Here is a 72,089-nt window from a genome sequence, read left to right as displayed (position 1 = left end):
AAGAACTTGAAGCCATCAAAGCTGGCCAATTACAAGGAAAAGAGATAAAAAACAAAGTAGAAAGTCTTGACAGCAGGTTAGACCATGCAGAAGATCGAATCTCAGGGATTGAAGACAGCCTAGATATTATAGAGAAAGAACATACAACCATCCAAAACAAGTCCAAGAAATATGATAGATCTATCCAACACTTCAAAGAAACCATCAGAAGGCCTAATCTAAGGATAATGGGTGTAGAGGAGCACCTAGAAACAGAAGTTAATGGCCTAAGAAATTTGTTTAACAGGATCCTAGCAGAGAACTTCCCAAACATGCAAAAAGATAGGCCTATTCAGATACAAGAAGCTTTTAGAACTCCAAACAGACCAGACCAGAATAGGACATCCCACCGTCAAATTATAATCCACACAGGATCAACTCAGACCAAGGAAAAGATCCTTAAAGCTGTCAAGGAGAAAAGATTAATCACCTATAAAGGAAAACCAATTAGAATCACCTCAGATTTCTCAGCAGAGACAATCAAAGCAAGAAGAGCCTGGAATGATGTATGCCATGCCCTAAAAACAAACAACTATCAACCAAGAATACTGTACCCAGCTAAACTCTCCTTCATAACTGAAGGCCAAATAAAAACCTTCCATAGCAAAGAAAAATTGAAACAATACATCTCCACCAAACCAGCCCTACAAAAGATTCTTAAAGATGTCCTACACATAGAAAACCAACAAGACCACAATAAAGGTCAAGAAACTCCACCCAAACTGAGAATCCAAGAACCATAGGAAGAACCCAGTTTTCGCAACCCCCAAGAAGATGGATAACATGGCAGGAACTCCCAAATACCTCTCAGTCCTATCTCTTAACGTTAACGGACTGAATTCTCCAATTAAGCGACATAGACTGTCTAGTTGGATTAAAAAACAAGACCCTCCTATCTGCTGCCTGCAGGAGTCACATCTTGCCCGTAAAAACAAACACATATTCAATGTTAAACGTTGGAACAAAATCTACCAAGCAAACGGACCGCATAAACAGGCGGGAGTTGCAATCCTAATATCAGATAAAATAGACTTCAAATTAAAATTCATGAGAAGAGATAAAGAAGGTCGCTACTTACTAATTAAGGGATCTCTCCTTCAGGAGGATATTACAATTACAAATACCTACGCACCAAACAATGGAGCACCAAAATTTCTCCAAGAAACACTACTTTTTCTCAAATCCCAAATAACTGCAAAGACATTAATTGTTGGGGATTTTAACACACCACTCTCCCCACTAGATAGATCAACTCGGCAAAAACTCAACAGAGAAACTGCAGATCTAAACAGCTGCATAGATCAACTAGATTTAACAGATGTCTACCGAACATTTCACCCAGCAGCATCAGAATACACGTTGTTCTCAGCAGCACAGGGAACATTTTTTAAAATAGACCGCACTTTAGGCCACAAAGCAAACTTGTCCAAATTCAGAAACATTGAAGTTATACCTTGCATTCTCTCTGACCACAAGGGAAAAAAATTAGAACTCAACACCAAAAGCCATCAAAGAAAGTCTGGTATCACATGGAGGCTGAACAACACACTGCTGAATCACGAGTGGATCATGGAAGAGATTAGAAAGGAAATTCAAATGTTCATGCTATTCAACAAAAATGAACACACAAATTACCAGCTCTTCTGGGACACAGCAAAAGCAGTACTCAGAGGCAAATTTATAGCTCTGAGCTCCTACATCAACAAATTGGAGAGATCTGAAACACACAATTTAATGACACATCTAAACCTCCTTGAAAAAGAGCAGCAAGATAAACCCCAATCCAGTAGATGGAAAGAAATAATTAAAATTAAATCAGAATTAAATGAATTAGAATCCAAAAAAACTATAGAAAGAATCAACAAAACAAAGAGTTGGTTCTTCGAAAACCTAACAAAATTGACAGACCCTTAGCAACTCTTATCAGAAAAAGAAGAGAACACACCCAAATAAATAAACTCAGAGACGAGAATGGAAACATCACCACGGAAACAACCAAGATTCAAAACATTATAAGGGAATAGTTCTCAAAACATTATGCTAATAAGTTTGAGAACTTGGCAAAAATGGACCTTTTCCTAGCACATACTGACATGACAAAACTAAACTAAGATGAGTTAAACCAGCTTAACACCCCCATATCAAGCGTTGAAATAGAAACAGCAATAAGAGTCCTTCTAGCTAAGAGAAGTCCAGGACCAGATGGTTTTACAGTGGAATTCTACAAGGCCTTCAAATCAGAGCTCACACCAATACTCCTCCAACTCTTCAATGAAATTGAAAGAGAAAGTTCATTACCGAACACATTCTATGAAGCCATCATAACCCACATCCCAAAACCAGGCAGGGACTCATCAAAGAAAGAGAACTATAGACCCATTTCTTTGATGAACATTGATGCAAAACTTCTCAACAAAATATTGGCCAACCGACTTCAACAATTCATCCAAAAAATCATACAACATGATCAAACAGAATTAATTTCAGGGATGCAAAGCTGGTTCAATATACGCAAATCAATTAATATTATTCATCACATCAACAGGAGCAAGAATAAGAACCACATGGTTATCTCAATAGATGCAGAAAAAAAGCATTTGACAAGATCCAACACCCTTTTATGATGAAGGTTTTGGAAAAATTAGGAATCCATGGAACATTCCTCAATACAATAAAGGCTGTATATGACAAACCTACAGCCAGTATTATACTTAATAGTGAAAAACTAAAGCCATTTCCTCTTAACTCAGGAACAAGACAAGGATGTCCACTCTCTCCACTTCTCTTCAATCTAGTATTAGAATGCCTAGCTACAGCAATAAGACAAGATGCAGACATAAAGGGGATCCAAATAGGGAAAGAAGAAATAAAACTCTCCCTCTTTGCAGACGACATGATCTTGTATTTAAACAATCCCATAGACTCCACTCCCAAATTACTCAAGCTGATTCAAAACTTTGGCAAAGTAGCAGGGTATAAAATTAACCACCAAAAATCAATGGCATTTCTGTATGCCAACAATGAGAAAAGTGGGTCTGAAATTAGGAAAGCAACTCCATTTGTAATAGGGCCACAAAAAATAAAATACCTAGGAATTAACTTAACCAAAGAAGTGAAGGACCTCTATGATGAAAATTTTAAAATCTTGAAAAAGGAAATCAACACAGAACTTAAAAAATGGCAAAGCCTCCCATGCTCCTGGATTGGAAAGATTAACATCGTGAAAATGGCAATACTTCCCAGGGCTATCTACAAATTCAACGCGATACCTATTAAAATTCCAAGCTCATTCTTCAAGGAAATAGAAGGCAATCCAAAAATTCATAGGGAACAATAAAAGACCCCGAATAGCAAAAACGTTCCTCAACGGAAAGAACACTGCTGAAGGAATATCAATACCAAATTTCAAACTCTACTATAAAGCCATTGTAATCAAAACAGCTTGGTATTGCCATAAGAACAGACCTCAGGACCAATGGAATAGAATTGAAAACCCAGAAATGAACCTATAGACCTATAGCCATCTAATCTTCGATAAGGGAGCTAAAACAATAGAATGGAAGAAAGACAGCCTCTTTAGTAAATGGTGCTGGCAAAATTGGTTAACTACTTGTAGAAAACTAAACCTAGATCCTTATATATCACCCTGCACCAGAATCAACTCCAAAGGGATCAAAGACCTCAAAGTCAAAGCAAACACTCTGAACACATTACAGGATGGAATAGGAGAAACCCTAGGTCTCCTTGTCTCAGGCTGAAATTTTCTGAATAGAGACCTGGAAACACAGCAAATCAAAGATAGTTTGGACAAATGGGATTGCATAAAGTTGCAGAGCTTCTGCATGGCAAAGGACATAGCTAGCAAGATCAATAGAAAGCCCACAGATTGGGAGAAGATCTTTACTAGCCATACAACGGACAAGGGTCTCATATCTAAAATATACTTGGAATTCAAAAAATTAAATCCCCCAATAACAAATCCTCAAAGAAACAACTGCCCAATAAACATGTGTGTGAAAGACTTAAAGAGAAACTTCTCTGAAGAAGAAAGAAGGATGGACAATAGACACATGAAGAAATGCTCAACTTCCCTAGCCATAAAAGAAATGCAAATCAAAACTACATTGAGATACCACCTCACTCCAGTTAGAATGGCAAAAATCAACAACTCTAACAACAACAGATGCTGGAGGGGATGTGGACAGAAGGAAACCTTACTTCATTGTTGGAGGGAATGTAAACTTGTTCAACCACTTTGGAAAGCAGTATGGAGGTTCCTCAAAAGACTCCACATAGAACTCCCCTATGACCCAGCAATCCCACTTTTGGGCATTTACCCAAATGTTTACAAACAAGACCACACTAAAGCTACCAGCACAAGTATGTTTATTGCAGCATCATTTACCATACCCAAGATCTGGAACCAACCCAGATGTCCCTCAGTAGATGAATGGATCAAGAAAATGTGGTATATGTACACAATGGAATTCTATGCCTCCATCAGAAAGAATGACATTGCCCCATTTGTTAGGAAATGGAAAGACTTGGAAAAAATTATATTAAGCGAAGTAAGCCCCTCCCAAAGAAACATAGGTGTCATGGTTTCCCTTATTGGCAATATCTAGTATATGTATGAGTCAAGCGGAAAAGGTCAGATAATTTGATGTTAGGAAAATGAACCCTTAGATATGTATTTTAATGTTTTTTTCTTTCATGCATGTGTTTCTAACGCATTTATAAGATTATTTCTTTGTTCCTTTGTATGTCCTCCCCCCACAGTATAACCCCTGCTTTCACTATATTTGATGTCAGTATAACTTGTGGAGGAGATGGGGAAAAACAAGTCATTTAAGGATACAGGTGGACCTGTTGCAACAATGAGAAGTACAAGTTGTAATGTCCAAAACGAGCTTTACAACTTCGGTGTGGGGGGAGGAGGGGGGGAAGGATTGGGACTGGGTGGGGGGAGGGGGGAGGCTGTGAAGGGATGTGAAGGGTAAACAAAGGAGGAGGCTGCAATGCTTGGTAAGAAATGTATGCATTATCCTGCCCATGTAATTGTAACCCCTCTGTACAGTATGTTCACAAATAAAATAAAATAAATTAAAAAAAAATATTGGGATATCACCTCACCCCATTTAGAATGGCTAAAATGAAGAACTCTATCCAGGCTTTCTTTGAATTGTTGTCATTTTGGATGTTTCCTTAGAAAATTTTGTCCCATGCCTAGGCAGCTTAAAATTTCCCCTATCCCTTCCTTTAATATATGTGCAGTATCTGGTCTTACATTGAAGTCTTTGATCCATTTAGAGATAATTCTGATACAAGTTTTCTGTGGTATCTAGTTTCAGTTATCTACACATAAATATCCAATTTTGCCAACACCATATGTATAAAAGTTATCTATCTAACAAGCTGTGTTTTTGACACATTATCAAATATTAGAAAACAGGACTACAGCTATGTGTTATGGGTCTGATTTCTATTCTAGTCTAAAGAATCTTCCCTGTATATGCATTTCACTTATAAGGGCCTGAACATAAGAGAGATTACTGTCGATGTCAAGGTCAAAAATTTCATTATCCTTTCATCTTTAGGTCTATTACTTCTCTACATTTGTTTTTTTTTTTAATTAGTCAACAACTTTTAACAACCCTTTTTCACACATCTCCATTCTTACTTCTTCATTCTTATTTATACATTATCACTCCATATAAGTTTGTTCGAGTAGATTTTCCTCAAGCTCACTATTTCCTTCTATATAGAAGACTTCACAAATAAGGCATGTTTTCGTGATGATCATTTCACATATACTACATTATATATTGAACAAGTTAATCCTTTCCTTAGTATTTCCAACTTGACTTCTTTGTTTCCTCTTAAACAATGCCAGTTGATTTCATCATTAATATTTTTAGAATATGCACACGGTTCTGCACACACAAACAAACACACACAAACCCTGGAACACACAGACAGGACACAGAGATTGGAAGGAGGGAGGAAGGAAAGAAGGAAGGAAGGAAGGAAGGAAGGAAGGAGGGAAGTACTTTGCTCTTCTTTATTTTGCTCTATTGGTTCCTTTCCAGTTTCTCAATCTAGGGAAGTGATGGTGTGGGGAAAACAAAGGAGGAGGCAACAATTCTTGATAAGAAATGTACTCATTACCTTGCTCATGTGATTGTAGCCCCTCTGTACAGTATTTTCACAGTAAAAGCTTATTAGCCAGGCACTGGTGGCTCACACCTATAATCCTAGCTTCTCAGGAGGCTGAGATCTGAGGATCACGGTTCAAAGCCAGCCCGGACAGGAAAATCCATTAGACTCTTATCTCCAATAAAAACTGCTAGAAAACTGGAAGTGGCACTGTGTCTCAAGTGGTAGAGCTCTCGCCTTGAGCTGAAGAGCGAAGGGACAGCGCCCAAGCCCAGAGTTCAAGCCCCTCGACCAACCAAAAATAAATATATAAATAAATAAATTGGGAAGAGAGTAGTTATCACTGAATTTTGCAAGTGAAATTTCAATGTAAAGCTTCCTTACAATTCTCTCTTTAACCCCCTCATGTTTTGGGTTCCTCTTCCCATAATGAATTCCTTGAATTCAGATGCATTCTTTTTGTTTTGGTGCAAAAGTAAAATAAAATAAAATTCCCTCATCTGATACTTGAGCTCTTGTTCTGGTTGTTATTGCAATGAATACTGTTCAATATGTTGGATCTGTGAGAACAATTTCCTATAGAATTTTCCATCAAAAAAAAAAAGAATTTTCCATCAATAACATTTTGCTTATGAATTTTGCTCTTAAACTGAACTTTTATTAGTTAGCTTGCCCTTCCATAAGAACACATGAACAAGAGGGCTCCGGGAAGATGGCAGAGGAGAAGCTGGATGCTAAACAAGCTCTTGCATACAAAGCAGTTTTAGTGTTCCAGTGAACAGTCCTAGGCCAGAGAATTACATCAAGTGTGCCATCACAGTACAGACAGTTTGGCCAGAGATGGAAAATCCAGGCAAGCAGAGTGATCTGAGCACTTACCTGCAGCTGTGGCAGCGGCGGCAGCGGTGACAGCGGCCGTAGCCGCTATACCTGCAATACAGAGAGTCCGGGACAAAGGCAGAACGTGCGGCAGGCAAGCAGATTCTACTCAACACCAGCAAGAACTGACAAGGAGCAGACATCTTCACCCTGCAGATTGCAGACCAGAGAAGACTCAGGAATCAAGCGTGAGTAGAAGCCTGACATCCAAGCTCCTTCTCAGGCAGCAGAGGAGGAAAGGCCACTCATCCCACACCCCACTGCCAGAGATCTCCATCTTTGATATTGACAAAGACCTGGCTGAGCTGCTAGCGCCAACTCAGACCTTGGGAGAAAACCAGAGAGTCATTTAGTAGGTCACAGGAACCTGCTCAGACCTGCCTGGCTCAACTCCACACATGAAAAAGTCACCAAGCCCAGGAAGAGGAAAATACCCCCCCCACCAGTGGCTTTCTTCACTGGGTAAACAGAGCCAGAGGCTGCCCCTCCCTACAGCAGCCTAGACAATCAAATGAAATTCCGTAAACATAAACCCTGCGAATGGCTCCAGGCTGGGCTCTGTAAGAATCTCAGAAGCTAGCCCCTCAGGGAAATGCTACTGTTTCCTGAAAGGCCTCAACTCTACCCAGAACCTAGCCTCATCACAGCATCTCCAAAGGAGAGGTACCAGCCATCTTTCTCTTTTGCAATACTCAAAACAGATTTCACTCCCACTGAACTAGCCTGGGAGGAGGATCACAAAATCCTGGGTAAAGCAGACAATTTTTCTGCTTGTCCAAACAAACTGACTTAAGTAACCAATCAAGCCACAGGAAAACCAAACACCACAAGCAGACCAGAGACTCCACCAAGAGACTGGTTATGGACAAAAGGAAGATAGAGAATCTTTCCATCCCCCTCTCCACACCCCCCTCCCCCCTCAAATAAAAAGTCAAGAACTTTCTTGTTTTTTTATACCTTATTTTCAATTGTTTTTTAAAATATTTAACTTTTTTATTGTGAAAATATTGTACAGAGGAGGTTACAATTACATGGGCAAGATAATGAGTACATTACTTATCAAGCATGGTAGCCTCCTCGTTTGTTTCCCTTTCCCATTCCTTCCCATCCTCCCCCCGCCCCCCTCCCACCCAATCCTCCCAAACCCACCCCCATCCCCCTCACCCCACCCCGCACCAAAGTTGTAAAGTTCGTTTTCAACATAATGACGTGTACATCTCATTGTTTCAGTGGGTCCACCTGTATCCCAATTTAAATGATTTGTTTTTCCCCTTCCCGTCCATAAATTATACCGACATCAAATACAGTGAAAGCAAGGGTTATACTGTGGGGGAGGGACATAAAAAGCAACAAAGAATCTTATAAATGTGTTAGAAACAATCGCATGAAAGAAAATAAAACATTTGAATACATATCTTAGGGTTAATTTCCCTAATATCACGTTATCTGACCTTATCTGAACTTTTCTGCTTGACTCAAACATATACTAGATATTGCAAATAAGAGAAACCATAAGACCAATATTTCTTTGGGCCTGGCTTACTTCACTTAATATAATTTTTTCCAAGCCTTTCCATTTCCTAAGAAATGGGGCATTCCATTGTGTATATATACCACATTTTCTTGATTCATTCATCTACTGAGGGGCATCTAGATTGGTTCCATATCTTAGCTATAGTAAATAATGCTGCAATAAACATAGTCGTGCTGGTAGCTTTAGTGTGGTCTTGTTTGTGAACATTTGGGTAAATGCCCAAAAGTGTGATTGCTGGGTCACAGGGGAGCTCTATGTGGGGTCTTTTGAGGAACCTCCATACTACTTTCCAAAGTGATTGAACAAGTTTACACTCCCACCAACTATGCATTAAGGTTCCCTTCTGTCCACATCCCATCCAGCATCTGTTGTTATTAGAGTTCTTGATTTTTGCCATTCTAACTAGAGTGAGGTGGTATCTCAATGTTGTTTTGATTTGTATTTCTTTTATGGCTAGGGAGGTTGAGCATTTCTTCATGTGTCTATTGGCCATCCTTCCTTCCTCTTTAGAGAAGTTTCTCTTTAAGTCTTTAGCCCACTTGTTTATTGGGCAGTTGTTTCTTTGGGGATTTGTTGTTGGGGGATTTAATTTTTTGACTTCCAGGTATATTTTAGATATGAGACCCTTGTCTGTTTTATGGCTAGTGAAGATCTTTTAATTTTTTAAATTTTTTTTCAATTATTTTTTATTTTCTTCCTTGTATAATTTATATTTTAGGTATATATGTGTGTGTGCTTTATTATCTCTATTGACCTTCTGATCCTTTTTCTTTCTTTCTTTCTTTTCTCATTTTTTCCACTTCTTCTCTTTAGTTCTTTTCTGCATGACTTAATTGCTGTTCTGCTCATCTTCAGATATACCCATCATCGATTATTAGATCATATGCCGGTATGTGTACACAATTAACCCAGAAATTTATTGTTCAATTCAAAACCTCGTGGACTTAAATTCCTTAATACCAGTATTACCTCTTTATACCCATATAATATTTTTAAACAGTTTTGTTTTTCTGGTTTTTCATGTCTCCTTCCTATCCTTCCCCTCCTCTCATCCTATACCCATTCTTCTCTGAATACTGCTTCTTCAAAGTTGCAGATTTTTTTTTCATTGTGAAAATGCTATACAGAGGGATTACAATTACATGGGCAAGATAATGAGTTCATTTCTTATCAAGCATTATAGCCTCCTCCTTTGTTTCCCCTTTCCATCCCTTCCCATCCTCCCCCCCCACCCAAACTTGCAGTCTTCAAGGGTTTAACTTTTTAATTTTAAATTTTAGTTTTTCCATTTTTTCTTGTCTCTTTTCTTTCTTTTTCTTCTTCTTATTCTTTTTTTCTTTCTCTTTTTTCTTTTTTCTCTCTCTGCTACCATTCTGTCCAATCCATTTTCCTCTTTGAGATTAGGACTTAGTTAATTCCACCCCCCCACCTTCCCTCTAATCCTATTTTTCCCCACATTCTCCCTAAACTTATTAATTTCTGGTTGCCAAATTCTGCTTTGTTGTTCTTAGGCCATTAAGACATAATTGTTTGATATTGAATAGATTGCATCTCTTGAACTAGATTGTATCTACAGACTTTCGACTGTGCAACTACGGACTTTGGTTGATGCTTACCTTAAAATATTGCTCTAGCACAAAACTGGTGTAACTCTCATCCCAAATGGGCAGAACAGGCTGGAAAAACACAAGAAAAATAGCAACGTCCGGGGATCTCAACTCCCACTCGTGAAAATCAGGGCACAGAACAGATAATGAATAATCCAGAGGAGAATTCCTAAAAAGCTCTAAAAATACTACAGGTAAACAGAGTAAATGAAAAGAGTGAAAACTTTTAAAGGTCTCAGTGTGAGCATGATAGGGAGAGAGAGAAGGCAAACCAAAGATCAATACGGGAATCTCATGAGCTTGAGGAAGCTACTAAAAGATTGATACAGGAATTTTTTTTTTGTCTAAAAACAAAGATTTATTTTCAAAAGAAGGTTTTATTATCTCTTAATTGTTTACATGTCAGTCTTTAATGGACCAGAAATATCACTTATTTTACTGTTTAAACAATAATTACAAAACAATTGTTTACAAATTTTTTTATTTTTATTTTTTAAATTTTATTTTATTTTATTTGTGAACATACTGTACAGAGGGGTTACAATTACATGGGCAGGATAATGCATACATTTCTTACCAAGCATTGCAGCCTCCTCCTTTGTTTACCCTTCACATCCCTACCCAGCCTCCCCCCTCCCCCTGATACAGGAATTTTGTGAGCTGATTCAGAACACTCAAAGAGAAATAAAGGAATTGTGTGAGCAGGTAGAGATCAGTCAAAGAAATAGACAGGAATTGTGTGAGCTGGCTGAGAACAGACAAAGAGAAAGTCAGGAATGGCATGAGCAGGCAGAGAACACTCAAAGTGAACTACAGGAATTGTGTGAATGTGAGGAAGCTAATAAAGAGAAATACAGAAACTGAGAGATCGGGATGAGAATAGACAAAGATCTATGGAGGCATTCATGGAATCCAGAAACAGGGAGCTGAAAGAAATCAGGGAGACCACAAAGGGATTGCTGAATGGAACCCAACAGAAGGAATGGCAGTCCAAGGAAATCATAACCAATCAACTAAGTGATTTGAGAATAAACACGGAACACCAAATTAAGGAAGTAAAGTAGTTCTTACAAGATCTAGAACAAAGGTCCAACAAAGAATTTGAAGCCATCAAAGCAGACCAATTAGAAGGAAAAGAAACAAAAAAAGTAGAAAGCCTTGATAGTAGGTTAGACCATGCAGAAGATCGAATCTTGAGGATTGAAGGCAGCCTAGATATTATAGAGAAAGAACATACAACCGTCCAAGACAAATCCAAGAAATATGATAGATCTATTCAACACTTGGAAGACACCATCAGGAGGCCTAATCTGAGGTTAATGGGTGTGGAGGAGCACCTAGAGACAGAAGCTAATGGTCTAGGAAATTTGTTTAACAGGATCCTAGCAGAGAACTTCCCAAACATGCAAAAAGATAGGCCTATTCAGTTAAAAGAAGCTTTCAGAACTCCAAATAGACCAGACCAAAACAGGACATCTGACCATCACATTACAATCTGCACAAGACAAACAACTATCATCCAAGAATACTGTACCCAGCTAAACTATCCTTCATAACCCATGGTCAAGTACACACCTTCCATAGCAAAGAAAAATTGAAACAGCGTACTCCACCAAACCAGCCCTACAAAAGATTCTGAAAGATGTCCTACACATAGAAAACCAACAAGACCACAATAAAGGCCAAGAAACCACACCCAAACTGAGAATCCAAGAACCATAGGAAGAACCCAGTTGCCACAATCCCCAAGAAGGTGGATAACATGGCAGGAACTCCGAAATACCTCTCAGTCCTATCTCTCAATATTAACGGACTTAACTCTACAATTAAGCTACATAGACTGTCTAGTTGGATTCAAAAGCAACATCATTATATCTATTGCCTTCACGGGTAACATCTTGCCCATAAAAACAAACACATTTTCAATGTAAATGGCTGGAACAAAATATACCAAGCAAATGGCCCCCATAAACAGGTGGGAGTTGCAATCCTAATATCAGATAAAATAGACTTCAAATTAAAATTTGAGAGAAGAGATAAAGAAGGTCGCTACATACTAATTAAGGGATCTCTCCTTCAGGAGCATATTAAAATTCTAAATATCTATTTGCCAAACAACGGAGCACCCAAATTTATCCAAGAAACACTACTTTTCCTCAAATCCCACATAGATCCAAAGACATTAATTGTTGGGGACAACACACTACTTTCCCCACTAGGTAGATCAACTCGGCAAAAACTCAACAGAGAAACCACAGACCTAAACAACTGCATAGATCAACTAGATTGAACAGACATCTCCCGAATATTACATGTTTTTCTCATCAGCACATGGAACACTTTAGAAAATAGACCACATTTTAGACCACAAAGCAAACTTGTTCAAATTCAGAAACACTGAAGTTATACCTTGCATTTGCTCAGACCACAAGGGAATAAAATTAGAACTCAACACCAAAAGCCACCAAAGAAAGTCTTGTACCACGTGGAGGCTGGACAACACACTGCAAATCACCAGTGGGTCATGGAAGAGATTAGAAAGGAAATTCAAATGTTCATGATATTCAACAAAAATGAACACACAAATTACCAGCTCCTCTGGGACACAGCAAAGGCAATACTCAGGGGCAAGTTTATAGCACTGAGTTCCTACATCAACAAATTGGAGAGATCTGAAACAAACAATTAAGTGAGACATCTGAGCCTCCTTGAAAAAGAGCATCAAGATAAACTCCCAGTCTAGTAGATGGAAAGAAATAATTAAAATTAAATGAGAATTAAATGAATTAGAATCCAAAATAACACAGAAAAAATCAACAAAACAAAGAGTTGGTTCTTCGAAAAAATTAACAAAATTGACAGACACTTAGCAAACCTTACCAGAAAAAGAAGAGAACACACTCAAATCAATAAACTCACAGATGAGAATGGAACCATCACCATGGAAACAACCAATATTCAGAACATTATAAGGGAATACTTTTGAAACTTTATGCAAATAAGTTTGAGGAACTGCCAGAAATGGACCTTTTCCTAACAAATGTTGACATGCGAAAACTAAATCAAGATGAGTTAAAGCATCTTAAAAGGCCTATATCAAGCATTGAAATAGAAACAGTAATAAGAGAACTCTCATCTAAGAAAAGCCCAGGACCAGATGGTTTTACAGCAGAATTCTACAAGGCCTTCAAAGTAGAGCTCACACCAATACTCCTCAAACTCTTCCGTGAAATTAAAAGAGAAAGTTCACTCATTCTATGAAGCCATCATAACCCTCATCCCGAAACCAGGCAGGGACTCATCAAAGAAAGAGAACTATAGACCCATTTCTTTGATGAACATCCATGCAAAATTTCTCAACAAAATTTTGGCCAATCTGCTTTAACAATTCATCCAAAAACTCATACAACACAATGAAATGGGATTCATTTCAGGGATGCAAAGCTGGTTCAATATGCACAAATCAATTAATATTATTCATCACATCAACAGGAGCTAGGATATGAACCACATGGTTATCTCAATAGATGCAGGAAAAGCGTTTGACAAGATCCAACAACCTTTTATGATGAAGGTTCTGGAAATATTAGGAATCCATGGAACATTTCTCAATACAATAACCTACAGCCAGCATTATACTTAATGGTCTAAAACTAAAGCCATTTCCTCTTAACTCAGGAACGAGACGAGGATGTCCATTCTCTCCACGTCTCTTCAATCTAGTATTAGAATGCCTGCCTACAGCAATAAGACAAGATGCAAACTTAAAGGGGATCCAAATAGGGAAAGAAGAAGTAAAACTCTCCCTCTTTGCAGATGACATGATATTGTATTTAAAGAATTCCACAGGGTTGGGAAGGTAGCTCAGTGGTAGAGCGCTTGCCTTGCATGCTCGAGGCCCTGGGTTCGATTCCTCAGCACCACATAAGCAAAAAGAAAAAAGCCGGAAGTGGTGCTGTGGCTCAAGTGGTAGAGCGCTAGCCTTGAGCTGAAGAGCTGAGGGACAGCGCCCAGGCACAGAGATCAGGCCCCACTACCGATAATAATAATAAAAAAAAAAGAATTCCACAGACTCCACTCCCCAATTACTCAAGCTGAGTCAAAACTTTGGCAAAGTAGCAGGATATAAAATTAAACTTCAAAAATCAATGGCTTTTCTGTATGCCAACAACGAGAAAAGTGTGGCTGAAGTTAGGAAAACAACTCCATTGGTGATATCCACACAAAAAATAAAATATCTAGGAATTAACTTAACCAAAGAAGTGAAGGACCTCTATGATGAAAACTTTAAAATCTTGAAAAAGGAAATCAACACAGAACTTAGAAAATGGCAAAACTTCCCATGCTCCTGGATTGGAAAGATTAACATCATGAAAATGGCAATACTTCCCAAGGCTATCTACAAATTCAACGCGATACCTATCAAAATTCCAACCTCATTCTTCAAGGAAATAGAAGAGGCAATCCAAGAATTCATATGGAACAATAAAAGACCCCGAATAGCAAAAATGCTCCTCAACGGAAAGAACACTGCTGGAGGAATATCAATACCAAATTTCAAACTCTACTATAAAGCCATAGTAATCAAAACAGCTTGGTATTGCCATAAGAACAGACCTCAGGATCAATGGAATAGAATTGAAAACCCAGAAATGAACCTTCAGACCTATAGCCATTTAATCTTCAATAAGGGAGCTAAAACAATAGAATGGAAGAAGGACAGCCTCTTCAGTAAATGGTGCTGGCAAAATTGGTTCACTACTTGTAGAAAACTAAACCTAGATCCTTATATATCACCCTGCACCAGAAACAACTCCAAATGGATCAAAGACCTCGAAGTCAAAGCAGACACTCTGAAAACACTACAGGATGAAATAGGAGAAACCCTAGGTCTCCTTGACTCAGGCCAAAATTTTCTGAATAGAGACCTGGAAACACAACAAATCAAAGAAACATTGGACAAATGGGATTGCATGAAGTTGCAGAGCGTCTGCATGGCAAAGGACATAGCTAGCAAGATCAATGGAAAGCCCACAGATTGGGAGAAGATCTTCACTAGCCATACAACAGGTAAGGGTCTCATATCTAAAATATACTTGGAGCTCAAAAAATTAAATCCTCCAACAACAACTCCTCAAAGAAACAACTGCCCAATAAAAAAGTGGGCTAAAGACTTAAACTTCTCTGAAGAAGAAAGAGGGATGGCCAATAGACACATGAAGAAATGCTCAACCTCCCTAGCCATAAAAGAAATGCAAATCAAAACAACATTGAGATACCACCTCACTCCAGATAGAATGGCAAAAATCAACAACTCTAACAACAACAGATGCTGGAGGGGATGTGGACAGAAGGGAACCTTACTTCATTGTTGGTGGGAATGTAAACTTATTCAACCGCTTTGGAAAGCAGTATGGAGGTTCCTCAAAAGGCTTCACATAGAGCTCCTCTATGACCCAGCAATCCCACTTTTGGGCATTTACCCAAATGATCAAAAACAAGTCCACACTAAAGCTACCAGCACGACTATGTTTATTGCAGCATTATTTACCATAGCTAAGATATGGAACCAACCCAGATGCCCCTCAGTAGATGAATGGATCAAGAAAATGTGGTATATGTACACAATGGAATTCTATGCCTCCATCAGAAAGAATGACATTGCCCCATTTGTTAGGAAATGTAAAAACTTGGAAAAAATTATATTAAGTGAAGTAAGCCAGGCCCAAAGAAACATAGGTCCCATGGTTTCCCTTATTTGCAATATCTAGTATATGTATGAGTCAAGCGGAAAAGGTCACATAATGTGATGTTAGGAAAATGAACCCTTAGATATGTGTTTTAATGTTTTTTTTCTTTCATGTATTTGTTTCTAATGCATTTATAAGATTATCTCTTTGTTGCTTTGAATGTCCCTTCCCCACAGTATAAACCCTGCTTTCATTATATTTGATGTCAGTATAACTTGTGGAGGAGATGGGGAAAAACAAGTCGTTTAAGGATACAGGTGGACCTGTTGCAACAATGAGAAGTACAAGTTGTCATATGGAACGTGAGCTTTACAACGTTGGTGGGGGGGGGGTTGGGGGGGGAGGGGGGGATGGGGGACGGGGGAGGAGGGGGAGGGGGAGGATTGGGTTGGGGAGGCTGGGAAGGGATGTGAAGGGTAAACAAAGAGGAGGCTGCAATGCTTGATAAGAAATGTACGCATTATCCTGCCCATGTAATTGTATCCCCTTTGTACAGTACGTTCACAAAAATAAAATAAATTTAAAAAAAAGAAAAAAAGAAAAGGTCAGATAAGTTGATGTTAGGGAAATGAACCCTAATATATGTATTCAAATGTATTTTTTCTTTCATACAATTGTTTCTAACACATTTACAGGATTATTTCTTTCTTGCTTTGTATGTCCCTCCCCCACGATATAACCCCTGCTTTCCCTGTATTTGATGTCGGTAAAATTTCTGGAGAGGAATGGGGAAAAAAATCATTTAAATAGGGATACAGGTGGACCCATTGCAACAATGAGATGTACAAGTCGTTATGTCGAAAACGAACTTTACAACTTTCGGGGGGGGGGGGGCAGGGAAGAATTGGAAGGGGAAACAAAGGAGAAGGCTACAATGCTTGGTAAGAAATGTACTCATTTTCTTGCCCATGTAATTGTAACCCCCTGTGAAGTATTTCCACAATAAAAAAAAGAATAAAAAAAGGAATTCTTTCTATTTTCCGCTTTCCCAATTTCTTATTTAAAGCTTTAATTTTCAGTGTAGAGATCTTTTAAAGATCCTCCATTAGGTTGTAAATCCTAGATTTTTTTGTATAGCTGACATTTCAAGGTATATATAAAATTAATTATGATGTTCTATTTAGTTTACCTTAATGGATTAAAAATTAAGTTTATCTCTGCGTAGGGGCTTATGCCTGTAATCCTATCTACTCAGGAGGCTGAGATCTGAGGATCAGGTTTCAAAGCCAGCCCAGAAAGAAAGTGTATGAGATTCTTATCTCCAATAAACCACCAGAAAACTACATGTGACACTGTGGCTTAAGTGGTAGAGTGCTGGCCTTGACCTGAAGAGCTGAGCTACAGTACTCAGGTCCACAGTTCAAATCCCATCACTGACAACAAAAAAAAATTAAGTTTAGGCAAACAGGCCAAAGAGAAGTTATTTTTCCAACTGTAAGTGGACTGTCTTTTAAATTTAATTTTTGTATTACTTTAAATTTTCTAGTGTATATGGGACAAATGGATTTCATTATGATAGTTTTATAGGGCACATGAAGTCTTTTTATCTGATGCATCTTTATCCATTACTTTTTATTTTCTAAAACACTAAATTATCCTAATGGCCTGCAATATTTTATTTTCATTCATGCACAGAAAATCCCTAATGTTTCCACACAATATACATAAACCTTTGAAAACAACAACAAATCAGATAAAATTTTCATTTGGCATTTCATTCCAAATACCACTTGACACAGACACAGACACAGACAGGAAGGCATACAGACATATGCACATACACATGTGCATACACACACACACACACACACACACACACACTCACAAAACAAAGATAGGGAAACCTTGACTCAGAGGCCAAATCCAGCCTTCCTTTTATGAATAAAGTTTTATTATAACACAAAAGAAAAAAATATTTTTTGGGTCCATTCGTGGGGCCTGAACTCTGGGCCTAGGTGCTATCCCTCAGCTGTTCAGTTCAAGTCTAGCACTATACCACTTGTGCCACAGTGCCACTTCCAGCTTTTTCCTTTTTGCCTATGTGGTGCTGAGGAATTGAACCCAGGACCTCAGGCATGCAAGGCAAGTGCTTTACCATTGAGCCACCTTCCCAGCCCCAAGAAAAATAATTTTATATGGCTACATTTTTCTTGTTCCATTTTTTATATTTCTGTGCTTCTATTTATCTGTCAGATTCTGTATTATGTGCCATTACTCTCTCCCTGCCTGACACTCATTGGGTGGGGGAGGAGTGGGGGGGAGGAGGATTGGAGGGGGCCGAGGATGGGAAGGGATGGTAAGGGGAAACAAAAGAGGAGGCTATAATGCTTGATAAGAAATGTACTCATTGCTTGATAAGAAATGTACTCATTATCTTGCCCGTATAATAATTTCAACCCCTCTGTACACTATTTTCACAATAAAAAAAGAAAATGTGACATATATATATATATATATATATATATATATATATATGAAGACAGTTCTATGCCTTTATCAGAAAGAATGATACTGTCCCATTTGTAAGGATATGGAAAGACTTAGAAAAAATTATATTAAGTGAAGTAAGCCAGGCCCAAAGAAACATAGGTCCCACAGTTTCCCTTATTTGCAATAACTAGTATATGAATAGGACAAGCAGAAAAGGTCAAAAGATATGTATATATAACCATATAAGGTGATGTTCAGCAAAATGACCAAAAGATAGAGACACAAGAGGTTTTATCTTGGGTTGCTATTGTTTTAGTGTATTTATAGTGTACTATGTGATTATTTTGTTTCCCTTGTATATTCTTCCCCCATAGCATAACCCCTGTTTTCACTGTATTTGATTCCAGAGTCCTACATCTTATATACACATTTTGATAATTTGGAGAGGAAAAGGGAAATAATGAAATGCTGAAATATGGATATAGTTTGACCCATTGGAATAATAAGACACTATGTTGAAAATGAACTGTACAATGCTGTGAGAAGGAGTAGGGGAAGGGGAGGGAAGAGAAGTAGGTTAAAAACAAAGGAGAGGATAACAATGCCTGATAGAAAATGTACTCATTACCTTACTCATGTAACTGTTAACTGTACAGTACTTTTACAATAAACATATATATTAAAAAAGAAAATGTGCTGTATTCATACAACAGAATTCTAAGCTTCTATCCACCTGTGTTTTAAAAGTACATATGTGATATGTATTTTGATACCCAGTGCATGATTGTGAACAAGTGGAACAAAATATGTCCACTGCCCTGAAGTAGTTCTGTTCTCCAGGGCCTCTGAAGTCTCTGCATGGAATTTGGGTGTAACACATGTTGTCAATTTGAAAACAATTTTGATACTGCTTTAGCATTGTGATACAGAAAAATTTCCTTTCCTACTACTTGTTCTCAACCCAGTGCAGCATGGAAATATCTTCATCTATATTTGCATGTATAAATACAATTACCATTTGATGGCAAAATTTCAGAATGCCAAAGTAGAAATCAATTTTGGCATTGGTTGTGAGTGATTGGCATATCATTCCTGGGTTCATAAGAAGCACTGCTTCCTCAGGCAATAATAAATAGCTATATTTCTAGAGGCCTTTTCATATGGAATTCATGTTGAAAGCTGCTGGTATCAACCACTATGATTCTATGGCTGTTATTTACATTGTGTGTTTGAATTGACCCTCTGAGTGTGATGTTCTCAAAATGTTAGCTGACATCTCACAGGCATAGATTTTGTGTGGACATTTCACCATGCACAGGGCATGGCATCCTCTGAGGGAAATCAGTTGCACCATCCCAAATGGCTTTCATGCAAACAGTTTCGTGACACACATGCTGGACAAACTACATCCTGGAAAGCTCGATCTCTGGGGCCTCACTACCTATGGTCTTTGATGAAATCATAACTCCTGGGTGAAGAACACAAATGGACAAACATGTTTTCCAACTCATGTTTTTCTCCTGGATGAAGGCCACAGATGTAGAGCTCCAGGGAATACTTATACACATGACTTGTGGGGACTCACAAGAGGCTTTGATGAAAGGAGAGCTATAGTGTAGATCTCTATCAATAAAAAGACACATATGCACATATAAAAACATATATGAATATGCATGCCTAACATGTTGGCTTTACATCCAGACAGAATTTCAGCTTGGCAGAGGCTTCAGGCATGTATCTTTTCACTTTCAAACGCCTTCTTCTCCAGCTTCCCCTCCTCTTCAGGCCCTTGGCTGGCAATAGCTGCTTCTCTACTATGAAGCACCGAGCACACATGGATGGAGATGTGACCATCACTGGGTTTTTCCCTCTGAACAGTTTTGGAATAGACCACAGCAACAGCCATGTTTCCAATCAAGAAGAGCACACACCGTAAGTAATTCATCATTCTATTCCTATTTGCTGTTTCATTCTGAGGATGGGCAAAGACTAAGGAAAATCTGGGTGCACACATCAATGTTCTCTGTCTTTTCTATGCTGAAATCCATCTCTATTGTACCAGGAGCAGCTCAATTTCATTATTTTATCTTACATCTACTGTTAAGCAATTTTGCTAGTAGGACAGAATTTTATTTCCTTCCATACAGCTTCTTCTTTCCAAGCTGGTAAATTCTGCACTTTTCTCCAGCATGCCTGTATCTCCTCCATTTCATCTGTCATTGCAGAAGATGAAGTGATGTTACTACAATCACCCTGAGTCACTGGAATGAGATCTGTACTAAAAGTCTGCAACCACATTTCCTTCATGCTTAGGTCAGTAGTATGAGAACTTTTCTTTAGGAACCCCTATATTTTGAAAACATGGATAAAATTTCTTATCATCAGCTGGTGGCTCATACTTGTTAATTTTACTCTTGGTGCTGATATTGAAGCCAGCCCATGCAGGAACATCTGGGAGACTTTTTATCTCCAATTAACCTAGAAAAACCTGGAAGTGAAGCTGTGGCTCAAGTGACAGAGTGTTAGCCTGGAGGAAAAAAGTTCAAGGATAGTGTCCAGGCACTGATTTCATGTCCTAGGACTGTCTAACACACACACACACACACACACACACACAAACACACACACACACACACACACACACTGCCTCTCTCTCTCTTTCTCTCTCACTCTCTCACTGGCGAGAAGTAGTTACTGTTTCCCTAAGCCTTGTGTCATTACTTTATGTCAGATATGCTACACGACACATGCCTTACCAGGCAGGTTAGCATTATAAAGATTATACAGAAAAATTTCATCTGCCAAAGTTCTATTTTACTTGTTGTCATATATGTATCTTCTTTTTGGTCTTGAACAGAGAGCCTCACTAATAAAAGGCTATACCAAAAAAAAAAAAAAAAGAAAGAAAAATGACTTGCAGAACATCAACAGATTCTAACAAACTATTTGATTTCTATTGCAAGAGATAATGTCATTTTATCTATCATTTGCACTTGTTTAAAAGGGCTGGTTTGACAAGTAAATTCTGAGTTAGCTGCCCACAATTGAGAGCAGTGATACCAGGATAGTAATTACTCTCTTCTGAGCTCTGAAAGAAATATGGCCTTATCTTATATGTCATTGGTATGTTTATCTTTCTTCCTTTGTGCTGGTCCTTGGAACTCAAGGCCTGGGCACTATTGCTGAACACTATTGCTTAAGGTTAGACTCTAGCATTTGAGCCACAGATCCACCTATGGCAATTTGGGATGGTTAAAGGGAGATAAGAATCTCACCAACATCCCTGCCCAAGCTGGCTTCAAAGCATGATCCCCACCCGGAGAAAGTGAAGACTCAAGGCTAGGAGTGTCACCGGGGACCTAACCCCCTAGTCCCAGGGAAAGCAGAAGAGAGGGTGATTCCCTTGATAAGAACAGTGCCTAGGCAACCAAACACAGACCTGAAGACAAGACATCTTTATTTTTAGGATGACTGGCATCCATCCATCAGAACCCTGAGCTCTGATGTCCAAGTCTGTGCCAATATATTAGGTTAAGTAAGCCAATCATATTAGGTTTAGTAAGCCAGTCCCAAAGAAACAGAGGTTCTATAGTTTCCCTCATTGGAAATAATTAGTTTGTCCCTTAGATACTCCTGGCAGAGAACCATAACAGCTCAATAGCTATGTACATATGTACATATGTACATACATAACTAAATGATACTAATTGAAATAAACACCTAGACCTGGAACAACAGGTCTTCTTTTTTTGATTGTTGACCTTGTTGTGGCCTATATACTGCATCTAGTTCTTTCTTCTTATTTAATTTAATTTTTATTTTTTCTTTGGTTTACCCCTGGCAATCACTGTCTTTGATTCCAGTACCCTATGTTTTTGTGTGTACATTTATCTGATTTGGGCAAGGGGAATAACAAAATGCTGAAACAAGGACAAAGGATGAACCATGCAACAATGATACACACAAGACACTAAGTAGGAAATGAACTTTACAATTTTAAGGGAGGCAAGGAGGAGTAGGAGAGGGAAGGGATAGTGGGAGAAAAACAAAGGGGTTGGTAACAATGTTTGACAAGAAATGTACTTAGCTTACTCAGGTACAACATCTTTATAATGAAATACTATTTTAAAAAAATTTTCCTTGAAAAACACCTCATTTAAGCAACTAGTAATCAGTTAATTAAATTGAATATTTTTAATGACAATAATTTATTCATTTATGGTTGACAAATAATTCATAGCATTTCCATATTCTGTGCATGTTTTTACTGCTTTCTTTGTTGATTTCTGGCCTCACTACAGTGTGATGGGCACATGTGCTCAATAAACACACTTTCAATACATTTAATATCTGACTGGTTTTATTCAACAGCATAAAGAAAGCAATTGATATGGAGGGTTAATTTCATACCTGGCTATTTTGCCAAAGTTCTATATCAACTCTAGTAGCTTGAGAGAGGAGATTTTTGCAGTCCTTTTAGTAAAGTATAATATCTGTTTTACTTCTTGCTTCCCTATTTGGTTCCCCTAAATGTCTTTCTCTTGCTTACTACTCTTGCTGGGAATTCCAATGCTATGTTGAAGAGGAATGGAGAGAATGGATGTCCTTGTCTTGTTCCTGATTTTAGGGAAATGGCTTTACTTGTTCACCATTGAGCATAATGCTGGCTGTAGGTTTGTCATATACAGCATTTATAATATTGAGCAACATTACAAGGATTCCTAGCCTCTTCAGGGTTTTTATCACAAAGAGGTGTTGGATTTTTCTGCATTGATCAGGATGATCATGTGGTGCTTATCTTTGTTTCTGTTGATGTGTTGTAGTATGCTAACTGACTTATATAGTTTAAACCAAATTTGCATCCCTGGGACAAATCCATTTTGACCATGCTATATGAGTTCTTTCATTAGTTTGGAGTTCATGTACCAGTATTTTGTTGAGAACTGTCTCATCAATGTTCATCAAGGAGATAGACCTGAAGTTCCCTTTCCTCAATGTATACTTATCTGGTTTGTGGATAACTGTAATGCCTGCTTCATAGAATGAATAGTGTTCCCTCACTTTCATTTTCATTGAAGGGTTTTATAATTGATAATTCTCCTTTATCGGTATTATAGAATTTGGTTGTGAAGGCATCAAGTCCTGGGCTTTTGTTGGAAGTGAGATCTGCTATTGCCAGTTCAATCTCATTGTTTCTAATGGGTCAGTTTGTTCATTTTAATTTATATATTTGGTTTTGCTTTGCATTGTTACTATAGAGTTGATACACAGAAGGCTCACAGTGACATGTGTTAGGTAATCAATATTGAACACAATTCTTTTTGAACCATGTCTCCCCTTCCATCTCTTTCTCCCAGTCTTTCCCTCCTGTACATACACACAAGATGGCCAGTTCATCTTCCACATAGTGTCTAGTGGTTAACACTTGTTCCTCCTTGTTCCAACTTTTATGTGCCCCCCTGACCCTCCAAAACATAAACAAAAGGAGAAGAAACCAAAAAAGAGCTTTGATGGGAAACAAAAAAGTCTGTTTCCTTTTCTTAGAGTTCATTTCATAGCATATGATTTTATATGGCCATATATTATATAGCTATTGAGCCAGCAGCCCCTATTCCTATGCCTGTCCTCTTTTGGCCTACGTATGTTAATGTCTAGGGTCCTATATAAGTGTGTGTGCACATATATTTATTTACATATTTATATATTTACATATTTGTCAGTGTGTTTACTTGTAGATTTCTAGATATATTCCACTTACAGAAAACCAGGGAAAACATGCAACCTCTATTTCTTTGGCTCTGGCTTACATTGCTTAATATAATTTTTTTCAAAGTCTTTCCATTGCCTTACGAATGGTAAATTATTATTTTTTTCTGACAGATGAATAGAATTCCATTTTGCATCTATACCAAATTTTCTTCTATTTGTCCACTAAGGTTCATCTAGTTTGATTTCATATCTTGGCTATGGTAAACAAGGCTGCAATAAACATGGCTGTTTAAAGCTTGGGGCTTTAGTGTGGTCTGGTTTGTGGTCCATTGGATATATGCCCAGGAGTGGCATTGCTGGGACTAAAGGAAGCTCTGTGTTTAGTCTTTTAAGAAACCTCCATACCACTTTCCAGAATAGTTGAACAAGTTTACAATCCCACCAACAGTTTCATAGTATTCCTTTTAGGACTCATCCCTGCCAACTTTTGGTATTGTTAGTTTTCCTGATAAAGTCGGCGCTAATTGGAGTGAGGTAGAATCTCAATGTTATTTTGATTTGCACTTGTCTTGTGGCCAGAGATGTTGAACACTTGTTCGTTTGTGTGTCTATTGGCCATTCTTTTTCTTCCTCAGAGAAGTCTCTCTTTAAGTCAGCCTATTTATTGATTGAGTAGTTGAGTTTGGGGAGGTTTTTTTGGAGGGTTAATTTTTTGAGCCCTGTCTATATTTTAGATATGAGGCATTTGTCTCACGTGTACTGAATGAAGATTTTCTCTCATTCTGTGTGTTATTTACCTTGTTAACTATGTCCCATGCTATGCAGAAATTCTTCAGTTTAATATAGTCCCATTTATCCAGTTATTCTTTAATTTGTTTGATTCTGTATCTTTTAGAAACTCTTGCCCCATTCCAAGAAGGTTTAGGATTTCCCTTACCTCTTCCTGTAATATTTGCATACTACATGGTTTTTAGTCCACTTACACTTGATTCTGGTACTAGGTGATATATGGATATCTAGCTTCAGTTTTCTGCATGTAGCTAACCCAATTTTCCAGCACCATTTGTGTAACAGGATATCTTTCTTCCAAACTGTGTTTCGGGCTCCCTTATCAAATATTAAGGGGTTCTATATTTGTGGGATTGTTTCTGCATCTTTTGTTCCATTGTATTTGTCCTCAGGCCTAGTCTTGTGACACTAATAAGCTATTTTTCTTACTATGGCTTTGGAATATAGATGATTCCCAACTTTTGTTAATGCCAAGGCATATTCTTTTTTCTGAGGCAATTACAAATGATGTTACTTTTCTGATTTCAGTGTTGTTGGCACACAGGAAGACAACTAATTATTGTGGGTTGATTTTATACCACATTACTTTGCCAAAGGTTTAAATCAACTCAAATAGCTTAGGTGAGGAATATGTAAGATTCTTTAAATACATGATCATATTGTCTGTAAAGAAGGGTAGAATTACTTTTTAGATTTTTCTCTGACAGCTTTTGGGATTTAGCTCTAATTTTCATCCAGTGTGTTCTGATAGTATTAAAGGGAGTAAGGACAATTTTTTTTTTAATTTGCATAGGTTTGCTTTGTTACCTAATATGTGGCCTATTTTGAAGGATTGCCATGGGCTGGGGAGAAAAATATATATTCTAATGCTGTTGGTTAAGAGTCTGTAGATGTGTGTTCAATCTACTTGGTTGATTTAGTTTATAGTTCTAAGGTTGCTTTGGTGAGTTTTGCCTAGTTAATATACCCAGAGATAAGAGTAATAAGTTGAAGTGTCCAGTTATCAATGTGTTTTGACTATGTGTATTTTTAAATCAAGTAGTATGTGTTTGATGAAGTTGAGTGCCCCAGCCTTTGAAGATATTTAGAATTGTCATATCTTTTGTATAGTTTGTTATTTGTTTAGTTCCTGTAGTATAATCAGTATATAGTATATACAGTATAATTGCAATATATAGTATATACTATAAAATTTATATATATATCAAAATATAGTATAATTGTATAGTTCTCTTTATTAGTATGTAATGATCTTGTTTCTCTTTCTTTACTGATTTTAATTTGAAGTCTATTTTAGCATATTAGGATATTAGGATTGGTACTCTATCCTCTTTATTCCAAACTTTCAATTGGAGAATGCTCTGTTAGCAAGTTTTGTCTAGTGTAGGCAACAGATGGACAGATCTTGCTTTTGGATCCAAGTAGTCAGTCTATGTCTTTAATTGGAGAGTTAAGTCCATAAATATTGAGGGTTAGGACTGAGGGGTGTCTGGTAATTACTGCTGTGCTATTTCCAGCTTTAGGGGTTGTGAGTTTTTCCTGTTCTTAAAAATAAGTAAGGATCTCTATTCAGTGTGCCAGAGATCAGGGCTATTCTGCATTGCAGTTTCTATGGGAATTGCCTAAGTTGGGACGCCTTTAGAGGAAGAGCCTTATTCCAAATTGTAACTTGACCCTTCTTGATACTGGAGCTATATGCAGCTGCTACCAGCAGTGATGCTGTGTGGGAAATGTAATAAGGGAGGTAATAGTTTTTAGCCTTCTTTCCTGTGTAGAGGTGAGTTCTGGTGTTCCCAGGTGCCTTCATGGAGGCATGTGTTCCCTATGTGCGTTGCTGTCTGCTGGTGGGAGTTCTCATCAGTTTGGGAGTTGTATTTTGTTGGCACAGGTGCAGATCATGGAGTTGTTTTCCCAGTTGATTCCCTGGCTACATGTAGCATTGCTATCCCCTGGCAGGAGTTTGGGAGAGATTTTGGAGTTGTAGTTTCCTGGCAGAGAGGCAGAGCTAAGTCTCAGGGGACTCCTCTAGTAGTGAGTGACAAACAGTATGGGGAAAGAGTTTGGTTTCTTGCCCTCTTCAAATATGCTCCCTCCTCCTTAGGCAGGAGATTCAGTCAGGGCATTTTGGATAACCACAAGTAGCTGGTCCTCCAGGGAGGGTTCCAGATGAGGATTCACTGATTCTGGAGCCTGTTCTGAGCTGGCAAAGGGACTCTTGGTGAGGGGCCTCTGTGTCTGAATGTGGCAATCTCAATCCCCTCTTCATTCCCCCCCCCCCCACACACACACCCTGGTCCTGTGATTTCTCTCTCCTCCACTGTGTTGTGGCAGCTGCAGCAGCCTCTCAGTAGGGGTCCTCAAAGCTGATTTCAGATCTGACCTGTGTTTCCTCTTTGTGTTCCTAGGGTTACTGCAGTGTGGTGTGATTTCTTCAGCATTACACTGGTCTTCTGTTTAAGATGTGGCATTTCAGGCATGTCCTTCTGAGTCTCCCAGGGCTGCCTGGGGAGGCAAGGGGCCTAGGCTGCAGCTGCTCAGCAGGAGTCTGCATGCTGTCTTGATGTTTTCTGCTTTTGTGTTTCTGCCAGGAGATTTCTTCTTTAGTAGAATGAGTCTCAGTAACAGAGGGACCCATCAGCTGCACTGGACATTGACCAAAATGAACTAAGCAACTCCATGGCAGCAATGGGAAAGAGAGAACAAGTGGGAAAGAAGGAACAGCTGATGCTATACAAAACAAAGAAATGTACATGTCACCCAATGTGGAAGAAATAACTGTATCGCAAAGATCATAGAACTAATAAATGTTATAGACCGTGATAGACAATTTGCACGAGGAAAGTTAGAATGTGTTTGTGACTTTAACTGAGTATCACAATCCCACAATACTGTGAAATTTGTGGAATTATGTAACCACTAAATCACAATAAAAAATTTGAAAAAAAAATAAAAAAGAATGAGTCTCAGGCTAGGAAGGTGGCTCAGTGGTAGAGCGCTTGCCTTGCATGCTAGAGGCCCTGGGTTTGATTCCTCAGCACCACATAACCAGGGGAAAAAAAGATGGAAGTGGTGCTTTGGCTCAAGTGGTAGAGTGCTAGCCATGAGCTGAAGAGCTGAGGGACAGCACTCAGGCCCAGAGTTCAGGCCCCAGGACCGGAGCCAAAAAAAAATGTGTGTGTATATATATATATATATATATATATATATATATATATACACATATATATATGTATACATATATATATATACACACATATATGTATGTATATATATATATATACACATATATATATATATATATATATAATGAGTCTCTGTGTAAAGTTTGATTGGAGTGCAGCTCTTAAGGTGACATATGTGCTGGTACCCTAAGTGTCTGTTTAAGCAGAAACACATAGTGAGTTGACTTGTGATGATGCCCCCTTCTTCCTAAAATTGTCTTTGAAGTGCAATCATTAGGGTATTGACTTGAGATTTTCTGTTGTTGATATAAGCATGTACAGACATGAATTGTCCTGAGAACTGCCTTGTTGTGTGCCACATTTGATATTTTATGTATTCTTTTCCATTGAATCCAAAAAAAAATTAAATTTTATTTCTTTTACCTGAAAAACCTACTGAAGACTATGCAATGAATTCTTCAGTTTCCATGAGCAAATATTTTCTGTGATTGGTGTTGCTGTTGCACTCACTTTTATTGAATTCACAGAATACAGTATATATAGCCTTGTATATTTTTATTTTTATTTTGGACTGAAAAACTTACGTTAGTATTGCTTGTAGGAAAGGTCTAGTGGAGATACAATCGCTTACCTGTGCTTCTTTGGGAATATTTTTATTCTTCCTTCATTTCTAAGGGTATCTTTGCTAGATAAAATAATTTTGTTGGATAATTATTTTTTAATCCGCTGTACTATAATGATCTCCTGCCATGTTCTCCTGACTTATATGGAATCTGCTGAAGAGTAAACTCTTAGGAAAATGGGGGCACACCTATATGATATGGGTCCCATTTCTATTATACTTTTGAGAATCTTCCCTGAATATACATTTCAAGTGTGAGTGCTTCATCATAAGACAGCTTGCTATAGATGTCATAGTCAAAAGTCTGATTATTCTTTCATGTTTAGGTCATTGAATTCTTCTCTACATTGAATTCTTCTCTACATTTGTTTTGTTTTTTTTTTTTTCAAAATACTGTTGTCAACTTTTATCAAACCTTTTCCATACATTCTTGCTTTTTTATTCATAAATATATGTGTGTTTAATTATAATTTTCCTCAACCTCACTATACTTTCCTGTTTAGAATACTTCACAAAAAATTATAGGCTTTCTTTGTGATCATTTCATATGTCACTACAGTATATGTTGACTAAGGTAATCCTTTCATTAATATTTCAAATGTGTCTTCATTGTTTCCTCTTAAACAATGCCAGTTAATTTCACTAATATCTTTAGGATACATACAAGTGAATGGAGGCACTTGAACAAATGAACACACAAATACACACACAAACACACACAAAGGACACACAGAAAAAAGGAAAAATACTTTGAGCCTATTTATTTTGCTCTCTTGGCCTCTTTTCAGTTTTTCACTCTAACTATATTGGGAAGAGAGTAATGATCACTGCATTTTTACCATGGGGGCCTCGGAACTGGGATTTGAATGTAAAGCTTGTTTACAATTCTCTCTTCAACTCTCATATTGTGGGTTCTTCTCTCCGTAATGAGTTCCTTGGAATTGGATGCATCCCTTTTGTTTTGTTACACAAATAAAAATAAAAATCCCTCACCAGGTATTAGAGCTCTGGTTCTGCTGGTTATTGCAGTAAGAACTGTTCAGTATTCTGGGTATATGAGCACAGCTTGCTACAGGATAGTTCACAAATAACACTTTGCTTCTGAAAGTAGCACTTAAATTGAACATTGATTGATTAGCCCGACCTGCCATATAAATACATAATACCTGGGTGACAGAAATGAACCCAAAGACACATATCCATCTAATCTTCTATGAAGGAGATAAAAAAATAGAATGGAAGAAAGACAGCCTCTTCAGTAAATGGTGCTGGCAAAATTAATTAATCACTTGTAGAAAACTAAAAACTAGATCCTCATATATCACTGTACACCACAATTAAGGCCAAATAGATCAAAGACCTTGGAGTCAAAGCAGATTCCCTGAAAATATTACAGAATGGAATAGGAGAAACCCTAGGTCTCCTTGGGACAGGCCAAAATTTTCTTAATAGAGTCCAAGAAAGACAACAAATCAAAGAAAGGTTAGACAAATGGGTTTGCATGAAGCTGCAGAGCTCCTGCATGCCAAAGGACATACCTAGCAAGATCAATAGAAAGCCCAGGGATTGGGAGAAGATCTTCACTAGTCATAAAATGGACAGAGGTGTCATATCTAAAATATACTTGGAAATTAAAAAAATAAATACCCCAACAACAAATCCCCAAAGAAACAACCACCCAATAAACAACTGGGCTAAAGATTTCAGAGAAACTTCTCGGAAGAGGAAATAAGAATGGCCAATAGACACAGGAAGATATGCTCAACCTCTCTAGCCATAAAATAAATGAAAGTCAAAACAAAGTTCATTTTTCGACATAAGGTCTTGTACATCTCATTGTTGCAATGGGTCCAGCTGTATCCCTATTTAAACAATCTGTTTTTTCCCTTCCCCTCCACAAATTATATCAACGTCAAATACAGTGAAAACAGGGGTTAACCGTGGGGAAGGAACATACAGAGCAACCAAGATATCATCTTATAAATATGTTGGAAACAATCCCAAGAAAGAGAAAACATTTGAGTCCTCATCTTTGGGTTCATTTCGTCTAACATCAACTTATCTGAACGTTTCTGCTTGTCTTAGACATATACTACTTATTGCAAATTATGGAAACCATGGGACCTATGTTTCTTTGGGCCTGGCTTACTTCATTTAGTATAATTTTTCCAACTCTCTCCATTTCCTAACAAATGGGGCAATGTCATTCTTTCTGATGGAGGCATAGAATTCCATTGTGTATATATACCACATTTTCTTGATCCATTCATCTACTGAGGGGCATCTGGGTTATTTCCATATCTTAGCAATGGTAAATAATGCTTCAATAAACATAGTTGTGCTGGTAGCTTTAGTATGGTCTTGTTTGTGATCATTTGGATAAATGCCCAAAAGTGGGATTGCTGGGTCATAGGGGAACTTATGTGGAGTCTTTTGAGGAACCTCCATACTAATTTCAAAGTTGTTGAAGAAGCTTACACTTCCACCAACAATGCACTAGGGTTCCCTTCTGTTCACATCCCCTCCAGCATTGACATACCACCTCAACCTAGATAGAATGGCTATAACCAGAAATAATAACAACAGATGCTGGAGAGCATCATGACAGAAGGGAAACTTACCACATTGTTGGTGGAAATGTAAACTTGTTCAACCACTTTGGAAAGAAGTATGGAGATTCCTCAAAAGACTCCACATAGAGCACCCCTATGCCCCAGCAATCCCACTTTTTGGCATTTACCCAAATGATCACAAACAAGACCATAATAAAGCTATCAGCACAACTATGTTTATTGGAGCATTGTTTACCATAGTGAAGATATAGAATCAACCCAGATGCCCCTCCGTAGATGAATGGATCAAGAAAAAATGGTATATATACACAATGGAATTCTATGTCTCCATCTGAAAGAATGACATTGCCCCATTTGTTAGAAAATGGAAAGACTTGGAAAAAATTATATTAATTAAAGTAAGCTAGGCCCAAAGAAATATAGGTCCAATGCTTTCCCTTATTTGCAATAACTAGTACATATCCTCTGAGACAAACAGAAAAGGTCATATAAGATGATGTTAACTTTAATTAACCACAAGGTAAGGACACAAGAAGTTTTTCACTACTTGCTGTTGCTTCTAATGTATTTATAAGGTACCAGGTGGTTTTTTGTTGCTTTGTATGTCCCTCTCCCACTGTATAACCCCTGTTTTCACTGTATTTGATGATCATATAATTTGTGGAAAGGAAGAGAAAAACAAATTGTTTAAACAGGGATGCAGGTTGACCCACTGCAACAATAAGATGTAGAAAATGCTTTCCAAAAAACGAACTTTTCAATATAGGCTGGGAGTGGAGGGGATTTGTGGAGATGGTATGAAAGGGATGGTAAGGGGTAAACAAAGGAGGAGACAACAATTCTCGAAAAGGAATGTACTCATTGCCATGCTCATGTAACTGTAACTTGTCCTCCGTACAGTATTCTCACAATAAAAAACTTATTAAAAGTTAAAGTGGGTGAAAAAAACCACAAGATTTATTTTTCACACAGGTGTAGCTAGTTGCCCTAAGATAAAGGCAACAGAATATTTCCTGTCTCATAAAAATCTATTGGCTGTAGTGAATGTTTGGTGGTGGTGGGGAAGCAAGCTCTCTCTCTCTACTTAACTGAGTTTCTGAATCGTATTCATGACAAATGCCCTTCATGTCTTCGTCTAATTCTCTATACAACCATAACATATTACATACATATTCCATTCCAATTGGGGTAATAATTTAAACAATTCATTGGCAAAGAAGCAAGTATTTACTATACTAAAGTCATAAGTTTATAATAATCCTCCTATATGTCTATGCCAATTATGCAGGTTTGTGTTCAAGAACTATCAGTTCGTGTTGGCTTTGGCTTTTGCTATTGAGGAGATCAACAAAAACTCTGATTTTTTAAGTAACTGGACCCTGGGATTTGACGTCTATGATGTTCAATTCAGAGATTGGACAATGCTTAAGAATCCCTTCATTTGGCTTTTTGGGAAGTACAAGATTCCAAACTACTCCTGTATGAAAGACAGCAGGTCTATAGCAGTACTTACAGGACCATTAGGATTCACATCTGACAAAATTGAAACATTGCTGGGACTCTACAGATTTCCACAGGTAAGAATGGTGGTGTCAAAAGTTATAAAAAACGTCTAGTTTGATGTCATTTCAGGTGTTAGAAGAGAATGATAGGAGAGACTGGATTTATAAACCTATGAAATTTTGTGGTATCAAAGAATAAGTACTTAAAGATATATATAGATATATATCCACATTTTGAAAAAGGATATGGAAAAGTTAGAGAAGACAAATAGATAATTTATTGTTGCAAGCCTATCAATAATCTCCTTTGAAAGAATGAGTTAATGGAAAATGAATTGGCAGTGTGAATATATTAAGCAGAGTACTAATGGTCCACACCAGCAATTCTAGCAATCCAGGAAACTTGTATCTAGAATTGACCAGCAACAAGCTGTTAGACCAACAAGTTGGCTCAAGTGGTAGACCAGTCTTGAGAGAAAAATCCAACAAAGTGCATGAGGACATGAGTTTGTGCCCCTCTACTGGCATGTATGTGCACAATCATACACACACACAAACACACACACAAAAACACATACACAAGATATTATGTTGAATTAAGTAAGTCAGGTTCAGATTGAGATGGGGAAATGTGTTCTCTTATATGGGAGAGCTAGATCTAAAATATGAACATGTAACACACATATACTTTATGTGTGTGTGTGTATAATCAAGCTGATTAAAGCATGGTGTATATACAGGTAGAACTCGATGCTATACTTTCTTATCTACTGACAGTACAAAAATAAACACCATAAACCTGAAGCATAACTGAGAAGGGTAAGTGTTGAGGGAAAACATGAGAGGAATAGGGAATCGATGGGATGGAATACACAGAACACTCACTGTACATATGTGAAAATGGAATTAGGGAGTGGGTGGGGTTGATATAGATGGGAGGAGTTTATGGAAATAGTGACAAAGATCAAGAGACATTGTACAATTTATATGTTATACAACTCCTCAAAAACAATTAAAACATTTTTTCAAAAACTAAAATGGGACCAAGATGGCGACGGGGCAGTAGGGAAACGCCACAGCTCTCTCCAACCAAAAAGAGAGTTCGAGTTCCAACGCTTAATCTTCCCAAGAGACCGACAACAACAAAAAGATGAACACTCAGAGAAAAACCAGAGTTGGAAAATAACAAAAAAAGAAAGAGAGGAAAAGAAGAATTTCAGAACAGAGAAGAGCGAAGACCCCTCCCCCAACCTTTACTGGCCGCGCGGCAGTACGCCAAGCCGCCGGCCAGCCGGCCCGGCGGGGGCTGCCGGAGCCCCAGAGACACAGGGGGCTGCTTGCAGATCACCAGGTACCGGATTGCAGAACAGCGGATCGCCAGGAACAGAGAAACCTACCAGCCGGGAGTCTACACGAGGATCCCACCCCCACCCCTCACTCTCCACCGGAGCAGAGAGGCTCCATCCCGCCAAAGCCGCTCGGCACCAGCAGCATGACAAACTGACCTGTCGGCAGACCACCCGCCCAATCGCGATTGCAACGACCCGGTGGGGGCTGCCCAACCCAGCCCGCAACCACCCCAACTGAACTCGGATTGCAACAGCAACTGACCACCTACACCACACAGAAACAACTAGCTCCAGGGTGAGTACCCCACAGGGGACAGTGTATCCCTCAAGGGAGACCAGAGCTGGAGGGAATCCCCAGACCCTGACCTAGACTCCCTACCCCAACACCCGGACCACAGGACCCACTAAAACTGGGAACTGTTCGAGAGCTCCACTAGCCGGTGGAGCACACTCTGCTGGCCAGGCCAGAGCAAGAGTGCCCCTGGAAGGGAGCTTAAATGCCCAAGCCAGGAACAGCGCCCCTGGGTCAAGACTACCAACAGTAGAAGAAATTTGAACTGTGTCCTCCAGGCTGCATAACCTAGGTGGTATACACATCAGCACAGGCCTAACGAGCGCGCTCCAGGCTGGGGCCAGAACCAGGCCCGGGGATCCGGCGCCTGAACAACACAACCAACTCCTCCCAACTGAAGTAAAAAGCTGAGCATACGCCTCAACAGAGGGGAGAAAACCAGGAAACAACACTCCCCGGGAAGCACGCCTGTGACAACAAAAGACCTGGAGGCTCAGGACAAGAGAAGCCCAAACACCACCAAAACTCCACCCATATACCCTAGGCTGGGAATTGGGCAACACAGGCTGCCAGCACCTGATAGTAAGCAAGAGCTCAGGCTGATAAGGCGGCTCAGCAATAGAGTGATAGTCTTGGATGTATGAGGCCCTGGATCTGATTCCTCAGCATCACAAAAGCAAAAAGGGTCAGAAGTGGTGCTGTGGCTCAAATGGTAGGGTGCCAGCCTTGAGCTGAAGAGCTGAGGGACAGCACCCAAACCTAGAGTTCAAGCCCACAACCAGCCCAAAACAAACAAACAAAAACACATCAGGAGCCCATAGCAGACTCCAGTATTTGGGAGAGTACATCCAGAGCATCTGATCTTCCCAAGAGCACCCGTAGGAGCAAACATAAGCAGTCTAGGCTGCTCAACCCTTCCAAAGGCGGGAATTGCCAGCAATCTACAGCAGAGAGCTGAGAATCCTAAGTAAGTCAGAATAGCAGCTAGAAATAGGCTCCCAACAGAACCCAGATCAGGCACAGACTCTCTCTACCAGTACAGAATCAGCAACCAAGCAAAGACAGACACGCCAAAACAAAATTGAAGAGCAGTCTCCTGAACCCCCATGCGAAAATCACAGAGAAAAATCACAAGGTTTACCACCACCCAGGACAGCAAGCTCACTTCAAAAACTGGCAGCCATGCAGGGGAGAGCCCCAGTGGGAGCAAAGCAGGAATGGAAGACAAAAGCTACATCCAAGGGTTGCTGGAGGCAATGACTCAAGAAATAAAGCGAGAAATGGATCAGAAATTGAAAGAGCACAAGGATGAACTATCAAAAGAGATACAGGATATCAAACAAAAGTTGGATGCAAAAATAGAAGCTGGACAAACCTCAGTAAGAAGTGAGATAAACGCCAAATTAGAGGTAATGCATACTGATCTCACCTCATTGAGAGGTGAGATCAGTACTCTGAGAACCAACATTGAATCCATAAAGGGATCCATTTCCTCCATGCAAACCACAATAGAAGCCACGGTCAACAGAGTGAATGAAATGGAAGGTAGAGTGTCAGATACAGAAGACAGAATACACCAACTGGACCAAAAAGTGACAGATATGGAAAAATCACTCAAATTAAACCAAAGGGAAATTCAAGAGCAAGCAGATAATGCTAAAAAATTTAACCTCCGCATAATTGGAGTGGACGAAGGTGAGGAATTCCAGAGCAAGGGAATGCAACACCTATTTAACAAGATAGTCAATGAAAATTTTCCCCACCTCAAAAACGACCATCTTAACTACATCACAAAAGCTTATCGAACACCCAACAAGCAAGATCCCAGGAGAAACACTTCTAGACACATTATAGTAAAAATGATGGATCTGAATAATAAGGAAACAATCCTGCATGCAGCAAAAATGAAGAAGGAGCTATACTACAACGGGAAAAAAATTAGAATCACTGCAGATCTCTCCACACAAACAATGAATGCAAGAAAAGCCTGGGAAAGCACCATACGAGCCCTGAGAGCCAATAACTGCCAACCCAGACTGATATACCCGGCAAAGCTAGCATTCACATTCGATGGAGAACTGAAAACTTTTAATAGCAAAGAAAAACTAAATGAATACATAAACATTAAGCCAGCATTACAAAGAATTCTAAGAGGGGGGACACAACCTGAAGAAAGCAACCAGGAACTGGGACCTGCCCCAAACAGGCATTACTCAAAGTCTAACTGAGCAAGCACAGGAGAAAAGGAAAGAAGAAAAACTTAGGAAAACGGAATGGCAGGGACAACAATGCATCTCTCTATACTTTCTCTTAATATAAATGGACTTAATTCGCCAATTAAAAGAAAACGAACTGAGGACTGGATCAGAAAACAAGACCCATCCATCTGTTGCCTTCAGGAGACCCGCCTCTCAATACAAACAAACTCAGAGTGAAGGGGTGGAAAAGGATCTACCAATCAAATGCCCCCAGTAAGAAAGCAGGTGTAGCTATCCTGATATCTGACAAAATAAACTTTTCATTAAAATCAGTACAGAAAGACAAGGACGGACACTACATATTAATACAGGGAACAATCCAAGAGGAGGATATAACCATCATCAACTTATATGCCCCAAATATTAGTGCACCCAGATATGTCAAACAAATGCTCTCAAACTTTCAGAATAAAATAGATCCCAATACGATAATACTAGGAGACTTTAACACGCCACTCTCACCAAAGGACAGGTCTACCAACCAGAGGATTGGCAAAGAAGCTACCGAATTAAGTGAGGCCATACTTCAAGTGGAATTAACTGACATCTACCGAGTATATCACCCTAAAACAACACAGTACACATTCTTCTCAGCAGCTCATGGAACTTTCTCCAAAATAGACCATATCATAGTTCATGCAAGGAACTTAAGCAAATACAAAGGGATCGACATAATCCCCTGTATCCTATCTGACCACAGTGGAATCAAGCTAGCTCTCAATAACAAAGCATACCACAGAAATTTCTCTAATACATGGAAATTGAACAGCACACTCCTTAACAAGGCCTGGGTAACAGAAGAGATCAGAGAAGAAATAAAGCATTTCCTACAACTCAATGAAAATGAAAACACCTCACAAAGAAACTTGTGGGACACAGCAAAAGCAGTCCTGAGGGGCAAATTTATTGCCCTCAGTGCCCACATCAAGAGAATGGAGACAGACCAAGTAAATAATCTCATGTTGCAACAAAAACAGCTAGAAAAACAAGAAAAAAATGGGACCTAAAGCTACAAGATGAAGCCAGATAACCAAATTAAGAGCAGAGATTAACCAATTAGAAAATCAGAAAACCATAACCAAAATAAACCAAACAAAAAGCTGGTTCTTTGAAAAAATAAACAAAATTTAGGCCCGTTGGCAAGATTAATTAAAAAAAGAAGAGAGGAAACCCATATTAATAGGATTAGGGATGCCACCGGAAACATGACAACACGTACCCAAGATATCCAAAAAATTCTAACAGACTACTTTCAAAAGCTATACTCTCTAAAGGAAGAAAATCTGGCAGAAATGGATGCATTTTTAGAGAAATACAAGTTACCCAAACTGAGCAAAAAAGTTAACCAATTAAATAAGCCAATATCCTATAATGAGATACAGGAAGCTATCAAAAGTCTTCCAACAAAAAAAAAAGCCCAGGACCAGATGGATTCACAGCAGAATTCTATAAGACCTTTAAAGAAGAACTAATACCCATACTCCTCAAGCTCTTCAGAGAAACAGAGAAGGAGGGAGCTATCCCAAACTCATTCTACGAAGCCAATATCACACTCATCCCCAAACCAGGCAAAGACCCAACCAAAAAGGAGAATTACAGGCAATTTCCTTGATGAACACAGATGCAAAGATCCTTAACAAGATTCTAGCTAACGGAATCCAGAAACACATAAAAAAAATAATACACTATGATCAGGTAGGCTTCATCACAGAGACACAGGGAAGGTTTAACATACGTAAGTCAATAAATGTAATCCAGCATATCAACAGAGCCAAGGTCAAGAATCACATGATTATCGCCACAGATGCAGAAAAGGCCTTTGATAAAATTCAACATTCATTCATGCTAAGAGCTCTGGAGAAAATAGGAATAGAAGGAACATTTCTAAAAACAATAAAAGCCATTTATGACAGAACAATAGCCAATATTATACTTAATGAGGAAAAGCTACAACCAATCCTCCTAAAATCAGGAACAAGGCAAGGATGCCCACTGTCTCCACTCCTCTTCAACATAGTCCTAGAACCCTTAGCCAGGCCAATAAGGCAAGAAAAAGACATTAAAGGGATCCGCATAGGGAAAGAAGAAGTTAAACTATCCCTTTTTGCAGACGACATGATACTATACCTCCACGATCCCAAAAACTCCATCCCCAAACTTTTAGAAATCATAAGTCACTGCGGCAAAATAGCAGGATACAAAATAAACCCACAAAAATCAGTTGCCTTCCTATACACTGAAAACGTACAGGAAGAGAGGGAAATAAAGGGAGCAACCCCATTCACAATAACCTCCCAAAAAATAAAATATTTAGGAATTAACCTAACCAAAGATGTAAAAGAACTATTTAATGAGAACTATAAAAAGTTAAAGAAAGAAATTACAGAAGACACTAGGAAATGGAAAGACCTCCCATGCTCCTGGATAGGCCGACTTAATACAGTAAAGATGGTAATACTTCCAAAACTAATATACAAATTCAATGCAATTCCTATTAAAATCCCAATGACGTATATCACTGAAATACAGAAAACAGTCCAAAAATTTATATGGAACAACAAAAGACCTAGAATAGCCAAAACAATTCTAGGGGATAAAGACAATATGGGAGGGCTATCCATGCCAAACTTCAAACTCTACTACAGAGCTATAATAACAAAGACAGCATGGTACTGGCACAAAAACAGACCCAAAGACCAATGAAACAGAATAGAAGATCCAGAAATAAATCCACAGGCCTACAGCCAGCTGATATTCGACAAAGGAGCCAAAGACATACAATGGAAGAAACACAGCCTCTTCAACCGCTGGTGCTGGGAAAACTGGGCAGCCACATGCAGAAAACTAAAAGTGGACCCCAGCCTATCACCATGCACCAACATCAACTCAAAATGGATTAAAGACCTTAACATTAAACCTGCATCTCTGAAACTACTGCAGGACAGAGTAGGAGAGACACTTGAACTAATAGGCACAGGAAGGAACTTCCTGAACAGAGTCCCAGGGTCACAACAAGTTGGAGAGAGACTCGACAAATGGGACTACCTTAAAAAAAAAAAGCTTCTGCACAGCTAAATCTATCGCAACTAAGCTAGAAAGACAACCAACTAATTGAGAAAAAATATTTACCAGCAATATATCAGACAAGGGGTTAACATCCTGTATATACAGGGAACTCAAGAAACTAATCCCTCCCAAACCTAACAAACCAATTACTAAATGGGCAAGGGAACTAAAGAGGGGCTTCTCAAATGAAGAAATAAAAATGGTAAAGAAACACATGAGGAAATGTTCATCATCCCTGGTGGTGAAGGAAATGCAAATAAAGAAAACCCTGAGATACCACCTTACCCCAGTCAGAATGTCCCACATCCACAAATCAGCCAACGACAAATGCTGGAGGAGATGTGGAGAAAGAGGAACCTTATTACACTGCCGGTGGGAATGTACACTTATACGACCACTTTGGAAAGCAGTCTGGAGGGTCCTTAGAAAGCTAAAGATTGACCTCCCTTACGACCCAGTCATACCACTTCTAGGCATCTACCCTGAACAACAGGAACCAATATACAAGGACACATGCACCTCCATGTTTATTGCAGCACTGTTCGCAATAGCTAGGATATGGAAACAACCTGGATGCCCCACCACAGATGAATGGATCCAAAAATTGTGGTATCTATACACAATGGAATATTATGCAGCCATTGGAAATGACAAAATAATGGCACTTGCAGGGAAATGGATGGAGCTAGAAGGAATCATGTTGAGCGAGGTAAGCCAAGAACAAAGAGACAAACGGTACATGGTCTCCCTGATAAGTGGATGCTAAATCCAAAATGTTAGGTGATACGACAAAATTAACAGGACTTAAGAAACAAAGAACTCCCGTTCATCTGGTTGAACCACTACTAAATATCCCCATGCTGCTGATCACAAATATGGTATATAACATGTGAACACTGTTATATATTACAGACTGTGATAGACAATTTGCTCCAGGAAAGTTAGAATGAACTTGTAACTTTGAAATTATGTAATCACTTAATCACAATCAAAAAAAAAAAAAAGAACCTCGGGGAAGGGAGGGAGGGAGGGTATGGTAGGGGGAAAACAATGGAGGGGGTAACAATGTTCAAGAGGAAGTGTACTCATTACCTCACTCATGTAACTGTAACCCTCTGTATAGTATCTTTACAATAAAAAAAAAAACTACAATGGAATCTACCTTCCACCTACTTCAACTGCTTCTTCACATACATCAAGACTCAAATTTTGATGGATGGCAATGCTCTAATTCATAAATCAACAATTTCCTTTCCCTTTAGCTTACCTTTGGGGCTTTTTCTCATGCCTTGAGTGACCATCACAAGTTTCCTGCTCTCTATCAGATGGCTCCAAAGGACACATCGATAGCCATTGCCATGGTCTCCTTACTGCTTCACTTCAACTGGAACTGGGTGGGACTATTGAACTTAGAGGATGAGAATGGTTTGTGGTCTCTTCCTGAATTGAAAGAAGAGATGGCCAAGAACAGAGTTTGTGTAGCCTATGAGCTAGTGATCTCAAGCCAATCAATATCACATATACTCCAAGCCATGGCAGTTTATAATGATATAAATAAATGTTCAGCAAATGTCCACATCATACATGGTGATAATGGTTTACTAAGAGCTTTAATCGTATGCATTGAGCAACTTTTAATAAAAGGCAAGGTTTTCATCATGAACTCACAGTGGGATTTCACCATGAAAAGGAAGTATTTCATGGTAGGCTCATTGCATGTACCTCTCATTTTTTTACACCATCAAAAAGATGTTTCTGGATTCACAGATTTTGTCAAGGCAGTTAATCCTTCCAAATACCCAGAAGACATTTTCCTTGCTAGGATATGGTTTCTGTTTTTTAATTGCTCAAATCCTCAGTCTGACTGTGTGACATGGGACAACTGTCCTCATGAGGCCTCTTTGGATTGGTTGCCTGGGCGTGTTTTTGACATGACTATGTCTGGACACAGTTACAATATATACAATGCTGTGTATGCTGTGGCCAAGGCTCTCCATGAGATGCTTCTTCATCAGACAGAAGTTCAAATAATGGGAAATAGAAAAGGGACACTGCCTTCCCCTGCACAGGTAATTTCATCTATGTGGATGGCACATACTATGAGGAGAGGCACTTCCTAGAAGGTATGCTATTCTCTGAAGTTGAATGTTTCAACTATTTTTGCAAGTCTCAAGCTTTTAAGACCAGTCTGGTTTAAATGGTCATACTCATATCTCAGCCTCCTGAGTAACTGGGATTACAGGGGAGAGTAACCAGTAATCAGCTTATAAATTCATTTACTTATAAATAACCACAACGTGCCCATAGCTAATCTTTTGAAAACTAAATTAGGATTTTCCCTATACATTTCTTCAGGAATACCAAAGGATGACATGATGAACAGAATTTTTCATATTTTTCATATGGGATCTAGTTTCCCTCAACTTTGGTAATAAAAATGGAACATTCTGAAATTATAGACATTAATAAAAATAGAGTTTCTGATAAACTCTATCTGTGCAACTGAGAATTGTCTCATTTGTGGCTATATAGTATAGGTTTCTCTTGAACAAAGGCTTGTACTCCTTTTCGGAGTGACCAGGATTCAGAAAATTACTTTTATTCCTCCTTAGATTGTTTAGACAGATACTTCAATCATTCTCAGTGCTATTCTTGAATTCAGAATTGCCTTTAGGTAATGAGTAGCATTTCTTAACTACGATTTTCTGTCTTACCTTTGGGATGTACTTCAACATAATATGATGTCTCTCTTCAGTTGCTCCATTTTCTGAAGAACATCCAGTTTCACAATTCTGTTGGACATCAAGTGATTTTGGATGAGAAAAGTAAATTAGGGCCAGACTATGACATTCTGAACATTTGGAATTTTCCAGAAGGTCTTGAACTTGAGGTGAGAGTAGGAAAGTTTTCTCCCAATGCTCTACGCGGTAATCAACTGTCTTTATCTGAAGATATGGTAGAGTGGGGCACTGGAAATACAGAGGTGAGTTGGGTCTAGTCTTAATAATTTTATCAACACACAAATAAACAAAAGTCACCCTTTACATTTACACTTGACTGAGTGTCAAAAACTTTCTCCCATAAACCTACCTACTCAGATAGTTGAGATCTGAATATCATGATTTAAAAGTCAGCTCAAACAAGAAGGTTTGTGAGACTGTTATCTCCAATTAACCAACAAAAATCTGGAATTTGAGCTGTGACTGAATAATGCAATAATAACTTTCAGCAAAAAATTCTCAAGGCCAGTGCCTAGACATTGGGTTCAAGCCCAGGATGGGAACTAAAAATTTTACATGTGTTCCTAATTTTTGATTCAGAATATTGTCAGGTTATAGTATCCTATTTCCTACACTGGGATAAAGGACCTGACACATACATTTATGGGCTCAGAAGCTTTATTGGGTTCCATTATGTAGAGGTTTCATTCAATGGTTAGTTGACCTGCCTGTTAGGCATCCTTGGTGAAAGGAATGACTGAATATGCCATTATGAAGATTCATTCTTCATGACCACTGGAAACCTAAGAGGAAAATATGATGGGCCTATAAAAGGGAGGTCATCCACCAGGCTTTTCCCCTTGTCGCAGATAAGTAGGAGACAACATATAATGACATGAGTTTAAGAAAATTCTGTAGGGTTATAAATGAGAACTCATTTCCTCACCACAGGGTTCACCCTTTCAAAGATCCCATACTGTTCTATAGCTCAACAGGCTAGCATAAAAGTCTTTAGAAATCATGGGATATGGAGTCTATAACACAATTCAATTTATTGACTGCACTTAGCTACATAGCATCATTATGCTGAATAACCAATTCTTTCCAACAATGGGTTTTTGGAGTTTTAGCTATGAAAGTTTGAAGAGTTATGAACAGATACCTGATTTTCCTCAGACTCCTCACTCTGTCTGCAGTAAGCCTTGTGGTCCTGGATTTAGGAAATCTCCTCAGGAAGGAAAGGCTGCCTGTTGCTTTAATTGTACCCCTTGCCCACAGAATGAGATTGCTAATATGACAGGTAAGTCTGAGACTCTCCTCAGTTTTCCTCAACTAAACAAGTCAATGCAAAATTTGTACATTGTGATTGCAGACCCCTTTTTCCTTTTCTCTGTTAATAATTTAATTTTGAGGGGCTGGGAAGGTGGCTTGGTGGTAGAGTGCTTGATTTGCATGCATGAGGCCCTGGGTTTGATTCCTCAGCACCACATGAGCACAACAAAAGCCAGAGGTGGTGCTGTGACTCAAGTGATAGAGCATTAGCCTTGAGCTGAAGAGCTGAGGGACAGTGCCCAGGCCCAGAGTTCAGACCACACAACTGGCCAAATAATAATAATAATAATAATAATAATAATAATAATAACAATTTGAAAAGTGGTGGAACTGTTAGGTGAAATGTGAAAGTTCATGAGCTTGAATTGCGTATTTCAGTAATATTTTCTAGTCTATTGCAGAAGGCAAACTTAGCTCCAGAAATCCCACTTATCACTCAGAGTTAAGACAAGTATAAACCCTAAGATGAAAGTAAACATGTCTTATTGGTCAGTGCTCACATTTTTATTCACATAGGAAACATAGATCTTGCACATATTTATTTCTCTCTGCCCAGCACTGTTCATGGCACAGAAAAAGTACTCGGAAAGGTGGATTTTTTTTTTTTCGGTCCGGTCTTGGGGCCTGAACTCTGGGCCTGGGCGCTGTCCCTCAGCTCTTCAGCTCAAGGCTAGCCCTCTACCACTTGAGCCACAGCGCCACTTCCGGCTTTTTTCTTTTTGCTTATGTGGTGCTGAAGAATCGAATTCAGGGCCTCAGGCATGCAAGGCAAGCGCTCTTCCACTGAGCCAGCTTCCCAGCCCCTCAGATAGGTAGACTGACTTTAAGAAGTGAGCATGACTATGAAGGGCCCAAGAAGGTTTTCTCTCTTCCTATTGCTTCACAGATGAGTTGGAGAGAAAAATAGGATGAGATGAATTCCAGAATGTGCAATTGGGATAAAACTAAGGTTTTACAAAGACATGTACTTAAGTGTCACCCATAGTATTTATTGTGGATTGCACGAACAGTTAATAAATGTTAAGCAGTGTAGGAAATTGTTGTTAGGACATGAGAATGATCCAAAGTGCTCATTATCAATACATTTGATAATGACTGAAAGAAAAATGAGTTGAATGAAAATGTCTGAATAAACAAGTAGATGGAAATGTGAGGAGGTTATGCTTTAGAAAAGATATAAATGTGCATTAATATTTACTAATTACATGTTATCATTACATCTAAGGGAATAATTTCCTAATTTCTTTGAAGTAAAAGAAGTTCAAAATAAGAACTAATGATAGCTTACACTCTTTATCAGAGATGGAGCATTGTGTGAAATGTGCACATCGTCAGTATGCCAACGCAAAGAGAAATCAGTGCCTCCAGAGAGATGAAAGTTTCCTGGCTTTTGGAGATCCTTTGGGCATGGCTCTGGCCTGCATGGGTATTTGCTTCTCTATGCTAACTGCTGCTGTTTTGGGGATATTTGTGAAACACCAAGATACTGCCATTGTCAAGGCCAATAACCGGACTCTCAGCTACATCTTGCTCATCTCCCTCATTTTCTGTTTCCTCTGTTCCTTACTCTTCATTGGCCGTCCCAAAACAGTCACCTGCATCCTGCAGCAGATCACATTTGGACTTGTCTTCACTGTGGCTGTTTCCACAGTGTTGGCCAAAACAGTGATTGTGGTCCTGGCCTTCAAGTCCATTTCTCCAGGGAGAACAATGAGGGGGTTGTTGGTTTCAGGGGCTCCTAACCTCATCATCCCCATCTGTACTCTCATCCAGGTGACCCTCTGTGGACTTTGGCTGGGAACCTCTCCTCCCTTTGTGGACACAGATGCACACTCTGAACATGGCCACATCATCATCCTGTGCAACAAGGGCTCCCTCACTGCATTCTATTGTGTCCTGGGATACCTGGGCTCCCTGGCCCTGGCCAGCTTCACTGTAGCTTTTCTGGCCAGGAACCTGCCTGACACCTTCAACGAAGCTAAATTCCTGACCTTCAGCATGTTGGTGTTCTGCAGTGTGTGGCTCACCTTCCTGCCAGTCTACCACTGTGCCAAGGGGAAGGTCATGGTGGCTGTGGAGGTCTTCTCCATCTTGGCCTCTGGTGCAGGGCTCCTAGGCTGCATTTTTGTCCCCAAATGTTACAATATATTGTTAATGCCCAATAGAAATTCTCTGCATGGCTTTAGAGAAAAAAGTCAACATAGTAGGAAAAATTAGCTTTTCTTATGAAGAATCTCCTATGTTTGATTATGATACAGAAGGTGTGATCTAAATCTAGAGTCATTTTCCATTGTTTTATTACATTGTAATGTGGATTTTAACTTCAATGAATAAGGGTCTTTTGCTCATTTTTCTTTTTTTTCATTTTTTATTGCACAGAGGGGTTAAAGTTAAATGAATAGGGTAATGAACACATTTCATAGCAAGTGTTGTTACCTCCTCCTTTATTTTCGCCCTACCAAAACTTCCCTCCCTGTTTCCACAACTCATCCTGCTACCCCCCACCCCGACATTGTAACATTCATTTTCAATATAGGGTCCTGTACATCTCGTCCTCACAATGGGTCAGCCTGCATCCCTATTTAAGCATTCTGCAATATCTCTTCCACTCCCCAAATTACAAAAATGTATATACAAGGTGCAGAATACCAGCAACAAATCCAGAGAAAACAGCGTTTATACAATCAGGGAAAAGCATACAATAAATAGAAAGAAAAGGATCACATTGTGCATTGTATCTACATTAAAAACACTAGGACGTAAGGTAAAATACCTCTTCTGTCCCTGTCTTGGGGTATATTTTGCTTAACATTATCTCATGTGGTTGTATGTACATACTTTTGACTTTCTCTGCTTGTCCTAGACATGTACTAGTCACTGTAAACAAGGGAAACCAGGTAACCTATGTTTCTTTGGGCCTGGCTGACTTCACTGAATATAATTTTTTCCAAGTTTTTCCATTTCCTAACAAAAGAGGCAATATCATTCTTTCTGATGGAGGCATAGAATTCATATTTTCTTCTTGTTCCATTCATCTACTGAGCCCATATGGATTGTTCCATATCTTAGCTATGGTAAATAATGCTTCGATAAGTATGCTTGTGCTGGTAGTTTTGGTATGACTTTCTTTACAATTTTTTGGGTAAATGCCCAAAAGTGGGATATGTAGGTCATGTGGAATCTTTTGAGGAACCTTCATACTGCTTTCCAAAATCATTTAACAAGTTTACACTCATACCAACAATGCAGTAGGGTTCCCTTTTGGCCACATCAACTCCACCATCTATTGTTACAGGATTTCTTGACTATAGCCATTCTAGCTGGGGTGAAGTGGAATCTCAACGTTATCTTGATTTGTATTTCTATTATGGCTAGAGATGTCGAGCATTTCTTCATTTGTCTATTGGTCATTCTCCGTTCCTTCTCATAGAAGTCTCTCTTTAAGTCTTTAGCCCATGTGTTAAACGTGTAGTTGTTTCTTTGAGGATTTGTTGTTGGGAAATTGAGTTTTTGGAATTCTAAGTAGATTTTAGATATGAGACCCTTGTCTGTTTTATGGCTACTAAACATCTTCTCCAAGTCTGTGGTCTTTCTGTTGATCTTGCTAGCTATGTCCTTTGTCATGCAGAAGCTCTGCGGTTTCATGCAGTCTCATTTGTCCAACCTTTCTTTGATTGGTTCTCCTTCTGGGTCTCTATTAAGAAAATTTAGGCCTGTGCCAAGGAGCCCTAGAGTTTCTCCTATTCCTTCCTGTAATGTTTTCATGGAGTCTGCTTTTATTTCAAGGTCTTTCATCCATTTGGAGTTGATTCTGGGTAAGGTGATAGACACAGATCAAGTTTTAGTTTTCTACAAGTGTTTCACCAATTTTACCAGCACCATTTACTGAAAAGACTGTCTTTCTTCTATTCTATTTCTTTAGCTCTCTTGTCAAAGATTAGGTGGCTATAGGTCTGTGGGTTCATTTCTGGGTCTTCAGTCCTATGCCATTGTCCCTCAGGTCTGTTCTTGTGTCAGTACCAAGATGTTTTGATTACTAGAGCTTTGTAGTAGAGTTTGAAATTGGAATTGATATTCCTCCAGCACTATTCTTTTTAGTAAAGATTGTTTTTGCTATCCATGGTTTTATTGTTCCATATGAATTTGTGGATTGCTTCTTCTATTTCATTACATAATGAGGTTGAAATACTGATAGGTATCACATTGGCGGTATTGCCATTTTCTCAATGTTAATCCTCCCAATCTGGGAGAATTGGGGAGAGGGGTGTTTCTGCATGCTTAGTTCTGTTTTAATTTCCTTTGTCAGATTTTTAAATTTTTCATCATACAGATCCTTCATCTCTTTTGTTAAGTTAACTGCTAAGTATTTTATTTTTTGTGGGGCTATTACAAAAGGTGTTGCTTTCTAATTTCAGCTGCACTCTTCTCATTATTGGCATACAGGAAAGCCATTGAGTTTTGAGGGTTAATTTTATCCTGTGCTACTTTGCCAAAGTTTCTGATCAGCTCAAGTAACTTGAGAGTGGAGTCCATGGTGTTCTTTAAATACAAGATAGTGTTATCTGCAAAGAGGGAGAGTTTTACTTCATCTTTCCCTATGTGGATTCCCTTTATGTCTGCATCTTGTCTTATTGCTGTAGCTAGGCATTCTAATACTAGGTTGAAGAGGAGCTGGGAGAGTGGACACTCTCATCTCTTTCCTGAACTTAGATGAAATGGCTTTAAATTTTCATCATTAAGTATAATTCTGGCTGTATTTTTGTCATATACAGCCTTTATTGTATTGAGGAATGTTCCATGGATTCCTAGATTTTCCAGGACCTTCACCATAAAGGGGTATTGGATCTTGTGAAATGCTTTTTCTGCATCTATTGATTTAACTCTGTGGTTCTTATCCTTGCTCTTGTTGGTGTGATGAATTATATTATTTGTTTTGCGTATATTGAACCAGCTTTGCATCTCTGAAATGAATCCTGTTTGATCGTGGTGCTCGATTCTTTTGATGAGTTGTTGAAGTCGATTGGCCAACATTTTTTTGAGAAGTTTTGAAAGATATTGAACAAAAAGAAAAATGTGTCTATGGTTCACGTTCTTTACTGTGTCCCTCCCTTGTTTTGGGATGAAGGTTATGCTGGTTTTATAAAAAGAATGTGGTAGTGGATTTTTGCTTTCCTTTTCAATAAAGAGAAGGAGGAGTATTGTTGTAAGTTCTGCTTTAAGCACCTTTTAGAATTCAGCTATACATCCATTAGTTCCTGGACTTTTGTTGGCTGGGAGCTCTTTTATTTCTGCTTCTATTTTGATGCTTGATACGGGTCTGTTGTTTGAAATCATCTTAATTTAGGGCATGTCAATATTTGCTAGAAATTTATCCATATCTTTCAGATCCTCAAATTTATTAGCATAAATGTTTGAGAACTATCCCCTTATTATATTCTGAATCTTGGTTGTTTCTGTAGTGATGTTTCCACTGTCATCTCTGAGTTTCGTTATTTGGGTGTGTTCTCTTCTTTTTCTGATAAGATTTGCTAAGGATCTGTCAATTTTATTCATTTTACAATGAACGAACTCTTTGTCTTGTTCATTATTTCTATAGGTTTTTGTACTCTAATTGATTTACTTTGGATTTAATTTTAATTATTGGTGTCTGTCTAGGGGATTGGGGTTTAACTTGTTGTTGTTTTTTTCTGTTTTGGTGGTGCAGGGGCCATTCGTGGGGCCTGGGCACTGTACCTCAGCTCTTCAGCTCAAGGATAGTGCTCTACCACTTGAGCCACAGTGCCACTTCTGGCTTTTTTCTTTTTGCTTATGTGGTGCTGAGGAATCAAACCCAGGGCCTCATGCATGCAAGGCAAGCACTCTAACACTGAGCCACCTTCTCAGCCTTGTTGTTCTTTTTCAAGGAGCTTCAGGTGCTTCATTAAATTGTTCATTTCAGGTCATTCCAATTTGTTGATATAGGAACTCAGAGCTATAACCCTGCCTCTGAGTACTGCCTTTGCTGTGTCCCAGAGGAGCTGGAAATTTGTGTGATCATTTTGTTGAATATCATGAACATATGAATTTCCTTTCTAATCTCTATCACTCGAGATTCAACAGTGGGTTGTTAAGCTTCCATGTGTTATAAGATTTCCTTTGGGGGCTTCTGGTGTTGAATTCTAATTTAATTCCCTTGTGGTTTGGGAGAATGCCGGGTATAATAAAGGAATTTTTATGAGGGCCTGCTGTTTCACAAATGAACATGTAAGTATACTATATTTCCAACTTCCTCCCTATGGTAATCCAGATATGATCAAAATACTTTGTCAGTTTCTAGAGTTTTGTCTAGCTTTCTTACTTTACAATTTCAGTATCAGATTTGATTTTATATTACTGTGTAAAATACTGAATCCTCATTGTGTTATATGAAGTGGATGGGAAAATATTTGATTTTAGTGTTTGGTATAGTTTTGTGTAATTCCTGCTAATTTCATCATAGTTGAGATTTCAGTAAATTCACACAACCCTTTTTTCTCTTAAATGAAGGAATGAAAATAATGCGTACATGGATGGTTTGATGTGCTGAAGCAAGTTTTTATAGAAGCCATGCAGGGAGAAAGCCAATGGCACATAAAAGAGAAGTTCAAATATAAATAGGACAGAATGGAATGAGGAAAACATATCTACATGAAATTAGATTTCTATTGTGCCCCACGAAAACTTTATTCATAAAAAGCAGGCTGGATTTGACCCGTGAGATATGATTTGCCTATCTTGATTTTGTGGAGGACAGGGCATAATTAGGGTCAAATGCTATATGAAAATTTTTATCTGATTTTCTGTACCTTTCAAAAGCTTTAGATATATTTTATGAAAAGATGAGGGATTTTACATGCATGGATAAAATAAAATGCTGCAGGCCATTGGGATCATTTAAAATAGCAGAGGAACAAAACTTAATGGATAAAGGCATATGAAATCCAAAGAATTTATGGGTCCATATAAAATTATTACAATGAAATCCATTTTTACCCTATATCCTAGAAAATTTAAAGTAATACAAAAATTACATTTATAAGTCAATCTATTTGGAATTGGAAAAATAACTTCTCTTTTATCTGTTTGAACAAATTTAATTTTTAACACATTAAATAAAACTAACTAAACTCGAAATCACAATTGATTTCATATATACCTTCAAATATTGGGTATAAAAAATACCTAGCATTCCAAACCTAAGAAAAGACCTGAAAAAGACTTCTACGCTAAAATCAATGCTTTGAAGCAAGAGGGACTCATCAAAGAAAGAGAATTATATACTTATTTCGTTGATAAACAGCAAAGGCTTCTCAATAAAATTCTGACCAACTGAATTTAACAACTCATCAAAAGAATCATACACGATGATCAAACAGGACTCATTCCAAGAATGCAAAGCTGGTTCAATATATGCAAGGCAATTAATGTAATTCAACACAACAACAGAAATAAGGACAAGAACTACATGATCACCTCAATAGATAACAAAAAAAAGCGTTAGATAAGACCCACTAGCCCTTTATGGTAAAAGGTAGGGAGATGCTAGGAGACCATGGAACATTCCTCAATATAATAAAGATTGTATAGGACAGACAGACAGAATGATAATTTACAGTGAAAAGTTAAAACTATTTCCACCAAAATCAAGAATGAGACAGGGAACACTACTTTTTCCACTCCTCTTTAATATAATATTGAAATTCCTACCTAACTCTAGGGAAGGGAAGAGACAAACATAAAGGGGATCCAAATATGAAAAGAAGTGAAACTCTCCCTCTTCCCAGATGGCATGATCCTATATTTAAAGAAACCCACAGACTCCTCTCCCAAGTTACTTAAGCTCATCTGAAGCTATGGCAAGGAAGAAGGGTCTGATATTAACCAATAAAAATCAGCAGCTTTTCTTCTTTTTTAATATCTTTATTATCACGTGAGGAACAGAGGGGTTACAAATACAAAAGTAAGGTAATAATTACATTTGTTCTTAAAGACTGTCACCCCCAGGCTGGGAAGGTGGTTCAGTGGTAGAGCACTTGCCTTCCATGCTCGAGGCCCTGGCTTCGATTCCTCAGCACTACATAAGAAAAAAGAAGGAAGTGGCACTCTGGCTCAAGTGGTAGAGCACTAGCCTTGAGCTGAAGAGCTGAGGGACAGTGCCCAGGCCCAGAGTTCAGGCCCCACGACCGGACCCCAAAAAAAAACTATCACCCCCGCTCATTTTCTCCTGCTTACCCCTCCATATTACATTCCCCCTAATTGCATACTTCATTTCCAACATAGTGTCAAGTGAGTAACACTGCTGTATTTGATCATCCTTTCTCCTTATTTTTCTATGATTCACTTTCCTTTCCACAGATCACGTAAACTCGTATACAAGGCAAAGAGAACAGAAATCTTAAAAAAAAAAAAAAAAAAAATGACTATACCCAGGGCATTTCAAGAAGAACAACTTGTTTTCAATTCTTGGAGTTCATGATGATATTCTTCATTACATATGTTCCTATGCACTTAGCAATTGGGCTATTGAGATTCCGTCTTAAAAATATCATAGATATATTCTAGTTAGTACAAACTAGGGAAACCATGCAACGTTCAGTAGCTTTGATGAATGCCAACAATGAGAATAGCAAAGCTGAAATCAGGAAAGCATCTAATTTTGCAGTAGCCTCAAAAAAATTTGTAATTAACTTATCCAAGGATGTGAAGAACTTCTATGGAGAAAACTTTACAAACATGAACAAGAAGAAATCTAAGAAAATTTTAAAAAGTGGAAAAACTGGGCTAGGAAGGTGGCTAAGGGGTAGAGTGCTTGCCTTTTATGCATGAGGCCATGGGTTCAGTTTCTCTGCACCACATAAGCAGAAAAAGCCAGAAGTGGTCCTGTGGTTCAAGTGGTAGAACGCTAGCCTTACTCTGAAGAGCTGAGGGATATTGCCCAAGACCAGAGTGCAGGCTCAACAGCCAGCAAAAAAAAGTGGAAACGCCTCCCATGTTGCTGGATTGGGAAGATTCATACCATGAAATGACAATACTGCCCAAAGCACTCTACAAACTCAATGCCATACCCATCAAAATCCCAACAACTCATTGAAATACAAAACACAATCCCAAAATCCATGTGGAATAATAGAAGACTCTAAATAGCAAAAACAATCCTTACCAGAAAGAACAGTGCTGGAACAATGTCAATACAAAACTTCAAACTCTATTATGAAACTGCATTTATAAAAATACATTAGCTCTGGCACATGAACACACCTCAGGATTAATGAGTAGAATAAAGGTCCAAGAAATAAATACAAAGAACTTCAGCCACCTAAACTGTGATAAGCGAACAAACAACACAGGATGGAAGAAAGCGTATTCAACATATAGTGCTGGAAGAATTGACTATACAAGTGCAGAAAACTGAAGCTAAACCTTTATATTTCACCTTGCACCAGAATTCATCTCAAATTATGAATGAAACACCTCAATGTAACACCAGATACTCTGACAATATTACTAAAGGCATAGGGGAAATAGCAGGGCACTTTGGCACAGGTCAAAACTACCTAAATAAAGATCCAAAGCCACAACAAATCAAATAAAGGCTTAAATCAGAAAAGCAATTCCATTTGTAATACCCCACAAAAAATAAAATACCTAGGAATTAACTTAACCAAAGAAATGAAGGACCTCTATGATGAAAACCTGAAAAAGGAAATCAAAGCCAAACTTAGAAAGTGGAAAAAACTCCCATGCTCCTGGATTAGAAGGATCAACACCGTGAAAATAGCCACACTTCCCAAGGTTACCTACAAATTGAATGTGATGCCTACCAATATCCCAACCTCATCCTTCAATGAAATAGAAAAGGGAATCCAAAAATTCATATAGAACAATAAAAGACCACGAATAACAAAAATGATCCTTAACAGAAAGATCAGTCCTGGAGATATCTCAATTCCAAATTTCAAACTCAACTACAAAGCCATAGTAATCAAAACATCTTGGTAAAGGCACAAGAAGAGACCTCACGACCAATGGAATACAACAAAAACACAGAAATGAATCCACAAACCTACAACCACCTAATCTTCAATAAGAGAGATAAAAAAAATAGAATGGAAGAAAGACAGCCTCTTCAGTATATGGTGCTGGCAAAATTGGTTAATCACATGTAGAAAACTAAAGCTAGATCCTTATATACCACCCTGCACCAGAATCACCTCCAAATTCATCAAAGACATGGGAGTCACAGCAGACACTTTGAAAACATTAAAGGATGCAATAGGAAAAACCCTAGGTCTCCTTGGCACAGGCAGAAATTTCCTTTATAGAGACCCAGGAACACAACAAATCAAAGAAAGGTTTGAAAAATGGGATTGCATGAAGCTGCAGAGCTTCTGCATGACAAAGGACATAGCTACCAAGATCAATAGAAAGCCCACGGATTGGGAGAAAATCTTCACTACCATAAAACGGACAAGGGTCTCATGTCTCAAATATACCTGGATCTCAAAAAATTAAATCCCCCAACCTGTTGCAACAATGAGAAGTACAAAATGTCATGTCAAAACCAGCTTTACAATGTCGGAGGGGGGGAGGGGGGGTATGATTGGGTGGGGGGGAAGGGGGGAGGCTGGGAAGGGAGGTGAAGGGTAAACAAAGGAGGAGGCTGCAATGCTTGGTAAGAAATGTATGCATTATCCTGACCATGTAATTGTAACCCCTCTGTACAGTATGTTCTCAAATAAAATAGTACAAGAGACTATGTTGACAAACGAATGTTACAATTTTGGTATGGGAGGGTGTGGGAAGCTGGTTCAATATATGCAAATCAATTAATATTATTCATCACATCAACAGGAGCAAGGATAAGAACCACATGGTTATCTCAATAGATTCAGGAAAAGCATTTGACAAGACCCAACTGCCCCTTATGATGAAGGTTCTGGAAAAATTAGGAATCCATGGAACATTCCTCAATACAATAACCTATAGCCAGCATTATACTTAATGGTGAAAAACTAAAGCCATTTCCTCTTAACTCAGGAACGAGACAAGGATGTCCGCTCTCTCCACGTCTCTTCAATCTAGTGTTAGAATGCCTAGTTACAGCAATAAGACAAGATGAAAACATAAAGGCGATCCAAATAGGGAAAGAAGAAGTAAAACTCTCCCTCTTTGCAGATGACATAATATTGTATGAGCTCTTCAGCTCAAGAGGAGCACTCTACCATTTGAGTCACAGTGCCACATGTGGTTTTCTGGTGTTTTATTGGAGATAAGTCTCATGGAAAGCCAGGCCCCGGTGGCTCACATCTGTAATCCTAGCTACTCAGGAGGCTGAGATCTGAGGATCATGGTTCAAAGCCAGCCGGGACAAGGAAAGTCCATTAGACTTTTATCTCCAATAAATCACTAGAAAACCAGAGTGGTCCTGTGGGTCAAGCAGTAAAGCACTCGCCTTGAGCTGAAGAGCTGAGGGATAGCGCCCAAGCCCAGAGTTCAAGCCCCAGGACCGACCAAAAAAAAAAAAGAGTCTCATGGACATTCTTGCCCTGGCTGGCTTTGAAACATGATCCTCATATCTCAGCCTCCTGAGTATTTAGGATTACAAGCCTAAGCCCCCATGCCCGACTAAACTTAATTTTTAATCCATTAAGTAAAGTAAACACAAACTCATAATTGAACTGTCAGCTTTACAAAAAGAATATAGGATTCAAAGCCCAATGGAGCTTCTGTAAAAGACCTCTACACTGAATGTTAAAGCTTTGAAGTTAGAAATTGGAAAAACAGAAAACAGAAAGAATTCTTATGTGCACAAACTGGCAGGATTAAAACTATGAATGTGGATATGTTCCCAGAAGTGCCCTACAGATTTAATGCTATTTCTCTGAAAATTGCTGGGCATTTTTTTGCAGGAACAGAAAAACAATAATCCTAATCCAAAAGCAATCAAGAACATCTATAATCATAGTAAGAATGTGAAGAGCCTTGTCTGAACCCAGGAGAGGCAAAAATTTTTTAGGTAGGATGGCAGAAATCTGTCATCTCAGCTCTGTAAGAAGTAGAGATGGAAGGAATCCGAGTTCCAATCAGGCACTAACATCTTAGTGTTAGTGTCCACAGTGGTGCATGCATGAAATAACAGCTATGATAGGAATGTAAAAATGGATTGGAATTCTGGACTATGTTTGCAGTATGTGGGGCATAGCCGACTAGTGTTTGGTCTGGTATGTGTCTGGGGTAGGCTGATGCCTACTGGGGGTTACTCAGTATGCCCCTGGTCATGAATTGGCATCTATTTCTTGAGGGACCGGGAGCAGCCTTCCAGCACCCAGATATCACTTGATATCTGGGAAGGAAGGCACTGGTCCCCACTATGCTTTAATGGGAGATTGTCTCTGCACCAGTCCTTGGTTGGCAGATGTTGGCCTCAGAAGGGACGGGCTCCCACGGGCTGCTGCAGGAGATTGTCTTCACTTGTATCCTAGGCTGGCATCTTACTTGTCCCCAGCTAGTTTCTACTTCCCATAGAGGTAGGGGTGTGGCCCTGGACTGGCAGACTCTTGGTCCAGACCTAGCGTGCTTGCATCTGGTTGGTGACAAATAAAAACCATCCACAACAAGAAAAATGGAAACAATTGATCTCCACCAAACCAGAATTACAAAAAAATACTCAGACATTCTGCATATAGAAAACCAACAAGAACACAATATTGACAGAGAAAACCATATCAGAGAACCCGATAAATATAGTAAGAAAGGAGAGGGCATAGCACTTAAGAAAATGGATAACATGGCAGGAACTACTCAGTCCTAACTATCAATATTAATGAACTTAAATCTCCAATTAAACAACATATATTGACTAGCTCAATCAAAAAGACCTATGGCCACCTAAACTCTGATAAGAGAGTAAACAATAAGACAGCCTCTTCAACACATGATGCTAGAAGAATTGACTATACACATGCAGAAATCTGAAGTTGGATCCTTATGTATCACCTTGTACTAGAGCCAATTCCAAATGGATCAAAGACCTCAATGTCAAACCAGATTTTTGTACAATATTACCAGAAGTGCTAAGGGAAACAATAGGTTTTTTTGGCACAGGTCAAAATTTAAGTAAAGGTCCAGAAACACAACAAATCAAAGAAAGGCCAGATAAATGTGATTGCCTTAAACTAATGAATTTCTGCCTGGCAAAAGCTGTGTGAGTCTGGGGGGCTAAGGGCTCAGACCTCTAAAACCTTCATTGAAGATCACATTGAGCTTCTATGCTGGAAAATGGGTGCTAATAGATTCAATTTGGCAGTAAAATCTATCAAATGTCATCCAATGCCGTAAAACTGTCACTTTCAAGAAATGGACTGAAAATTGTGCTATTTTAAAAAATAATCACAAAATCAAGTTAAACACATTCAGCCAAGTCTACAAAATAGCAAGCACCAGACTGAGGAAGAAGTCAGGAAAATCATCAACTTCCACTTCCCAACACAAAGTATCTGAAATACCTAGGAATAAACTAACCAAGGAATTGAAAGACATCTGCCAAGAAATCCAAGAAAGCAACACATACAAAGAAATAAATTATCTCCATTGGTCATGGTTTGGGAAAAGGAATATTGTGAAAACATCTGTATCACCCAAAAGGATATATAGATTTAAAGCAATCCTTATAAGAAATCACAAAGTCACTCTTCATAAAACTGAAAATTCAGTCCAAAAAATCATACAAAAGCATTAAAAAAAAAACCAAAACCAAAGCGATCTGAAGCAAAAAGAGTAATGCAGGAGTGATTACAACACAAATTAATAGAGAGACCTACTCACATACTCAGCGTTGTACTTGCCCAAACTAAAACAATTAAAGCCAACAAGACAGATCAGATGACCTCAAAATCAATTTGACAAAGGAGTCCCCCATGCCCACTCATACATATGCACACTCAAGGGTGATAAAACTGGATAAAAGTCAGAAAACTGTAAAGCAGAACTCAGGAAGTAGAAAAACTTCCCATGCTCTGGATTGGGAGGATTTACATCATGAAAATGGCAATACTGCCAAAGGCTGTCTACAACTTCAATGCAATACCCATCAATATCCCAAACTCATTCTTCAATGAAATAGAAGAAGCAAACCAAAAATTCATATGTAACAATGAAAGATCCCAAATAGTCAAACTAATGCTTAGCAGAAAGAAGAGTGCTGGAGAAATATCAATACCAAACTTCAAACTCTACTACAAAGCCATAGTAATTGAAATGGCTTGGTACTGGCACAAGAACAGACTTTAGGGAAACACACACATCAAAGAACTGTTGGACAAATGGGATTGTATGAAACTACAGAGCTTCTGCATGGCAAAGGATATAGTTAGCAAGATCAACAGAACGTGCACAGACTGGGAGAAGACCTTCACTAGCCAGACAACAGACCAGGGATTCATAACTACAATATATTTGGAACTCAAAAAATTAAATCCAAAAATACCCCAAAATCTTCTAAGAGACAAGCACCCCATTAATAAGTGGGCTAAACATTTAAAGAGAGACTTCTCTAAAGAAGAAATAATAATATCCAATAGACACACAAAGAAATGCACAACCTCTCTGACCATAAAATATCAAAATCAAAACATCAAGATTCCACCTCACACTAGTTAGAATGGTTATAATCAAGAAATCTAGTAAAAACAGATGCTCGAGGGGATGTTTCCAAAAGGGAACCTTACTGCACTGTTGGTGGGAGAGTAAACTTCTTCAACCACTATGGAAAGCAATATGTAGATTCTTCAAAAGACTACACCTAGACCTCTATTACCCAGCAATCCCAGTTCTGGGCATTTACCCAAATGATCACAAACAAGGCCCAAACTAAAACTACAAGCACAAATATGATTATTGCAGAATTGTTCACCATACCTAAGATATGGAACTACCCAGACGCCACTCAGTAGATGAATGGATCAAGAAAATGTGGTATATGTATACACACATATGTGTACATATTATACACATGTATATGTATACTGTACTATACATATACATGTGTATAATATGTACATATATGTGTGTGTGTATATATAATGGAATTCTGTGCCTCCACTGGAATGAATGACACTGCCCCATTTGTTAAGAAATGGAAAGACTTGGGAAAAATTATATTAAGTGAAGTAAGCCAGACCCAACAAAACATAGGTCCCATGGTTTCATTTATTTGTAGTAACTTGTATACATCTAGGATAATCTTACAAGACAAGCAGAAAAGTTGAAAAGCTATGTAAATATGGCCATATAGGATGATGCTTAGCAAAATTAACCTCAAGATAGCGACACCAGGCTTTTTCCTTGTCGCTGTTGTTTAAAATGTACTATGTGAATTTTTTTATTTCTTTTGTATATTTCTTCCCTCATGGTATAACCCCTGTTTCCATTGTACTTGATTCTGGTGACCTGAATCTTATATATACATTTTTCTAATTTGGGGAGGGGAAGGGAAATAACAAAATGCTGAAATGAGGATACAGGTTGACCTTTTGTAGCAATGAGATGAACAAAGACACTGTGTTGAAAAAGAACTTTACAATTTCGGGTAGGTAGGGAGGAGGTGGGGCAGTGGCATAGGAATGGATGGTAGGGAACAAACAAAGGAGGGAATAACAATGCTAGATAGGAAATATACTCATTACCTTACTCATATAAGTGTAACCCCTCTGTACAGTATCTTTACAATAAAAATATTTAAACAACAACAATATTGAAATTCCATCACACCCCAGTTAGAATGGCTATAATCAGGGAAGTGATAATAATGCTCGACAAGAAATGTACTCATTGTCTTGCTTATATAGTTAACTGTAAGCACTCTTACAGCACATTTACAATAAAATACATTTTAAAAAAAGAAATCTAATAACATATTCGGGAGGTGATATGGCCAAAAGGTAACACTACTGCACTGTTGCTGGGAGTGTAAACTTGTTCAACCACTCTGGAAAGCAGTATGGAAGTTCCTCAAAAGACTCCACATAGAGCTTCCCTATGACCCAGAAATCCCACTTTTGGGCATTTACCCAAATGATCACAAACAAGACCACTCTAAAGCTACCAGCACAACTATGTTTATTGCAGCATTATTTACCATAGCTAAGATATGGAACCAACCCAGATGCCCCTCAGTAGATGAATCGATAAAAAAATACGTGGTATATAAATACATGGAATTCTATGCCTCCATCAGAAAGATTGACATTGCCCCATTTGTTAGGAATTGGAAAGGCTTGGAAACAATTATATTAAGTGAAGTAACCCAGAACCAAAGCAACATAGGTCCTAAGGTTTCCCTTATGTGCAATAACAAGTATATGTCTAGGAGAAGTTTTAGGGTTCCAGTGAGCAGTCCTAGCCTAGAGAATCACACCAAGTGTGATCACAATACAGAGAGTTTGGACAGAGAGGGAAAACCCAGGAGGAGACAGGTCTGAGCACTTGCTGGTAGCCTCGGGTGCAGCAGCTGTGGGGGCAATGGCAGCTGTAGCTACCATACCTACAACAGAGAGAGTCCAGGACAAAGGCACCAGATCAGCAGGGGAGAGGATTCTACTCAACACCAGCAAGAACTGACAAGGAGCAGGTATCTTCCTCCTGCAGATTGCACACCAGAGACAGCCCAGGAACCAAGGCGCTGTGAGTAGAACCCTGATATCCTCACTCCTCAGAGACCAGAGGAGGGAAGGCTGCCCCTCTCCTACCACCAGAGATCTCCACCTTTGATACTGACAAAGGCCCAGCTGAGCAGCTAGGTCCAACTTAGGCCTTGGAAGAAAACAAGAGTCATTTAGCAGATCACAGGAACCTGACCTGACCTGCCAGGCTCAGCTCACTCAGGGGAAAGTCACCCAGCCCAGGCAAAGGACACTCCACCCCAGAGGAGTGACTTTCTTCACTGGGTAAACAGAGCCAGAGGCTATCCCTCCCTACACCAGCCTAGACAATCAATTGAAATTCAATAAACATAAACCCTGAGAATGGCTCCAGGATGGGCTCTGTGAGTGTCTCAGGAGCTAGCCCCTCAAGAAAAAGCTACTGTTTGTTGAAAGGCCCTAACCCTACCTAGAACCTAACCATTTCACAGCATCTCCAAATTAGAGGAAACAGCCATCTCCCTCTTTTGTGATACTCAAAGCAGATCTCACTCCCACTGAACTAGCCTGGGAGGAAGATCACAAAATCCTTGGTAACACAGAGCATTTTTCCGCCTACTCACACAAACTGACGTAAGAAACGAATCAAGCCACAGGAAAACAAAACACCACAAGCAGACCACAAACTCCATCAAGAGACTGGTTAGAGACACAGTGGAGATACAGGATCTTCCAATTCCCTGCACCCCCCACCAAAAAAAATCAAAGAACTCTTTTTTTGAACCTTTCTTAAATTTTTTTTTATTTTTTATGAAAATTCTGTACAGAGCGGTTACAATTACATGGGCAAGATAATGAGTACATTTCTTATCAAGAATTGTAGCCTCCTCCTTTGTTTCCCCTTCCCATCCCATCCCATCCTCCCTCCCCCACCCCTCCCTCCCGCCCCACCCAATCCTCCCTGCTTCCCTCCCCACCAAAGTTGTAAAGTTCGTTTTCAACATAACGACTTCTACATTTTCCCTCCACAAATTATACAGACATCAAATACAGAGAAAGCAGGGGTTATACTGTGGAGGAGGGACATACAAAGCAACAAAGAAATAATCTTATAAATGTTTTAATTTTGAATTTTTGGGTTATTTTTAAATTGTTTTCTATTAATCTTTATTTTCTTTCATAATTTTTATTTTAGATGTAGGTGTGTGTGTGTGTGTGTGTGTGTGTGTGTGTGTGTGTGCGTGTGCTTTTTTAAATCTCTTTAGACCTTTTGGTCTTTTTTATTATTCTTTTCACTTTTTTCTCTCTCTTTTTTTTTTTTTTTTTGCATGACTTCATTGCTGTTCTGCTCATCCTCAGATATACTAGTTATTGCAAATAAGGGAAACCATGGCACCTATTTTTCTTTGGGCCTGGCTTACTTCCCTTAATATAATTTTTTCCAAGCCTTTCCATTTCCTAACAAATGGGACAATGTCATTCATTCTGATGGAGGCATAGAATTCCATTGTGTATATATACCACATTTTCTTCATCCATTCATCTACTGAGGGGCATCTCGGTTGGTTCCATATCTTAGCTATAGTAAATAATGCTGCAATAAACATAGTCATGCTGGTAGCTTTAGTGTGGTCTTGTTTCTGATCATTTGGGTAAATGCCCCAAAGTGGGATTGCTAGGTCATAGTGGAGCTCTATGTGGAGTCTTTTGAGGAACCTCCATACTGCTTTCCAAAGTGGTTGAACAAGTTTACACTCCCACCAACAATGCAGTGAGGTTCCCTTCTGTCCACCTCCCCTCCAGCATCTGTTGTTATTAGACTTCTTGATTATAGCCATTCTAACTGGGATGAGGTGGTATCTCAGAGTTGTTTTGATTTGCATTTCTTTTATAGCTAGGGAGCTTGAGCATTTCTTCATGTGTCTATTAGCCATCCTTCTTTCTTCTTCAGAGAAGTTTCTCTTTAAGTCTTTAACCCACTTATTTATTGGGCAGTTGTTTCTTTGAGGAATTGTTGTTGGGTGATTTAATTTTTTGAATTCTATGTATATTTTAGATATGAGACCCTTGTCTGTTTTATGGCTAGTGAAGATCTTCTCCCAATCTGTGGGCTTTCTATTGATCTTGCTAGCTATATCCTTTGCCATGCAGAAGCTTTGCAATTTCATGCAATCCCATTTGTCCAACCTTTCTTTGATTTGTTGTGTTTCTGGGTCTCTATGAAGAAAATTTTAGCCAGTGCCAAGGAGACCTAGGGTTTCTTCTATTGCATCCTATAATGTTTTCAGAGTGTCAGCTTTGACTCTGAGGTCTTTGATCCATTTGGAGTTGATTCTGGTGCAGGGTGATATATAAGGATCTAGCTTTACTTTTCTACAAGTGATTAACCAATTTTGCCAGCACCATTTACTGAAGAAACTGTCTTTCTTCCATTTTATTTTTTTAGCTCCCTTATCGAAGATTATATGGATATAGGTCTGTAGATTCATTTCTGGGTTTTCAATTCTATTCCATTGGTCCTGTGGCTTTGTACTGGATATTAAAATTGGTATTAATATCCCTCCAGCACTGTTCTTTCTGTTAAGGATCATTATTGTATTCAGGGTCTTTATTGTTCCATATGAATTTTTGGATTGCCTCTTCTATTTCCTTGAAGAATGAAGTTGGAATATTAATAGGTATCACATTGACTTTGTAGATTGCCTTGAGAAATATTGCTATTTTCACGATGTTGATCTTTCCAATCCATAATCAAGGGAGTTTTTGCCACTTTCTATGTCCTGTTTTGATTTCCTTTTTCAGGTTTTTAAAGTTTTCATCATAGAGGTCCTTCACTTCTTTGGTTACTTAATTCCTAGATATTTTTTTTTGTGTGGGATTGTTACGAATGAAGTGACTTTCCTGATTTCAGCCACTCTTTTCTCGTTGTTGGCATACAGAAAATCCACTAATTTTTGAGGGTTAATTTTATACCCTGCTACTTTGCCAAAATTTTGAATCAGATTGAGTAGGTTGGAAGTGGAGTCTGTGGGATTCTTTAAATACAAGGTCATGTCATCTGCAAAGAGGGAGAGTTTTACTTCATCTTTACCTATTTGTATCCCTTTTATGTTTGTTTCTTGTCTTATTTCTGTAGGTAGGCATTTTAATGCTAAATTGAAGAGAAGTGGAGAGAGTGGATATCCTTGTCTCATTCCTGAGTAAAGAGAAAATGGCTTTAGTTTTTCACCATTAAGTATAATGTTGGCTATTAGTTTGTCATATACAGACTTTATTGTGTTGAGGAATGTTCCCTGGATTCCTAGTTTTTCCAGAACCTTCATCATAAAGAGGTGATGGATCTTGTCAAATGCTTTTTCTGCATCTATTGTGATAACCACGTGGTTCTCATTCTTGCTCTTGTTGATGTGATGAATTATATTAATTGATTTGCTTGTGTTGAACCAGCTTTGCATCCCTGAAATGAATCTTGTTTCATCTTGGTGTATGATTTTTTGGGGTGAGATGGGAGGGCAGGGATGCTAAGGGGAAACAAAGGAGGAGGCAACAATGCTTGATAAGAAATGTACTCATTATTTTGCTTATGTAATTGTAACCCCTCTGTACGGTATTTTTAAAATAAAAATTTAATTGAAATTTTTGGCACGTTCAAACTATACACATTCATAAAAAATGTGCTTGTGTTAAACTGTAGCTAGGAAAAATTGTCACATTCATGACAATGTCATATTGGTTTCTTTTGAAAAAAGGCTTGTACTCCTTTTAGGAGTGACAAAGAATCAGAAAGATTACTTTTATTCCTCCATAGATTTGGAGGAGGGGGAGTCCGGCAGTAGTTTTTGGGGCTATTCTTGAATTCATAATGAGATATTAATGGTGATCAGGAGCTTTTCTTTTTAAAGAATTCTTTACTTGTAAACACGATGTAGAGAGAGGTTACAGTTACTTCAAAAAGCTAATTAGTACATTTCTTGTCCAGCATTATTATCCTGTCTTTTGTTTTTCTCCTACTATCCCTTCCCTCCCTCCCCTGGAGCTTTTCTTTTCTTTTTTATTGTGAAAATACTGAACAGAGAGGTTACAATTACATGGGTAAGATAATGAGTACATTTCTTATCAAGCATTGTAGCCTCCTCCTTTGTTTCCTCTTCCCATCCCTTCCCACCTTCCCATCCTCCTCCCACCCCCCCACCCAATCCTACCCGCCCCTCTGCCCACCCCTCCCCCCCCCCCCCCCCCCCCCCGCACCAAAGTTGTAAAGTTCGTTTTCAACATAACGACTTGTACTTCTCATTGTTGCAATGGGTCCAACTGAATCCCTATTTAAACGATTTGTTTTTCCCCTTCCCCTCCATAAATTATTCAAATGTTGTATTTTCTTTCATGCGATTGTTTCTAACACATTTATAAGATTATTTCTTTGTTGCTTTGGAGCTTTTCTGCATTCAAATTTTCTGCCTATGTCTGGGATGTACTTCCTCATAACCTAATGTATCTCTTCAGCTGCTCCATGTTCTGAGGAACACACATTTTTTCCAATCCTGTTGGAGAGCAAGTGATTTTAGATGAGAAAAGGAAATTGGAGCCAGAGTATGACATTCTGAACATTTGGAATTTTCCAGAAGGTCTTCAACTGGAGGTGAAAATAGGAAAGTTTTCTCCATATGTTCTCCATGGTAATCAACTGTCTTTATCTGAAGATACGTTAGAGTGGGCCATAGGATCTACAGAGGTGCGTTGGCTGTAATCATAATGATTTTAAGAACATATATTGAAGAAAAAGTTGACTTTTGAATTCATGCCTGGCTGAGTGCCAACAACTTTCTCCTAAAATCCAAGCTACTCAGAGAGCTGAGATAAAGGTATCATAGTTTACATCTGGACAAGCAGGTAAGCCTGTAAGACTCTTATATCCAATTAACCACCAAAAATCTGGAAGTGGAGCTGTGACTCGACTAGTGGAATGATAACCTTAGGCAAAGAATGCTCAAAATAAATCTTCAGTTCAAGCCCCAGGATTAAAATTTTGAAAAATTGAATACTATTTCTTGATTCAGAATATTGTCATAAATTATAGACAGTATTTTTCTACAAGTTTTCCTACATTGTTGTAAAGTACCCGAAGTATCACTTTATGTGATGCAAAACTTTGTTGTGTTTCCAAGTGTAGAGGTTTCATTCAATGGTTAGTTAACCTGCTATTTAGGCATCTTTGCTGAAAAGAATCATTGAAGGCACCTGTATCAAGATTCATTCTTCATGGCCACTGGAAACCTAAGAGGAAAATATGTTGGGCCTATAAAATGGAAGTGATCATCCTGGCTTTTGCCCATGTCACAGATGAGTTGGAGACAACATAGAATGACATGAATTTAAGAAAGTTCTGTAGGGTTGTAAACTGGGACTTACTTCCTCGTCATAGGTTTCACCCTTTCAAAGATCCCACATGGTTGTATATTTCAACAGGCTAGAAATCAAGGTTGTAGCACATAATTCCTTAGGAATGATGGGAATTGATAACACAATTCAATTATTTGACTGCACTTAGTTACATAGAAGCATTGTGCATAATAATTTGATTCTTTAAAACAATGGATTTTTTGGAGCACTAGCTATGAATGTTTGAAGAGCTACTGGCATACTTGATTTTCCTCAGACTCCTCGCTCTGTCTGCAGTGAGAGTTGTGGGCCTGGATTCAGGAAGTCTCCTCATGATGGACAGGCTGCCTATTGCTTTGATTGTACCCCTTGCCCAGAGAATGAGATTGCTAATGACACATGTAAGTCTGTGACTTACAAAGAAATTTGTCGTCTCTCCTCAGTTTTCTTCAACCAACCAAGTCAATGAAAAACTTGGACATTATGATTTCACAGCAGTTTTTCCTTTGCTCTGTTAGTAACTTAATTTTGACAAGTGATAGTATTGCTTGTTGAAATGTAATAGATCATGGCCTTGAATTACATATTTTAGTAATATTTTCTACTCTATTACAGGCTAACTTAGTTCCAGAAATTCCTCTTATCATGAATAGTTAAGTGGAAACCCAAACATGAAAGCAAACACAACTCGTATTATGACCGTGCTTACATTAAAATTTGCAATTTTTCACACAGGAAACATATATCTTCCACATCTTTATTTCTCTCTGCTTCGGACTGTGACTGGGGGGTGGGAAGGGATGATAGGGGAAAAACAATGCTAGATAGGAACATATTCATTACCTTACTCATGTAACTGTGACTTCTCTGTACAGTATCTTTACAATTAAAAAAATGTATTACCAAAAAAACAACAAGGGAGCTGGGCTCCAGTGGCTCATGCCTATAATCCTAACTACTCAGGAGGCTGAGATCTGAGGATCATGGTTCAAAGCCAGCCTTGGCAAGGAAGTTTCCACTAGAAAACTGGAAGGGGTGCTGTGGCTCAAGCGGTAGAGTGCTTGCCTTGAGATGAAGTGTGCAGGGACAGTGACCAAGCCCACAGTTCAAGCCCCACAACTGACAGAAAAGTTAAAACGAAAAAAGAACTGCTTGTTGTACAGAATAAGTATTCAGAAAGGTGGATTCCCCTTAAGAAGCACATGTGACTTTAACCTGTCCAAGAGTGGTTTCTCTGCTACACAAATGAGGTGGAGAGAAAAATTGAATGACATAAATTCAAGGAAATGGAACAGGAATAAAATTAATGTTTTACAAACACATGTCAAAAAGGTAAGCTGTATTATTTACAATTTTGAATTGGATTGGAACACTGGGCACAGTTTTAACTGTTAATAAGAGTTACCACAAAGTGTAGGAAGTTGTTGTTAGGAGATAAGAATGCCCCAAGTGGCACATTACCAAAACATGTGATAATCATTGAAGGAAATAAAGAGTTGAAGAAAAAAGCCAGAATAAAAAAGAAGACAGAAATGGAAGGAGGTTATGGTTTAGAAAAGAAATAAAAGTGTATTTATGATATTTAATAATGACATGGTAGGATTACATGTAATATTATCAATTTCCTAATTTCTTGAAGTAAAAGAAGTTCACAACAAAAACTAATGAATTTACACTTTCCACCAGATATGGAGCACTGTGTGAAGTGTGCAGAACATCAGCATGCCAACACACAGAGAAACCAGTGCCTCCTGAGACGATGCAAGTTTCTTGGCTTTTGGAGATCCCTTAGGCATGGATCTGGCCTGCATGGCTCTCTGCTTCTCTATGCTAACTGCTGCTGTTCTTGGGATATTTGTCAAACACCAAGACACCGCCACTGTCAAGACCAATAACCGGACTCTCAGCTACATCTTGCGGATCTCTCTCATCTTCTGTTTCCTCTGTACCTTGCTCTTCATTGGCCGTCCCAACACAGTCACCTGCACCCTGGAGCAGATCATATTTGGACTTGTCTTCACTGTGGCTGTTTCCACAGTGTTGGCCAAAACAGTGATTGATTGTGGTCCTGGCCTTCAAGTCCATTTCTCGAGGGAGAAGGATGAGGTGGCTGCTGGTATCAGGGGCTCCTAACTTCATCCATCTCCCTCTGCACCCTCATCTAGGTTACCCTTTGTGGACTCTGGCTGGGAACCTCTCCTCCCTTCTTGGACACAAATGCCCACTCTGAACATGGCCACATCATCATCCTGTGCAACAAGGGCTCCCTCACTGCTTTCTACTGTGTCCTGGGATACCTGAGCTCCCTGGTCCTGGCCAGCTTCACCCTGGCTTTTCTGGCCAGGAACCTGCCTGACACCTTCAATGAAGCCAAGTTCCTGACCTTCAGCATGCTGGTGTTCTGCAGTGTGTGGTTCACCTTCCTGCCTGTCTACCACAGTGTCAAGGGGAAGGTCCTGGTTACCGTGGAGTTCTTTTCCATCTTGGCCTCCAGTGGAGGCCTCCTGAGCTGCATCTATTCCCCCAAAGTGTTACAATATCTTGTTTATGCCAAATAGACATACTCTGCATGTTTCAGGGATTAAAGTCATAGTAGGAGAAATTAGCTTTCTTATGATTAAACTCATATATTTGATTAGCATACAAAAGTTCTGATCAAATCTACATGAATTTTTCATTGTTATATTAGTTAATGTTGTAGAATTTTTACTTTAATGAATAAGAGTCTATTGCTCATTTTTCTAAGAATAATGGTCACAAGTGGTTATGATAGCCATTTAAATTTGAATTTTCTTGCATAGTTTTTGTTCCTCCTATTTATTTTGAACTTAGTCTTATTATTCCTCTTCTCCAGTTCTTTTCACTGTTGCCTTTCTCAATCATTTTTCTCAATTGTCAAGTATAAGAATTTCCTGTGTGTCTACTCCCATGTTGCATAGTCCTCTAATTCATTTCATTAGTATTTTCCTCTTCACAGAGTCTCAGCTTTTAATATCATCCTTAGAGTCTGTTTTGTTCAATACTTGCATATGTCTATGCAAACATTCATCTTTTGCAATGATCCTGAGTTTCTTTTGTGTGACTTTTCTGTATGTGTCTGTCTCTGTCTCTGTCTCTCTCATTCTCCATCTCCTTTTCTCTCTGCCTCCTTCCTCTCACTTTTTCCTCATATGGTGTTAGTAATAACTAAGCTATGTAAAAATAGTCTTCAATTTAAGATTACAATGTATATTTTTGGCATTTCTCTTATGATTAAAGTATTGCATCATAGTTTCATCTACCGTGTCTTCACATAACTTTCAATTTATTCTTGTTTAATCACTCCTTATTAATTTAGTACAAGGAAATTTCTGCATTAAATAAACATAAGAAAGTTTTTTAATGGTAAATAGGTTGACTTGGTGGCCTCTATACTATTTCTACAGAATCACATGTTTAAGACATATAGACAATAGCACTCATTTCTTGTCTGTTCCAGTGGTCATTACATGATTCTTCTGAAATTAATTAAATGTATTCTTGATCTCAGGGCATAGACTGTCCCTAACCTTTTTCACTCAAGTCTGCTTTACCACTTGAACCACAGCTTCATTTCTAGCTTTTTCATCTTTAATTGGAAAGAAGAGTCTCATGGATTTTCCTGCTCAAGATGACTTTGAATCTCGTCTGATATTTTCATTTCAAATAAAAAAGACTATGAAACTGACTATTAATTTGTACTAATTAAATTTTAGTTGACAAGTAAACAATGTATTGACAATAAATATTGTGTGCATGATCTATTTTTTGAGTGTGTGCTGTTTAACCAATGTAAATGTAAATATACCATATTCACAACTTCATCAGTATGGTAATCAAGATATAATTAAAATACTCATCAGTTTCTATTGAATTTTTCTCTTTCTTATTTGTTTCACACTTCCACTGCTACAGTTGTGTTTATATTATTGTGTAAAAATCAGTCCTCATTGTGTAGTGTGAAAATGTGAAAATATTTTGTTTGGGGGCTTTTATATATTGTATATATTCCTTGTTAATTTTTCTTAGTTGAGATTTCAGCAAAGTTTCCCAACAATCTTTTCTCTTAAATGAGGGAATGAAAAGAATGTATACCCGGTTGGGTTGAAGAGTTGAAGCAAGTATGTATGGGTGGCAGGCAGGGAGAGAGTAATGGCACATAATAGGGAATCTGACAGATAAATAGAAGTACAGAAATATAAAAAATGGAACCAGTTAAATGTAGCCATATAAAATTATTTTTCTTTTGTGTTATAAGAAAACTTTATTCATAAAAGGAAGGCTGGATTTGGCCCCTGAGTCAAAGTTTCCCCATTTTTGTTTGTGAGTGAGTGTGTGTGTGTGTGTGTGTGTGTGTGTGTGTGTGTGTGTGTACATGCACGTGTGTGCGTGCTTCTGTCTGTATGCCATTCTGTCTGTGTCTGTGTCTGTGTCAAGTGGTATTAGGAATGCAATGCCAAATGAAAATTTTATCTGATTTGTTGTTGTTTTCAAAGGTTTAGACATATACTGTGAAAACATTAGGGATTTTCTATGCATGAATGAAAATAAAAAACTGTAGGTCATCAAGATAATTTAATGTTTTAGAGAAAATAAAAAGTAATGGATAAAGATGCATCAGATAAAAAGACTTCATGTGCCCTATAAAACTATCACAATGAAATCCATTTGTAACATATACAATAGAAAATTTAAAGTAATACAAAAATTAAATTTAAAAGACAGTCCACTTACAGTTGGAAAAATAACTTCTCTTTGGTCTGTTTGCCTAAACTTAATTTTTTTGTTGTCGGTGATGGGGTTTGAACTGTGGACCTGGGTGCTGTAGCTCAGCTCTTCAGCTCAAGGCGAGCACTCTACCACTTGAACCACAGTGCCACATGTGGTTTTCTGGTGGTTTATTGGAGATAAGAGTGTCATGCACTTTCTTTCTGGGCTGGCTTTGAACCCTGATCCTCATATCTCAGCCTCCTGAGTAGATAGGATTACAGGCATGAGCCCCCATGCAGAGATAAACTTAATTTTTAATCCATTAAGGTAAACTAAACGGAACCTCATACTTGATTTTATATGTACCTTGAAATGTCAGCTTTACAAAAAAATTCTAGGATTTAAAACCTAATGGAGGATCTGTTTAAGACCTATACACGGAAAGTCAAAGCTTTAAAGTAAGAAATTGGGAAACCAGGAAATAGAAAGAATTCTTATGTGCACAGAATGGCAGGATTAAAACTGTGAATGTGTCTATATTCCCAGTAGTACCCTATAGATTTAATGCTATTTCCTTGAAAATTGTTGGGCATTGTTTTGCGGAACAGAAAAACAAAAATCCCAAACCAAAAGCAATCAAGAACGTCTTCAATCACAGTTGAGAATGTGAAGAGCCTTGTCTGAACCCAGGAGGGGCAAAGAGTATATGAGTGGGATGGCAGATACCTGTCATCCCACCTCTGTAAAAAGTAGAGATGGAAGGCATCAGAGTACCACTCAGGCCTATACAGATGTTAGTGTCCACAGTAGTGCATGCCTGTAATCACAGCTATGATGGGAATGGACAAAAGGATTGAAATTCTGGGCTTTGTTCAGATCTGCTGGCGAGTTTGCAATATGAGGGGCACAGTAGACTAGTGATTTGGTCTGATATGTGTCTAGGATAGACTGATGCCTAGTGAGGGGTGCTCAGTATGCCCCTGGTCATGAATTTACATCTATTTTTTGAGGGACCGGGAGCAGTCTTCCAGCATCCAGATATGATATCTGGGAAGGAAAGCACTGGTCTCAATTATGCTTTAATGGGAGGTTGTCTCTGGACAAGTGCTGGGTTGGCAGATGCAGGCCTCAGAGGGAGTGTCTTCACTTGTATCCTAGAGTGGCATCTGACTTGTCCCCAGCTGGTTTCTACTTCACATGGACGTACGGAGTGTGGCCCTGCACTGGCAGGCTCTTGGTCCAGACCTGACTTGCTTGCACCTAGTTGGTGGCAAATGATTGGCCCCAGTCTGGCTCATGAATGACAAGTGGCTTGTGCTTGGCCCTAGGCTAACTCACACTGGGTGAACTAGTCTGGCTCAGCACCAAGGCTGGCAAGCTCTTCTCTGATGTGTGGGTACTTTGTATGGCATGAGGTTGGGGCTGTGGGGACTAAATTCAGGTGTCAGGGGTGGGCGTGAGATATAGAAAGGACCTGCTCCCATCAGGTGAGAGTGAGATTATCCAGAGAGTCTTTTAGCAGATCAGAGTTTTCTACA

The 72,089-nt window shown here is 38.6% G+C and overlaps 1 protein-coding gene across 1 annotated transcript; it reads left to right on the top strand.

The window, feature by feature from the left end:
* The first annotated feature begins 20,299 nt into the window (after positions 1-20,299).
* Positions 20,300-46,006, top strand: LOC122119851 (vomeronasal type-2 receptor 116-like). The gene is made up of 8 exons (XM_042693924.1): positions 20,300-20,327; positions 26,782-26,938; positions 32,559-32,847; positions 41,000-41,209; positions 41,597-41,806; positions 42,493-42,720; positions 43,634-43,757; positions 45,090-46,006. Exons 1-8 carry the CDS (start codon positions 20,300-20,302, stop codon positions 46,004-46,006), a joined length of 2,163 nt encoding a protein of 720 aa, XP_042549858.1.
* The last annotated feature ends 26,083 nt before the right edge of the window (positions 46,007-72,089 follow it).

The sequence above is a fragment of the Dipodomys spectabilis genome, unplaced genomic scaffold (assembly GCF_019054845.1).
Source record: "Dipodomys spectabilis isolate Male_0828 unplaced genomic scaffold, ASM1905484v1 ptg000173l, whole genome shotgun sequence".
In the NCBI taxonomy this organism is placed as follows: Eukaryota; Metazoa; Chordata; class Mammalia; order Rodentia; family Heteromyidae; genus Dipodomys; species Dipodomys spectabilis.
This window is presented reverse-complemented; position numbering and strand designations above follow the sequence as displayed.

What these genes read in the sequence shown, in the direction of transcription:
- LOC122119851 (XM_042693924.1), top strand. Translation starts at nt 20,300, where the DNA reads ATGTTTCCAATCAAGAAGAGCACACACC. An exon ending in AAGAGATGGCCAAGAACAGA is followed by an intron (nt 41,210 to 41,596) that starts GTTTGTGTAGCC and finishes TCAAATCCTCAG; the next exon opens with TCTGACTGTGTGACATGGGA. An exon ending in CACTGCCTTCCCCTGCACAG is followed by an intron (nt 41,807 to 42,492) that starts GTAATTTCATCT and finishes GTCTCTCTTCAG; the next exon opens with TTGCTCCATTTTCTGAAGAA.